Source organism: Manis pentadactyla, chromosome 5, assembly GCF_030020395.1.
Source record: "Manis pentadactyla isolate mManPen7 chromosome 5, mManPen7.hap1, whole genome shotgun sequence".
Lineage (NCBI taxonomy): Eukaryota > Metazoa > Chordata > Mammalia > Pholidota > Manidae > Manis > Manis pentadactyla.
Window position 1 is genome coordinate 20,110,569 of NC_080023.1, and position 60,763 is coordinate 20,171,331.

Here is a 60,763-nt window from a genome sequence, read left to right on the forward strand (position 1 = left end):
AGAAGTTGAAACAACAATAATAGCCGGGAAGGAAGTACAGGCTACAACTGAAAGGAGAGGTGCAAAAGGCCCCGTGAAGGTCTCGAGGACCCAGATGTGGATTCATTTGATAAAAGCAGGGGTAGTGAAAGAAAAACTTGATGGGCAGCCCAAAAGGATCTTATAAGAGCTGTGGCACCAATTAAAGCCAGAGCAGCAGTTCCAGCCACTGAAGTCCAGGACATGGAAGTTGGGAGCAAAGCCCCATGTGTAGTCTGAGTCCCTGCAAGACTTCCTGGGGGACAGTACTCAGGCTCCACCTGGGCCCGCACTCCCACGGGATGACAATTGGGTGTCGCTGTTTGACTGAGGGAAGGGTCAAGGCCCCCACCATGGGGGGTGTGGTGAGGATCAGAAGCCACATGTAGAATTAGCAATTCATTTGTCCCCTGTAAATGTACAACATGTCCTGGCACTGGTGGACACAGGACCTGAATGTTCTTTGATTTCAGGCAACCCTAAGCATTTTTCTAGGATCTCTGCTGTGATAGATGGCTATGGGGGTAGGGCAATTACAGTGAAAAAAGCCCAAATCCCACTGGGGATAGGATGTTTACCCCTAAAGGAGTATACTGTGTACATTTCTCCCATCCTTGAATATATTTTTGGGGTGGATATCCTGCAGGGCCTGTGGTTACAGACCACTGCAGGTGAGTTCAGACTGAGGGTTCATGTGGTAAAGGCATTTCTGAGGGGACATGCTCAGCACCCTCCTGTAGCTCTTCCTGTACCTCAGGAGATGACAAATACTAAGCAGCAAAAATTGCCTGAAGGGCACAAGGCAATTGGAGAAACTCTACAGGAGTTGGAGAAAGTGGGTATCATAATGCCCATTCATAGTCCTTTTAATTTCCTGGTGTTGCCAGTGAAAAAGCTGGATGGCTCTTGGTGTATGACTGTGTCTTAGAGGGAATTAAATAAAGTCACACTCCCTTTGCATGCTGCTGTCCCCTCAATAGCAGCAATTATGGACACAGTCATGAACTAGGGATGTATCATTAAGATGGGGACCTTGCTAATGAGTTCTTCTCTATTGACATAGCACAGGAAAGTCAGGAAGAGTTTGGGTAAACATGGGAAGGCTGACAGAGGACATTCACTGTCCTTCCACAGGGATACCTCCACAGTGCCACCGTGTGTCATGGACTTGTAGCCCAGGACTTGGCCACATGGGAGAAACCACAAATGGTGTGACTATATTACTACATTGATGACATCATGCTCATGTCTGATTCTCTTGCAGATTTAGAAGGGGCAGTTCCTAGACCGCTGCAACATCTAAAGGAGAAAGGATGGGCTGTGAACAGCACTAAAGTTCAGGGACCTGGTTTGTCTGTGAAAGTTTTGGGGGTTGTCTGGTTGGGTAAAACTAGTTATTGCTGTAGCCATCGTAGACAAGGTCCAGGCTTTCCCTATCCCTACCACTGTGGCAGTTTTACAAGTGTTGGGGGTATTTTTTGGCTATTGGAGAGTGTTTATCCTGCATTTGGCACAAATCGTGAAGCCCTTATCCCTGTTGGTACAAAAGGGCATCAGGTGGGACTGGGATGAGACATGTGCAGCTGCTTTTACTGCTGCTAAGCGAGCAGTCAAGGCCATACAGGCCTTGAGTGTAATGGACTCGTCAAGGCCCTGTGACCTGGATGTTCGTGTAACTGAAGATGGTTATGGATGGCGCCTTTGGCAGCAACTTGAACAGACATGCCAACCCATTGGATTCTGGTCACAACTATGGAAAGGAGCAGGGGTGTAGTACACCTTGACAGAGAAGCCACTGGCTGCTGTGCACCATGCCTTGCTGGCTATGGAGCCCATCACCAGAACAGCTCCAGTGAAGGTAATAACCACCATCCCTTCTCGGGGTGGGGAGAAGACTGGACCCAAAGGCACAGATGCCTATACTGGTCAAATGGGGCACATGTTTATAGTAGCGTAGCACCCTCTCTACTAGCCCCTTAAGTGGAGAACTCCAACACTTATTGGGGCTAGTGACATGTACCAGCAAAAGTGGGAAGAACTTTCTTTTTTGAGCCATTGGTAGCTGAGAATCCTTATCAGAAGAGAAAAGCCCTGTACCTAAAGATGCTTGGTATACAGATGACTCCACTCATGGGCAGACCCCAAAGTGGAGGGCTGTGGCTTTCCATCCTAAGACTGAGACAATATTGATGGAGGATGGAGAGGGGAAGAGCGGTCAATAGAATGAGATGCAGGCCGTATGACTCATGATCACACGGGAGCACTCCCCTACAGTTGTCTGTGCTGACAGCTGGGCTGTCTATTAGGGGCTTGAGCCTGTGCCTACTGACATGGTAACATGCCAACTGGATAGTTGGTCACCAGCTCCTTTGGGGGAGACATGTGGCAAGACCTTTGGGCCTCTGGTCAGACTAAAACTGTTGCTGTATATCATATGACAGGCCATTTGCCTTTCACATTCCCAGGGAATGATGAAGCCGACACATTGGCCCAAGTGCATTGGCTAGAAGAAAAGCCTGCCTCTGATGTAGCCCAATGGTTACATCAGCATTTGTTGCACATGGGGCAAAAGACAATGTGGGCTCTAGCCCATTTGTGGGGCTTGCCATTGACCTTTGAAGAAGTCAGCAGAGCCCAGGAGGGGTGCCTTGTGTGCTCTAAGAGGGACTTACACTGAGTCCTGCAGCAACATGGGACAATAGTAAAGGGGCTGATACCTCTTGTCAGGTGGCCAATAGACTATATTGGGCCTCTGCCCATATCAGGAGAGTATAGGTGTACTATGACTTGTGTGGACATAGCTAATTGACTGATGGTTGCTTTTCCTGCACATCATGCAGTTCAGCAAACTATCAAGGGGAGCCTAGAGCATCTTTTGTAGCCTATGGCTGGCCACAGCTGATTGAGAACAATCAAGGCACCCACTTTACTGGACATGTGTTACAACAATGGATTCAGCAATTAGGAATAAAGTGGAAGTTTCATGTGCCATATAGCCCTACTGGGACAGGAATGATAGAGAGGTACAATGGTTTGTTGAAATTTGGCCTGAAGTCAGACACCAACAGTATAATTGGTTAGGTCACTTATGGACAGTGCTACAGCATTTGAATGAGAAGCCCTGAAGAGGAGCTTTGAGACTTGTGGAGATGCTAACACACCTTGCTGCCTCTCCTCTAAAAGTGTATGTGCAAACCAAAGAGGAGTTATTGAAGCCAGGATATGGCCAGCAGAGCAAAATCCTGCTGCTATCCCTAACTGCATTAAACCCTGGAGACAACGTTGAATGGGCATGGCCCCGGACATTTCAACACATGGACCAGCGATGGCTGGCTCTTCTAGCACCTTGGGGAAAAGACCTGGAACCTGGCCTCCTGTGTATTCCTGGAGTAACAGCAGAGTGGCCCCCAAAGATCATGGTAATGTACCCAAAATGTCTGGAATATAAGAGCATCTTACAGGGAACTTTTGTTTTTTGTTTATGGCCAGTGCATGTACCTCCTGTAGACCCATGTGTAACTCCCACAAGCAGAGGCGTGAAAGTCTGGTATATTACAGCAGGATGTGATTCCATTCCTGCCACTGTCCTGTCACAGGACCACTCTCTTGCCTGCATCCTGCCTGATGGACAAGATTTGGAATGGCAGCGGTAGCTGCCACGTGATGATTACTCTGAACTCCATACCTGTTCAGCTACTGATGCCTGTAGAATGGGCAAGCTATGGATTTAATCTGCATAGGAGTTTGAACCTAGGTGACTCTTCCAGCTTGAGAATTTTCATGATTTATGTTATTAGTCTGGTTACAATGCTCCTATTTTCTCGCACAAGGGCCATTGCTGAAGATGGGGAATGTGTAGATTGTGAGGTGAAATTTCTGGAGGGGTGGGCTGTGGGTAAAATTGCAAATTTTCCAGAATCTCTTGCCTGGTTTTAGTGCATCTGCATATCAATAGGTGTTTCCAAGGGGAGGAGAGAATTTGTCCATCTGTGTATCAATAGGTAATTACAAGGGCTTGAAGGGTTTATCTAGACCAGAGAGGTGGGGTGGAGCTCTCTGCTCTCTTCTGCTGCAGCCTGGTCAAGAGAGAAACAGGGATGACTGCTTGTAAGAAACAACAGGGTTTCTTAATTTCTCCCTTTGACTCTGATTTCTGTTTTAGAGGTGTTTTGCCTCAGAATTTTCCCCCCCAGAGTTACACAGGATTCAAGATGGCTGTGCAGCAGTCATCTTGTGTGCATTCCGCCAGGAGGGAATAGGAGTGGGAAGAATAAGGAGAAAGACCCCCCAGTTGTGTCAAGTCCTTTAAGGAGGCTTCTCTGAAGTCCCATACAGGACTTCTGCTAAGTCTGGGATTGGGATAGACTGATAATGGGGTAGAGAAGACCCCACCTCCACCAACTCCAAAGAAGGCAATGCCATGGTGCTGGTCATACACTAGCCCTCCCTGTACATAAGGCTGAGGCTCGACTCCAGCTGATACCACATCTCTGCATCCCTTCTACCCCTGCCGTCTACTGCTTCTCTCCTTTGTTTTATAGTTTCTCCTTCAAAAAAATCACTTGCACAAGCATCTCCATCCCAGGCTCTGCTTCTAGCAACCTCACAGTGTGTTCTTTTTTAGCCAAAACCTGTTGCCTTATAATCTCACCTGAGTTCTGCTGTAGTGAGTTAAATAAATGGCATGAATGGGATTTTATTCATATGCCTTTCTATATTTGAACACAGCCATAAAAGAATAATGTAATAATGTATTAACATACTAGTTGGCTGTTGAGAAAGTGCTCTTGTGTTCATTTTCTCACGTACTCCAACACTACCATTCCTTCATTGTAGGTGTTGTAATTTTTACAGTGAGGAAACTGAAGCTCAGATAATGACTTCTCTAAGATTACTTGCAAAGAAAATGAGAGCTGGGCTCTAAGGGAGAAGGAATTTTAAAAAAATACCCCAGATAAGGTGTATTAATTTCTAGGGCTGCTGTAGCAAAGTGCAACAAACTGGGTTGCTGCAAACAACAGAAATTTATCTTCTCACGGCTCTTGAGGTGTTCACAAGGTTACGTTCCCTCCCAAAGCTCAAGGGGAGGTTCTTTTCTTGACTCTTCCTAGAACCAGTGACCTCATGACCCCTTGGCTTTTGGCAGCATAACTCCAGTCTCTTGCCTACCTCTGTCCTCACGTGGCCTTCTCTGTGTGTCTTTCAGTGTCCTGTCCTCTTCTTATAAGGATTCATTGGATTTAGGGCTCATCCTAATCCAGTGTGATCTCATCTCTATCCTTCACAAATTACATCTGAAAAGACCCTATTTCAAAGTTACATCCTGAGGTTCTGGGTGGACAGGAATCTTTGGGGAACACTATTTAAGACATTATTCAATACCATGGAATTTTGCTTTTTAGTGTATTTATTTATCTGCAGGTTTCATTTCTATGTGTTTACAAGGAATGATCACTTTCACACACCTAAACACACGTTTCCTTCTGCACCTCCCTCCCAGCTCCCATGCTATAGGGGCATGTACAGTGAGGCAGACATGTGGAGACACAGCCCCTTCAGGTCCCTGATGGAGTTCCATGTCCTCAGGTCTTCACTGGTTTCTGAAAAGCCCATCCATCAGGGCTCCTGTCTGGTGTGACCTGGGATGCATGCCAAGGCCAGCACATTAGAAATGGCCTGTGAATCTCAGTAGCTTATCAAAAGGTGTCATTTCCTTCAGGGTGTTTGGTTCAGCAGCGTTGTTGCTGTTTTTCAAAGATCTGAGGAAAAGTACACAAAGTCCCATTGTGTCCAAATTCTTCCCTAGCCAAGTTGTAACAGTTAAGGAATCTTAGGGGCAGGGGGAGGTTTGGTAAGCTTCACTTTCAGAAATTAAACAGAGAGAGGTAGTCAGTGGGCTTCATGACTATCTTAGCTTGGGCTGCTATAACAGAATATTATAGACTGGGTGGCCTAAACAACAAAGTTATGTCTCAAGTTCTAGATGCAGAGAAGTCCAGGGTCAAGGTGTCAGCAGAAACAGTTCCTGGTGCGAGCCCTCTTCCTGATGCCACAGGTGCAGGTAAGGGATTTTGAGTGAAACTATTGTATGAAATGTGCATGTAAAAATGTGTGTGTGTGTGTGTATGTATGTGTGTGTGTGAGACAGAGAGAGAAAGAGAGAGAGAGAGAGAGCATGTCTGGTGTCTTTACCTCTTACAAGGGGACTAATCCCATTATGGGGGCCCATGCTCATGACTTCATCTAGACCTAATTATCCTCCAAAGGCCCCACTTTTAATACCATAACATTAGGGGTTAATTTTCAACATACAAATTATTCAGGGGGAGTTATCCCCAATTATCCACAATTCAGTCCATAGCAGTGATCTGGTAAACTGGGGAGTCAGGATCCAGAATCAGCAGAGACTGCCATGGTAAAGTCTTTGTAGGATTTTTTTGTTATTGGTGGTCTTCCCTGAGAGTTTTCCCCTTAAAGAGAAGTAGCTCTATGTGCTTGCTTTGGAGTAGCCTAGCAAAAGACAGATGGTGAGACAGAGTTTCACTACAAGGGCCAGAAGGGACAGATAGGAAGGAAGAGAGGATAGCAGGCAGATTGACAGGGATTATGGCAGGAAGAATGCAGAGCAGGGTTAGCTGGTCTTGACTGGAAAAGGGCTTCAAGGCATGTAAATAGAAAGATACATCTATCCAATGCTATGGCTGCAGCCATAGAGTGTTAGCTGACATTCTTGGTTGTGATGATAAAATCACTCCATCGTAAACTGGCTTAAGGAGACAAAAGGAATTTATGACTTGTAATGGAAAGCTTCTGGTGTGGCTGGATGTAGATATTCACATGGTATCATCACGCATTCCTATTTCCTACTTCTGCTTTCCTCTGTTGGCTTTTCTTGCTAAGGTAGGTGCTCCTTAAGTGGTGGGAAAACCTACCTACCACCAGCTCCTTGGCTGCAAGGGAAGAGTACTTCTGTTATAGACTATGCAATTGGCTACAATTTTTACTCCTTTCTAACCCATGCTTTTTGCCATGTAACTTTGCAGTGCTTGTCCACATGACTTGCTTGAGCCAAAAGCATGAGGTGGAAGTGACACTGGCAGCTCTAAGTCTAGGCCTCCAGAAGTTTGTCTGTTTCTTCTAGCTTTCTGACATTCTCATGAGAAAGTTGTGCCCAGGCTGGCCCACTGGTCCCAGAAGGAAGATGAAAGACACATGCAGCAGAGTTGAATTACCCCAGCCAAAGTGAATTACCAAGCCAGTCACTAGATGCATGACCTAGCCCAGGCAAGATTGGAGAGCTGAACCCAGCAGAACATGGGAAAAATGGATGCCACTGAGATGACAAGATTGATTACAATTTCTTTCTCAACCAGAAGCTCCAAGTCATCTGCCCAAACCCCAGCCAGTCCCTGTGGTTCTTTGTACCTCTCAAACTAAACAGGCTAAAATTGGGCTAAAGCATGGCTTCCCAAAGGAAAACTGGGGTTCTGTTACAGAAAACAAAGAAGTCAGCCATCTACTACAAAGTGCTGTTCTGGTTTCAACCATTTTCTCTGCAGGAGATTCGGGGATTGGAGAACTTTTATCCCATTAACAAAATCAAGGGTAAGACTTCCTGGTCTCTATAGTTTGCCTACATCCTCTAGTGGGTGAGTCACAGAATTACTGTGTATCTTAGTGGCATCAGAGATCACACTCTGTGAGATGGGAGTCTAACCAGGCATCTTGTCTTTGTGCTCAGGACTCAGGGGATCTCTTATCAGCTCTGCAAAACTGGTTTCCTTTCAGAATCCTTCTATGCCTCTCAACTTTCTCTGCTCAAGGATTTTCCTGTACAAACTAAAAACATTATTAGACAATAAAATGAAACATTCATAGCTTATTGTTCATATTCATGATGGCCCTCTCAGGAAATATTTAACATACCCTACTTACCATATATGTATAAATATAAGGTGAGATTTTTTTTCTCCCAAAATTATCCCCAGAAAAGGGGAAACTGCTGTTTTTGGAAACTTCAAAGTCTCTCATACTGAGGGAGTGATCTCTCATTTACCTTATTTGGATCAACCTTTATTGTACTTTTACCATTTGGGGAAGCTTATCTGTAAAGGCTGCAAATCCATACTGGTTTGGGCTGCTTATAAAGGTCACCTGACAAATCAGACTAATTTAAGAGAGAATAAGAAAATAAAGATTCAATAACTATTTTTGGTGGTATGATTTCATGAATTTAATTGCCAATTTTGTAAATCTTTTAAAGATCACAAATCTCTATAAAACAAATCTTAAAAATAGATGTGTTAATGTTAGTGATGAGAATGGGTAGTTAGGTCCTGAGATAAAATTTCCAAAAGTATCATCATATATGTATCCAGAAGGTTTTCTATCCAAAAGATGTAGAATTGCAGATAATGTTCCAAACACTTGTGCTGGACAACTTGAAAAAGGGTATCATTAATCAAAGACCAGATGCCACAGGTGCAGGTAAGGGATTTTGAGTGAAACTATTGTATGAAATGTGCATGGAAAAGAGCAATATTTCTAAATTGATATACTACAGTAATAAATATGTAATGTTAAATAAGTATGTGTGCAACCAATTCTTTAAATGCTATATGGAGACATTTGACTATTTCATCTACAGCTGTATGTGCATGTGTGTCTACTGCAGCTATATCATGTCTTAGACTTGGATAGATTGATTCCTCCCATTTTATTATTTTTCAAAGTTATTTTAGCCTTTCTGGTTCCCATGCCTTTCCTATAAATTTCCAAACAATATTGTTTCTATCTATAAAACCCTGGCTGAGCTTTTTATAGAAATTGTGCTAAACCTGGGAAGAACTGACATCTTTATTATGCTGAATATGTCTCTGCATTTATCCTTTTCTTTATCAGCATTTTGTAGTTTTCAGTACGCAAGTCCTGTACATGTGTTGTTAAATTTACACCTAAGTGTTTCATTTATGTGAGCAGTTGTAAGTGGTGTTCTAATTTTCATTTGGGTGTTCTGGTCATCATTGCCAGTAAATAGTAGTATAATTGATTTTTGTATGTTTGTCCAGTATCTTGCAACCTTGCTCAGCTCAGTTTAACTGGGGTTATTTTTGTACATTCCTGGGGATTTTTCTATGTAGATAATCGTGTCATACAAATAGGGGCAGTTTTATTTCTCACTCTGACATATAAATGTTAATGGTATGCAAATATGATGTGCAACTATAAACGTTGTCCAATAGGTAGATAACTTTGTGACTGACTTTGAATAAAAAAGAGGGTGGTTCCACCAAGCTCAGTTGCTGCAGCCGTTTCCGTTGACAGCTGTTGGTGGTGTCTTGGCCTTTGGATTTCCATCCCGACCAAATTTTTGCTCCAGAGTCATTTCATCTCCTGGCTGTAACCTAAGTAGGGGGGGTGGGGTTGAGTGCTGAGGATGAGGCAGAAAATAGGTGAGCTTATTGCATAGGTCCAACAAATTGCCTGCGATTGTCCCCACCTCCGCCGTCCTCTACCTCGCACCTCTCCCAGCCACACGCCACCTGCCGGAACTCTTAGGGGCTGGTCCTGGGTAGCAGGGGGAGTACGTTTGGGGGCGTGGCCTCTTCCTGGGCGGCTATACCTCCTCCGAGGCTTTAGGGGGCGCTGTGAGCAACTGTGGGCTGTGGCGGCACTCTTTCTCAGCCTCCTTGGTTCGGACTGAGGCTTTCGGGACGGCGGCAGGAAGATGGCGGCCCCCAGGGACAGGCTTGCAGCCGTGGAGGCTGAGGTGCTCGCGGGTCGTCAGGGGAGCTCGGGAGTGGAAGTGGTACTTCCCTCTGAGCCTGCCACACCCGCCCCGCTGTGCCCTCACGGTGCGTCCGCGTCTGGGCTCAGCCGGCCCCAAGGGGCATGTGTTAGTTAGCTCTACGGTGCCCTGGCTTCCAGCGCTCGTGGATTAGTCCTCTCCCCACGACCGTGTGGGATGCCTAGGAAACGCCTCTGCCTCTGACGTGTTTTCCAATTTACGTAGCCGTCAGAGAAAGTCCCCACTGTTGTGGTTTTGGCTTCACGGCTGTTACGTTTCTCTTTTAAGAGGATTTTTTTTTTTTTTTTTTAAGAAGCAAAGTCTAGGCAAAGGGGATGCATGTTATTTGCTAATTCCATTGCCAAGTACTTGGGGATTTCATTGGTTAATTTGCTATCTTTCCAATTTAAAAAGTTAGGGAGAACAATGGAATGAATTGTTGCTTAGAAACCAGACCCACTTTTTCTCTAACTTGCAGAGAAAGGGTGTGTCGAACTCAAAATCAAAAGTTCAGATTTTTACTGAAAGGTAACTGAGCGGGAGGTGGCAAAACGCTGAGTTCTCTGGACGCCTTTCATTGCTTTAGTCTCAGGTTCCAGGTCATTCAACTTGTAGTAGCAGCTATACTGACAGTAGCATTTTCTTTCTGGGGACGAGTTTTCAGAAATTATTTCTTAGTCAGTGACTGAATGTTGTGACTGAGAAAAAAAAGCTATTAGTGGTGGATTTAATTGTGACAAATTGCGTAAGATCAAGTTTTATTTAAGAAAACTAAGAACTTCATGCATACAACTATTGTTTGACATGTTTTTTGTATTCTGTAACTAGGACCCACTCTTCTGTTTGTAAAGGTGAGCCAAGGGAAAGAAGAAACACGGAGGTTTTATGCCTGCTCAGCCTGTAGAGATAGAAAAGACTGTAATTTTTTTCAATGGGAAGATGAAAAGGTATATCAACTTTATGGACTTTTTTTTTGATTGATATGACAATTTCATTGAGAATGTCTAAACCAATAAAAATGTATGCAGTTTGAGCATTATATTAGATAAATCTCATAAGATAGATGAAGATACTATGGTTTTGATTGGAAAGACTGGAGTTTATACTTAATCTAAACTTACTTTGATTATTGATGTCTTAAACTACTGTCTCACACTTCCCTTTAAGATTCACTGAGGTGTTAGTATTGGGGGGGCTGATTCTTCATTTGCAAATAGATATTTCTCCCTAAAGAGTCTAGATCATGATGGTTCCAGGAAGTGTTTTAGAAAACACTTTTTAAAAGCATTTGCATTGAGCATCCTTTATGTAGCTGCCGTATGACCAAGAAAGCCACTTAGAGTATAGTTTTGGGCTCGATATCCCCTTAGACTCAGCTCCTGTTAAAGTTTCTGAATGTTTTGACTAGAACATTTTCAGCTTTGGTAGGTGGATTGGTAAACAGTCTTAGATTACAACTCTTTTGCCGACCTGTTAAAGTCACCATGTGTGAAGAAATCTTTGCTTTAAAATGTTGGGTGTTGCTCCAAAATGCTCAGGAATTTTCCCAGTTTAATTTGTTTTCTTTTCCCCTGAAATAACTGCTTGTTTTCAACATTGAGCTTCTTGAATTTCTGGCATTTTGATGTCAGAATGTGATACCAGTTTTTCTAGGATGATATCAAGGCTGATAGTTTATTAATGGGTTGTTTATTCTTTCAGTTATCAGAAGCTAGACTTGCTGCCCGAGAAGCTCATAACCAAAGATGTCAGCCTCCTCTATCCCGAATGCAGTGCGTGGAAAGGTGCTGTGTTTGATTTATTTATTAATTTATTTTTCCCTGTGCTTTTTTTTTTTTTTTTTTTTTTTTCCCTGTGCTTTTTAATCTACTTTCACTTACTTTTTAAAATTTTTATTGTGGTAAAATACATATATAACATAAAATTTCCATTTAAATAATTTTAAGTGCATTATTCAGTGGCATTAAATCCATACACGATGCTATGTAGTTATCACCACTAAATAGTTCCAAAACTTTTCATCACCCCAAACAGAAACTCTGTCACCATTCTACCTATTCTGCCTCCTCCCAAATCCTCATAGCTTCTATTATACTTTCTGTCTCTTTAGGTTTTACTATTCGAGTATCTTATATAAGTAGAGTCATACAGTATTTGTCCTTTTGTGTCTGGCTTACTCCACCTAGTGTAATGTCTTCAAGGCTCATCCATGTGGTAGCATGTGTCAGAACTTCATTCTTTTTATGGCCGAGTAATATTCATTATGTGTATACACCACATTTTGTTTATCCATTCATCCATCAATGGGCATTTGGGTTATTTCCATCTTTTGCCTATTGTGAATAATGCTGCAGTGAACATTGACATACAAATATCTGAGTCTCCCTGTTTTCAATTCTTTTGGGTATAAACTTAGGAGTGAAATTTCTGGATCATATGGTAATTCTATGTTTAGTGTTTTGAGGACCCAACAAATCATTTTCCACAGTGGCTGTACCATTTTACATTCCCACGAGCAGTGTACAAGTGTTCTAGTTTCTCTGTATCCTTGTTTCTCCATATCTATTTACTATTTTCTGGTTTTTTTGACTATGGCATTCTTAATAGTTGTAAAGTAGTATGCCATTGTTGATTTTTATTTCCCTAATTACTAATAATGTTAACTATTTTGCATGTGCTTATTGGCCATTGGTATATCTTCTTTGGAAAAATATCTAAATTCTTTGTCCGTTTTTGATAGAATTGTTTTGTCTTTTTGTTGCTGAGTTGCCAGAGTTCTTTGAATCTTCTAGATGTTATACTCTTATCAGACGTATAATTTGCAAATATTTTCTCCCATTTTGCAGATTATCTTTTCACTTCTTTGATGCACAAGAGTTTTTAAATTTGATGAAGTCCAACTTACAAATTTTTTTCTTTTGTTGCTTGTACTTTTGGTGATAATAGCCAAGAATCCATTGTTAAATCCAATGTTACAGAGATTTACTTTAGTGTTTGTTTTTTTTTTAAGTACTAAAAGAACCCAAATGCTTTTTAAAATCTGCCTTGTTAAGATGTTTTATTGGGTAAATGGGAATGGAGTCATAGTTGTTAGGCAAACCTGTGAAAAGACCCCCTTTCCTGGGTCATAGACCTAGTGTTGTATGTGCTAGGCTCCTTCAAGAGTCTTGTGGTCTGGGTTGCAGATGACAATTTTTCACTCTCAAGCCAATTGCTTCTTGCTACCTGGGCTGCTGTGTTCAGAAGGATTTTGAGGTCTTATCCATGCTACTGGAAAGGAGTACTGGGCTCTATTAAAAATCTATTTCTTGATTTCTCAGTAGATTTTAAAGTACTTTGATGGGGGGAGTTTCTTAAGATAGCTTGATTGCCCCTTAACCAAAGTCCTTAATCCATGATCTCTACCTTCTATACGGGAATCGAATCAACAACAAAAAGTGTTGAAAAGGGAATTAATGTAAATTGAGCACTACTGTGAGCCAGGCACTGTGCTAGGTGTGTTGCAACATTACAACAGGTACCTGAGATATGTAATCCTGCAGAAGTAGTTCACTTGTATGTGAAAATTGAGGCTTGAGGAAGTTGAATAACTTCATTAAGTTCTTACTACTAGAATGACTTAGCTGTGAGTCAGACTTATGTCTCTCTGATTCTAAAATATTATTTTTAAACATAAAAGCAGATGTAATTAATATATGATGTGTAATGATTTAATTTAAGGAGATATAGGGAGATAAAACATAAGGGTTACATACATAGTGAGATAAAATAGATTATCAAAGATGCAGAAAATAGAAAGTAGAAAAGCATCATCTGTGGTTTCTCCCTTTGAACCCAGTACTTTGGTCATTTTGTAGTAGCTTCGCGTGGGCTTTTTCCTTTGCCAAGATTTGTTTGTTTTTCGAGGTATTGTCATAATGTATATATCAAATATTTTTATCTGTTAAGCATGTTTTTTGTGTTATTGATGTAGGGTATTATGTCATAAGGATATTGGTGATTCACTCAAACCCTGTAAGAAAATCTAGGTAGTCTTGTTTCCTTGCATAATTAAATTTTAGTCTGGAGTTAAACCACCATTCTGGAGCTAAACCACCATTCACCATTTCAAGTTAATTAGAATATGAAAACATTGGCTAAAATATGAAGTATTAAAGAATTTTCAAAAGGTTATTTCCTGGGGGCCATACTTTCATCTCTTATCTAGTGCTGAGAATGCCTTAATAAAATAATTTTCAACACCCTAAATCGTCTGTGACCCATAACCTTGGATTTTGTTGCCCAAGCCTCCATCCAACATCCATCCATCCTGTTACTCATTCTTTGTTGAGGGCTCAAAAATAACTTAAGATGTTAGTAATAGAGTTGAGATACAGTCAAAGTTTATACAGTGCAAAGAAGAATGTGTTAGGTGTCAGCAGCATTCATAGAAAAGACTGAGTGCTCGGGAACTTCAGAAACATTGCAGCTAACTTGTGCTGTAGCTGATTGATACGGTTTAAGGACCTGGTACTTGAACACGTTTTGGAGGATAAGTAGAGGTTTAAGCCTTTTGAAATGTATTATTGATTTCACTGCATCATTTTGTAATTGATGCTCTTATGCTTTGTATGCTTTCTCTATGCTTTGTATGCTTTCTGTAGAGTAAAACATTTGAAATCAGTCATTCGTCTGAAAATTTAAAATTTTGGCTTTTTAAAATCAAAGGCTTACTAGATACCTATTCTGTATTATTACTTACTTCTTCTCTTAATGTGTCTTTATCTTGAGACTAGCAGTTCATTCTTGGATGTAAATGGGCCTAAAGATGATGTATTATTACTTGACATTGTAATTTTGTTTTGTAATTTATGCTACATTTGAAAGTATTAAAATGTATTTAAATGTTATTCCTACTCTGTAAGCAAATTTTCATCAGTTACTGTGGAGTAACAAAGCTTTTCTTTGGCTAATTTATTTCTGAAATTGTTAGGAATGATGGTAACTAGCAAGATTAATTGACCTTTGTTATTTGATCTTATGGAACAGGAAGTGCGTAGATATCTAGGTTTTGCAGAATAGGATTTGATACTCATTTTTCTAATCTCACTCTGAACCATGCTTTGTATTTCATATGTGTTCATTTGACAGATTTACATTTTGTGCCTGAGATTTGACTTTCCTTATAGTTTTTAGCTGCCTGTTATGCCCAGAAATGTAGTTGTATTATATAGTATGTGGGCACCTTTACTTAGGGACCATATATTTCTTGCTATGAAGTCTTAGGGAACATATATTTCAATGCTAACATCAGCATTAATTTATGTGCATCCAGATAGTTTTGTTTGGTTGATATTTCATTAAGTCATTGCTTTTTCAGAGCTCATTTAAATTCCGATTTTTCAAGGTCTGCTATTAGGGAAATGCCATAAATATAATTTGTCTACTCCAGAAAAGGCAAGTGGAACATCAAACAGAGATCAATAAAAATGACATTTCAAAATGCTAGTCTGCAATTTGTGAATCATGCTGAGCCATACAGCGGAATGAATATCTTCTCCCCCTGGGTATGTGTAGTAAGTCTGAATAAGGAGGAAATGCTGAGTAATCCTTAGTTCTTCGTATTTTTTGTGTTTCCTCCAAAAGTAATCGAAAACCTTGTGTCTGAGTGTTATATAATACAGCTGAACGCTTATGATGTGATTTTTGGATGGAAAGAAAGAACACACAAGATCTCAGTTATATCTTTTGTCAAGAAAAGGTTAATGAGCTAGCAATAAAGCTTTCTGTGGGACAGTTTTGACAAGGCACAAAGATACATGAGTGGAGGTTTATTTAACAGTTTTCATTTTCTTCTTTTAAAAATAAATTAATGTCTTTAAGTGACTTAAGATAGTCCTATGTATTGAATGGATTGTCATACCAACCCCTCAGTGCTTTGAACTTTGTTGCATCTCTTCTGATGATAAGCTTTTCCTGTCTTCAGCTGTCATTGCTTGGTGTGTGATGGGCTGTCTTTTTGACTGTACAGCTGACTCTTGAACAATGCAGGAGTTAGAGACACTGACCCCCAGGCAGTGAAAGTCTGCATGCAACTTTTGACTCCACAAACACTTACTAATAGCCTACTGTTGACTGGAAACCTTACTGATATATGAATAGTTGATTAACGTATTTTATATGTTACATGTATTACATACTGGATTCTCACAAGGTGAGCTAGAAAAAAGAAAATGTTAAGGAAATCATAAGAAGAGAAAGTACATTCACAATACTGTCCAGTATTTATTGAAAAAATCTTCATATAAGTGGACCCTTGCAGTTCAAATGTATTGTACAAACCTGTGTTGGTCTGCAATACTTGAGTAACAGGACCTGATTAAAGTAACAATTTTATCTACTTGATAATCTTCGTTCTTTTCCTGTAAAGCCCTTGATTGTTTTCATTCTCTCAAGGATGCGTATTTGCTTCTCTAATATCAAACATACACTCTGTTGCTCTGTTTGGGTGTCTGACTGCACATGCAATAACTTTGTGTTTTGGGACTGACTCACAGGGCGATGACAATGACACTGTCTGTAGTCCCAGCAGTGCACAGTACTGGGTTGAGGTGATGATGGCATGGAGGGCTGGGACTATGTTTGCAAATGAATGGGAAGTCCCAGCTACATCATGACCTCCGTCTGGCTGATGGCCATCATAAATCACTTCTCAATGTCTTAGATGCTAAAATGTAAAAAAATATGCTTGTTCTGTGGTTCAGTCCAGCAGGCTTTCTTTTAATGGGTGGATTTAGCATATTGTCATAGTGGGTATAGAAGGTATGCTTGGTCTTAGTTTTGCTGTATTATTTTATGTTTTCTATTTTTATTGCTTCTTTTTGTTCTCTTTTAACTATATGGTCTGTGTTTTCTTTGCTTTCCTTTTTAAATATGTGGTTCTTTTATATTTATGTTTTAATGGTTGCCTTTTCTAGCTTTTTATACTATATTGAATCTTTTTTTTTAAAGATGGTCTTCATCTATCTAAAAGCGAGAAAGGATGAAACCAGTACATCTCTTCTTCCTCTTTCTCTGTAATCACTGACCAGTTTTAGTTGATCATTTATTTTTTAAGGTTAACCTTTATGCCTTTAAATATTGCTTACAGCTCTTCTACTTGATTGAGAAATCAAGTGTTTTTTTTTTTTAGTTTTAAATTTTATCTTTTGATCTGTGGCTCTAAAACATGAGAAAGTAGTATAATTACATTACTCCAACTTTCTCTTCCCTTCCGCCTACGACTTTCACTTGGATTTATATTATTTACATTTTATACTATAACTATAATATCCATATTTATTTCTGTTTTTATTCTGTGGTTCAGTAGAGTCAGTTCTGATAGTCCATTTGTATAGTTTCTTCATTCATCTTTTATTTGGCTGAAATTCATCCTTAAGCAGTTTTTATTTTTTAAATGTAAGTCTTCTATTAATGAAAAAATTTCAGTCAAACTCCTATGTGGCTATTATCTGTTATGTGATTCCATTTATATGAAATGTCCAGAATAGGCAAATCTATTATGACAGAAAGCAGATCGTTGGAGGCTAGAGGCTGAGGGTAGGGGTGACTGAGGAGTGACTGCTGGTGAACACGAAGCTTCTTTCTGGGGTGATGAAAATGTACCTAGACTGTGGCAATGGTTGCACAACTTCATGAGTGTTCTAAAAGCTACTGAATTGTATACTTTAAATGGGTAATTGTATGGTACATGAATTAAATTTCAATAAAGTAATCTCTGTGTGCCAATAGAATCCAATAGTTCTGTGAGGTTTCACAAAGAACAACAGTCTTGTCTCCACACATGCATTTGTGCATTTTCGCCTTCCCAGAAGCAACAGTCAGTGCTTCTAATTCTTTTAGAATTTGCCTTCCTATCTGTGAAATACAAAACATGCTTCTATTGCTATTTCTTGATTTTTTAAGTTTCAGAATTTTCTATTTATTTTATATGGAAGGTAAGGATTTATCTTCCTTTTCCTCCTCGCTCTGCCCTCTCCCTCCTAGCCCCCACCCTGCCGCTATAACTCATACCTCATTCTTATATGGTTATATCATAATTTTGGTTAGATTTAAAATTTAGTGTTTGCATTGTTATAGTAGAACTACTGCTTATAGGTGAAGCATGTAATAAATCTCAAGTTCTTTCCTACACAGCTTTTTGTTTTCCTTGGAGTTAACAACAATCTTTGTTTTTATGTTGTTGTAGCTGTTATTTGCTTATTTATGTGCTTATCGTTGATTCAACTGCAAACTCTCTTATCAGTTGTCTGAATCCATTCAGAACATTCAGATGTAGCATAATCTATCAGTTTCATCTTCTTAGAGAATCTGCCCCAGGGTTTTCAGAAATGCTGCAGTCTGGAATGGTTGCCCTTTTTTCCTGTCACCCATCTGTCAGGTTCTACAATAAGGACCCAGATTATGTAACTATATAATCTGAGTTCTTTCAAGTCCAAAAATATTTGTTAACCTCCTTTCTTGAATGGTACTGTAGCCAACTCTAAACTGATTAAGGTAACACATTTTCTTTGGGGACTGCAGGATTACTTCGTGTTCTCTAGAGCAGTACTTCTTAAATGATCTGTGTTAAAGGATCTGTCTTTGTTTGCTTATTTTATGATTTTGCTTTTATTTCCAATCCACTATGATCAGATACTTTTGTTAGTATAATAAAAATAAATTACTAGAGGAGAAAAAAAGAGAAGACATGCACAGTACAAATCCACATTTTTTAATTACTAGATTGAACAGATATAAAAGTGCTCTCATTGGTATAAAAGTTTCTAAACATATACTCTTGATGTCTGTCTTTGTCTCATCAGGAACGGGTAGCAGTTGGCGGCCAGCTTCAGTGCACGGCCACCCTTTGAGGAGCACTGTTCTGGAGCTGAATATGGTATTGTTTAAGTCTGGGGCCAGCCTGATTTTTGCCGCCCAACAGCTGACTTGATCTTTTTCCTGAATGCTTAAAAGGAAGTCAATATTTTAAGATCCTGTATTTCTGAAAAATATCTTTATCTATGCTGATACTTGACTGATACCTATGCAGATGATAGAATTTCAGGTGGAAACAATTTTTGGCCTCATAATTTGGAAAGCAGTGTTCCATTTCCTTTTGTCTTCATTCTGATTGTTGAGAAGTTCAAGAAGTTCACTCCTGAACTTTTTATATGTGACTTGTGACCTGTTTGATCCATCATTTTTTAAGAATCTGTTTATTTCTAGGGATGTGATATTTCATGATGATTTATCTTGATGTGAGTCTGTTATATGTCATTTTGCTGGGTTTGCCAAAGAATGAAAAACGAAACCTCTCATGATTTAGGGCTGAGTACAGCCCAGTTCTTGCTTTGTTATTTTCTGGAGTCATCTTTGCCTATTTTCTTTTGGTTTGCCTACTGCCTTTTCTTTAAAGCACTTTTTAAAACGTTTTATGATGGAAAATTTCCAGCATACACAAAAAGCAAAGAGCAGTATAAAGAACCTCCTCCACCCCCACCTGACTTTATCAGTCAGCAGTATGTGGCTAATTTTATTTCATCTGTACCTTTACCCTGACCTCCAGTCTAGACACTATATAATTGTATCCATAAATACTTCTCTGTGTATCTCAAGAGATAAGGCCTTTTTTAAAAAAACATAATCACAATACTTAAGATACCTAAAAAATGAACAATTACTTAGTATTATGTAACATGCATTTAGTATTCATATTTAGTATTCTCTGATAGCTCATAATGCCATTTTCTAATTGGTTTGTTCAAATCAGGATCCAAAGTTGACACATTGCAGTTGTTTGATATCTTTAATCTTTTGTTTGTTAAAAAAATAGAGTCATTTGTCCTATGGAATTTTCCACATTCTGAATCTGGTTGATTGTGTCCTGAAATGTTGTTTAACACTTTTTATGTTCCCCATATTTCTTGTAAAGCATAAGCATCATTAAGACTCAAATTGAATTTTGGGGGACAAAACTTTTTGTAAGTGGTGGGAGTATTTCCTTTTATATCACTCCAAAAGATAGATAGTATCTGGTTGTTCACTTTGTGTGATACTAAGATTGATCATGTGCTCAGGTGTAAGCCAGAGCTATAATAATCTGTAACAATACAGTTGATTTTATATATTAATCTTTTATCCTGAAATCTTGATAAGCTTACTTAGTAGTTCCAGCAGCAATTTTGAAGATTCCTCAGGACTTTCTACTTACATGATCATATTGTCTGAGAATAAATAAGTTTTAATATTTCCTTTCCAATCTATCTATGCCTTTTATTTCTTTTTCTTGTCTCAGTTTAAAAAAACTTTCATAGGTTTGATTTGGGTCTTTTTAGTGTCTTTCATGTTTTCATTTAGCAAGCTCATTCTTTTCTCTACCATCTTGAACATGTGAAATATAGTTATAATAAATATCCTTAGTGTCTTTGTCTACTGATTGTATCACTGTCATTTCTGAGTGGGGTCAAAGTTTTTTTCCTCCCCTATCATGGGTCTTATTTTCCTGTTTGTTTGCATACCTGGTAATATTTGATTCAATGCTAGTAGGGTCAGTTTTACCTTGTATACTGGATATTTTTTATCCCTTTACATATATTCGAGCTGTGATCTGGGTCAGTTAAGTGACTTGATACTCTTGAGCAGGATTTGGCAAACTTCAGCCTCCAGGCTGAATCTGGCCATGCCTGTTTACATGTGGTTCTTGGTTGCTTTTGTGCTACTATGATGGAGTAGTTGTGACAAAGAGACCAGATGGCCTGCCAAGCTCCAAATATTTGCTGTCTGATTTTTTGCAGAAAAGATTTGTTGTTCTTTTGCTTTTGAAGGCATATCTTAAGCTTTTTGGTGAGACTAGAGCAGCCTCTGGAGTAGGGCTAATTTCTCCCAGCCCTAGGCAGGACCCTCTGAGCACTCCACCTAATGCTGAGACTTCTCACAGTTGGTACCCTGTTTGTGTATCCAGTGATTGTTGCACCTGCTCCCTCTCAGTGGCTCTCTCCTTTCCTCTGGTACTTTCTTCACACACCTGTGCTGATAGGCACTCAGCTAAAGACTTGAGGGGAATCAGCAAATTGTGGAGCACACTCTCTCAGTGTCCCCATTTTCTGTTCTCTGTACTCCATATACATTCTCCATTCCTCTGCCTTGTGAATTCTAGCCACCCTAGCCCCCACAAATTCTCCACTCTATCTCACCAACACAGTGAGCTCCATTTGGGCTCTCTGGCCCTGTGCTTCCAGCTCCCCACAGGCAGTAAGCTGGGCAGTTGTCCCACTCACTCATCTGGTTCCTTCTCTTATCATTCACTGTTTGGATTGTTCATTGTTCGATGTCTAAACTGTGGTTTCACATATTTTGTCTATTTAAAAAGTTTTTTGAGGGCCAGCATGGTAAATCTGCTTTCTCTATTATGGCTGGATGTGGAAGTCTCCAACACTTAGCATTTAATAATAAAAGGTAACTGTGGTAAATTTAGTGTCTATGTTGCTGAAAAGTGTACTGGTTCTTTCTGCTTGGATTTGATGTCTTAGGGGCCCTTCTCTCTGCTGACCTTTTTAGTTTGAATTACTGTGAAAGTTTCTTTAATATCACTCTTTTTCTTTCCAGTCACAGATAAGACCATCCAAAGAAATGGTTATCAAAAGAAACATTTAAATTACTGGCACGATAAGCTTATTTCTTGCTGTAGTCATTCAAAATATCTATTTGTCAGTGCCTTGGGTACTTTGAAATGAAACTGTGCTTAGATATAAAAAGTTTTAAAACCCACTTTGATTCTTTGCTAAGTTCACAATTTTTACAGTGCAGTTCCAGAGTTTAGTTCAGTTGAAACCACATGACTCTTCTCAAACTGTAAAAATAGTTTAGTGAAGTATTTGAAATGCCTGGATCTAGATATTTCCTACATTCTATGAGCCTCAATAATCTTACTGGTTTTTATTTTCTTACTCTGATTTCATAGCTGGTATCACATACACAAAATCAGCTTTTAAAACATACTTACTATAATTATTTCTTCTCTTTAATCCTCTCTGATAAAATGAAAAAAGAAACAAAACTTCAAAGCAATGATTTTGAAATCAGATACAAGGATGACTTGAAAGAGATAGGTGGGGTACCCAGTATAGATTTTTTTAAGGTTTTGAATATTGTCTTGCTGTTTTGGGGATGAGCTTTTCAGAACTGCCTCTATTGGCACTGTTAAGAATAGAGGAACTTCACAGGAACATTTTTTCTTTTAGGAGGTAGTTTTTCTTGCTAAGTGTGCCATAAGAAATTGAAGAATGATCTTAATTTCTCATTTTAAAATGACTGTCACACTGAGCCAGGCCGTTTAACACTTCAAAGTTAGAATACATGGATTTGTCAATAAATTTAAATGTGATAGTAGTCTCCATTACTACCAAGTTGCTTGAGTAATATATTATATTCACATTTTAAATGGATATTGATCTTCATTCAGTGACTAAATTGGAGCATCTCTATTCTTATGAAATTGCTGATTCTTTTCTGCTTTGTAGGTAGGCAGCCAGACATAAATTCTAGCTCACATTCCACAGATTTTTCTTCTTTGCTTCTTTACATAGTACTTTTTAGGAAGTAATAATACTTTTTGCATACTAAAAATAGCAAAAATAAGTTGTCTTTAAAACAAACTTAAAATGCATTCCTTTGTGCTTTATTGTGTCTTGAAGGTACTCGAAGTTGATCGAGCTGCCCTTGTCTCAGAGAAGGTTTTGTCAAAGATGTCAGCAGTTGCTATTGCCAGATGACTGGGAGAAGCATCATGAGCATCAGGTAGTGGGTGATATTTCTATCACCCAGTTAAAAAGGCCCAGTCAACTCCTTTATCCATTGGAAAACAAGAAGACAAATGCTCAGTACTTGTTTGCTGATAGGAGCTGTCAGTTCTTGGTAGACCTACTTTCTAACCTTGGATTCAGAAGAGTACTGTGTGTTGGAACACCAAGGTATGTTACATGATTTTTTTAAAACTTCTCTTACCACTGCTATTAAAACTGTAAGAAAATATTATCAAGTAGTTATTTACTATGTTCTAGGATATAGCATGAAGCTTTGAGTATACTAAGGAAGTATAAAGCATGGTCCCTCTTTTGAGGAGTTTGCAATCTCTATTCCGTTTGAGAGAAATTTTTATAGATTTGTGATATATGATAGGGGATTCTTTTGGATTTGAGTCTTAAATTATTTACTTAAATAAGTTTCAGATAAGTTCTGCCTTTTTAAAAATATTTGCAAAATTGAAACCTTGATTACATCTGCCAGATTTTCTTCAATGCTCCATTGAAATATTAGAAATAACAGAAGAACATAAATGGGTTTTTTGGTTTATTCATTATTATCTGTGGCATTTTTAATTTCTAATTAAATTTGCTTTCACTAATTGCTTTAGGTTGCATGAGCTGATCAGGCTGAAAGCATCAGATGACAAGATGTCTAACATTAAAAGCCTTTTATTGGATATTGATTTTCGGTAGGTTTATGAAATGCAGTATTTATTTTCCTTCATTATCTCCTGTTTGTTTTTAATATTTTCCTCTTATTACTTGTTTATTACCTACTATAATCCTTTAATTTACATTTTGAAATAGTAATTGGTTACAAGTCCCCCTTTTAGTTATATAAACTCTGCATGTAATCTTCCATATTTCAAACAAGGAGGCAGTAGATTTCTCTTTTTGCTAGTGTGCTTCCTAAATTTTGTATATGAATGTGTCTAGTTGTTTTGGCTTATAATTTATATTTGAAATCTATTGAGTGAAATTTCTTCTCATATACTTATTTTTCAAAGATAATTCGGAACTTCTCCAGGATTTTATTTCATCATTATTTTAAGTGATATAAGACATTTATTTTAAAATATTTTCTGAAATGATGTTCATAAAGTCTTTCACTGGACATAGCCTGAAGTGAAGGGAATGCTACCTGGGGACTGGACAGGTCCCAAACCAAGGATTAGAAAAATAAATAAGCCTTGTGGGAGAGGGTCAGAATTAAATGACATCTGATGAGTTGGGACAAACGGAGACAGACGGACAGAGGACCATATCTTGAATCTCCCTCCTGGTGGTAATTCAGAAGATAAGACTTTTGGTTTATAACACAGGGTGGCATATATGTCCATCCACATTCCCTGTGACTCTGTAAATTTGAATTACTCTTCCTAGTTTCTCTCATTGTTTGAATTCCAGGATTCCGTTATGAGCCTGTAAGATACTGTATTCTTAGTATCTTTTACTTGTTCCTGAATGTATTGGAGAAATCAGGTGTTGTGTTTCTTTTTATTTAATCTGGTAGATGCTCTTGGCCAATATCCCAATATTTGTTGGAGAGAATCTTTGAAATTTATGCTTTCTTTCCCTAAAAACAAGACAGACAGATGTTTAAAGTGTAAAAAGTTACAACAAAAAGTATAGCTTATATAATTTATTTTCCTTTAGATTTCCAAGTCAGCTTTAGCTTGTCTAATATAAACAGCTGTGTTTCTCAGAAATAACCCATACTTCCTGTAACCCCCTCATCCTTTATTGATAGTACTAGCACAGTTTACTAATATCTGCTTAACATGAGAGATCTTTGCTGAAATGGAATTACATAAGTGATAATACAGACTTCTTAAGATAAACTCAATTTCTCTTTTTGTAATTGAGATAAAATTCACTTGAAATTTACCATTTTAAAGTATATATGCCAGTGGCTATGGGGATATTCACTGTTCTGCAGCCATCACCACTGTCTAATTTTTATCAGCTGCAAAAAAACCCTATACCTCCTTGCCCTGATAACTACTGATCTGTTTTCTGTCTCTGGATTTGTCTAATCTGGATGTTTTCTGTAAATGGAATCATACAGTATGTGACGTATGTATGTGGCTGCTTTCACTTAGCATAATATTTTCAAGGTTCATCCATGTCATAGAATATAACAGTGCCTCATTCCTTTTATGGCTGTATAACATTGTATGGCGTGGATATGTCAGTTTCTTTTATTTTTTTAATTAAAAAAATTTTTTTTTATCAGTTTCTTTTTTTACATATCACATTCCTGTCCTAAAATATTACTGTTAAATTATTATGTATTATCTTAAAGGCAGAAGCTTAACTTTTAGGTTCTTATAGTAACAGTAATAATAATTGGCATTGAATGCTTGTCATATGTCAAAACCTGTTCTAACCCATGCAGTCCTCACAATAGCCTTATAAGGGAGATGCTGTTATCATTCTCATTTTCCAGATGAGTAAACTGAGGTTCAGGGAGGTTAAATAACTTGGCTAAAGTCATTTTGTAAGTGGCCAAGTCAGGATTCAAGCCCAGTCAGGCTGGCTCCAAAAATTAAGTTATTCTCTAGAAATAACTTTGCTTTTGAACTTGTAGATGTGCCTTTCTTTTTTAGCCCCTTTCTCTCTTGTCATCCTTCTATCTGTACCTTTCTGTGTCTATCCCCTTGCCTTGTTCCACAAAGGTTTTCAGATGAGTCAGTAACTGGTTTCCAGGTTATTCATATATTTAGAATAAGACACTAAGATTAGTCAGGATGGAGTCCTGGAAATTGGTTTATGTCAAAGAGAATGTTTTGGCTCACATTTTTGGAGTCTAAGATATAGCAGGTTTTCGTCCGGTCAGTTCCTGGGCCTCCCGTGATGTTGTTAGGGCTCTGTCTCTATCTCTCATTCTGTCTTTCTCGGTGTGCTGGCTTTTTCTACAGCTTCCTCATACTACCAGGGATTTTGGCAGCAGCAGCTTTAAGTTTATGTATTCTCAGCTTAACTGTCCAGTAGAAAGAGGCAGTCTTTGCCGAGAGCTGCACGGCACAACTTCAGGGGGTAGTCTGACTAGTTTGGCAGGCATCAGACATCCATTCCTGAGCCATCTCCATGGCCTGGCAGATAGGGTGCTTGGGCCAGCCCCTGACCAACCACGTGGAGGGGGTTCACCATAGCAAAAAGGTGTGTGACTGAAGGAGTTGTGGGGTAAGGGGCAGGTGCTGGAGAGACAAAAAAAAAATCAAATGTCCACAATTCAAGACAATAGCTATATCAGTTGTCAGCAGCACTCACATTCCTACTTTTGGCACTTCTACTTCAGGGAAAATGGTAGTGTTGTCTTTTTAATAGCATGATTCTTTGAAGTTACAGTAAAAAATATATACTGATTCTGATTTCATTAAAGACAGCTTTTTCTAAGCTTGTTGTGGTAGTCTGGTTTATACACAAAGAAACTAGAAAAAAATCAGTGTTTCATCGTAAAGAACTTGTTCAAATTCTAAAAATTCCTGGTTTACTTTTTTTTTCCCTTTCTAAGGAAATGTCCTTAGTTCTGTCATCCAAAGCATTCTGGATTTTGGCTTTTTAGACCTTTTTATACATATAAACATTTTAAAAGCTAGAATCATATTATATACTCTTTTTTACACTTGCTATATTTCAGGCGTTTTTTAATTGAGATACATTTCACATACATAAAACAGTGATTTTTTTCCACCACTACTATCTAATTATAAAATATTTCCATCACCTTTAAAAGAAGTACTCTCCCAATAAACAGTCTTTCCTCATTCCCCTACGCCTATTTGGCCTATTCTGGATATTTTGTATAAATGTAATCATACACTATGTGGCCTTCAGCATCTAACTGCTTTCACATAGCATAATATTTTCAAGTTTAAGTCATGTTGTAGCATATAACAGTAGTTCATCCCTTTTTAATGACTGAAAAATATTCCATTGTGTGGCTGTATATCAAATTTTGTTTTTCCATTCATCGGTTGATGGATATTTGGGTTGCTTCCACTTTTTGAATGTTATGAATAATGTTGTTAAGAAAATCTGTGTAGAAATTTTTATGTGAACATATGTTTTCCTGTCTCTTGAGTATTGTTTTGGTTTGCTAGGGCTGCCATAACATAATACCATAGATTGGGTGGCTTAAACAACAGTAATTTATTTTCTCACAATTTTGAAGGGTGTAAGTCCAAGATCAAGGTGGCAGTAATTTGGTTTCTTCCAAGTTCTCTCTCCTTAGCTTGTAGATGGCCACCTTCTCACTGTGTCCTCTCATGGTCTTTCCTGTGTGTGTGAACATCCCTGGTGTCCCTTTGTGTTTAAATTTCCTTTTTATAAGTACATCAGTCATACTGCATTAAGGTCTACCCTAATGGCCTCATTTTAGTTTAATCACCTTTTTAAGGCCCTGTCTCCAAATACTGCCACGTTCTGAGGTACTGGGGATTGAGCTTCAACAGAAGAATTTTGGGGGATACAGTTCAGCCCATGATATGCCGTAAGAGTGGAATTGCAGGGTCCTATGGTAACTCTGTGTTTAACTTTTGAGGAATTGCCAAACTGTTTTCCAGGGTATACCATTTTACATTCCCACCAGCAATGTCTGAGAGGTCCAATTTCTCCACAATCTTGACAGCACTTGCGATTGGCTGTCTTTTTGATGTAGTATCACACTGTGGTTTTATTTTGCATTTTACTGATGGCTGATGATGTTGAACATCTTTTCATGTACATATGGACATGAAATGACTATCCAGTCCTTTATCTTTTGAATAAATGCCTATTTAGTCCTTTGAACTCTTTAAAATTTGTTGTCTTTTTATTGTTGAATTGAAAGACTTCTTAATATATTCTGGATACTAAACCTTTATCAGATAGATGTTTACAGATATTTTCTCCAGTTCGGTGGGTTGTCTTGATTAAGCCCAAGTTTTCTCTTTTTCCTGTGGTTGCTTGTATTTTAGGTGTCATATCTAAGAAACCATTGTCTAATCCAAGGTCATGAATATTTATAACTACATTTTCTTCTAAGAATTATATAATTTTAGCTCTTGCATTTAGGCCTTTGATCTATTTTATTTTATATATGGGATAACATAGGAGTCCACCTTTATCCTTTTGCATGTAAAGATCCATTTACCTCAGCACCATTTGTTGAAATTATTATTCTTTTCCCATTAAATAGCCTTGGTGCCTTATTGAAAACCAAATGACCATAAATGTATGGGTTTATTTTTGGGCTCTCAGTTCTGTTCCTCCGATCTATGTCTATCATGATGCCCATTCCGTGTAGTCTCGATTACTATTGCTTTGTCGAGTTTTAAAATTGGGAAGTGTGAGTCTTCCACCCTTACTCTTTTCCAAGATTGTTTCGGCTATTGTGGGTTCTTTGCATTTCCATATGAATTTTAGTAGCTTGTCAATTTCTAAAAAAAGCCACAGGGATTTTTATAGGATCACACTGAATTTGTAGATCAACTGGGGAATAGTTCCATTTTAATACTAAGTCTTTAGTTCATGAACATGAGATGTCTTTCCATTTATTTAGGTCTTTTTAATTTCTTTATTCAATGTTTTGTAGTCTTCAGTGTACAAGTCTTATACCTCTTTTGTTAAATTTATTCCTAAATAGTTTCTTTTCGTTGCTATTGTAAATTAAATTATTTCCCTAACCTTGATTTTTGTATCACTTATTGCTAGTGCCCTGATACACATAAAAAAAATCGTGATAAAATACACATAGCATAAAATTACCATGTTAACAATTTTAAATGTACAGTACCATAGTGTTGAGTAAGCTTGGGTACCTTTACATTGTGTAATCATTCTCCAGAACTCTTTTCATCTTATCTGATTTACTTTCTAAATTTTAATTTTAATTTTATTTAAAAATTTTTTTATTAATGTATTATTGATATACACTCTTATGAAGGTTTCACATGAAAAAACAATGTGGTAACTACATTTACCCATATTATCAAGTCCCCACCCATACCTCAATGCAGTCACTGTCCATCAGTGTAGTAAGATGCCACAGATTCACTGTCGCCTTCTCTGTGCTACACTGTTTTCCCTGTGACCCGCAGCACCATGTGTACTAAACATAATACCCCTCAATCCCCTTCTCCCTCCCTCCTGACCCACCCTCCCACACCCCTCCCCTTTCGTAACCACTAGTCCCTTCTTGGAGTCTGTGAGTCTGCTGCTATTTTGTTCCTTCAGTTTTGATTTGTTGTTAAACTCCACAATGAGGGAAATCATTTGGCACTTGTCTTTCTCCGCTTGGCTTATTTCACTGAGCACAATATCCTCCAGTTCCATTCATGTTGTTGCTAAATAGTAGGATTTGTTTCTTTCTTATGGCTGAATAGTATTCCATTGTGTATATGTACCACATCTTCTTTATCCATTCATCTACTGATGGACACTTAGGTTGCTTCCATATCTTGGCTATTGTAAATAGTCCTACAATAAACATAGGGGTGCATATGTCTTTTTGAGTCTGAAAGTTGTATTATTTGGGTAAATTCCAAGGAGTGGGATTCCTGGGTCAAATGGTATTTCTATTTTTAATTTTTTGAGGAACCCTCCATATTGCTTTTCACAATGGTTGAACTAGCTTACATTCCCACCAGCAGTGTAGGAGAGTACCCCTTTCTCCACATCCTCACCAGCATTTGTTGTTCTTAGTCTTTTCGATGTTGGCCATCCTTACTGGTGTGAGGTGATACCTCATTATGGTTTTAATTTGCATTTCCCTGATGATTAGTGATGTGGAGCATCTTTGCATGTGACTGTTGGCCATCTGAATTTCTTCTCTGGAGAATTGTCTCTTCATATCCTCTGCCCATTTTTTAATGGGGTTATTTGCTTTTTGAGTGTTGAGGTGTGTGAGTTCTTTATATATTTTGGATGTTAACCCCTTGTTGGATATGTTATTTACAAATATATTCTCTCATACTGTAGGATGCCTTTTTGTTCTGTTGATGGTGTCCTTTGCCATACAGAAACTTTTTAGTTTGATGTAGTTCCATGTGTTCATTTTTTGCTTTTGTTTCCCTTGCTTGAAGAGATACATTCAGGAAAAAGTTGTTCATGCTTATATTCAGGATATTTTTGCCTATGTTGTCTTCTGAGAGTTTTATGGTTTCATGACTTACATAAAGGTCTTTGATGCATTTTGAGTTTACTTTTATATATGGAGTTAAACAATAATCCAGTTCATTCTCATGCATGTAGCTGTCCAGTTTTGCCAACATCAGCTGTTGAAGAGACTGTAATTTCCCATTGTATGTCCATGGCTCCTTTATCATATATTAATTGACCATATATGGTTGGGTTTATATCAGGGCTTTCTAGTCTGTTCCATTGGTTGATAGTTCTGTTCTTGTGCCAGTACCAAATTGTCTTGATTACTGTGGCTTTGTAGTAGAGCTTGAAGTTGGGGAGCATAATCTTCCCAGCTTTATTCTTCCTTCTCAGAGTTGCTTTGGCTATTCAGGGTCTTTTGTGGTTCCATATGAATTTTAGAATGATTTTCTCTCATTCATTGAAGAATGCTGTTGGTATTTTGATGGGAATTGCATTGAATCTGTAGATTGCTTTAGGCAGGATGGCCATTTTGACAATGTTAATTCTTCCTATCCATGAGCATGGGATGTGTTTCCATTCATTGGTATCTTCTTTAATTTTTCTCATGAGTGTCTTGTAGTTTTCAGGGTATAAGTCTTTCACTTCCTTGGTTAGGTTTATCCCTAGGTATTTTATTCTTTTTGATGCAATTGTGAATGGAATTGTTTTCCTGATTTCTCTTTCCACTAATTCATCATTAGTGTATAGGAATGCAACAGATTTCTGTGTATTAATTTTGTATTCCGTAACTTTGCTGAATTCAGATATTAGATCTGCTAGTTTTGGAGTGGATTCCTTAGGGTTTTTTCTGTACAATATGTCATCTGCAAACAGGGACAGTTTAACGTCTTCCTTGCCAATCTGGATGCCATTTATTTCTTTGTGTTGTCTGATTTCCATGGCTAGGACCTCCAGTACTATGTTGAATAGACGTGGAAAGAATGGGCATCCTTGTCTTGTTCCCAATCTTAAAGGAAAAGCTTTCAGCTTCTCGCTGTTAAGTATAATGTTGGCTGTGGGTTTGTCATAATGGCTTTTATTGCGTGAGGTACTTGCCCTCTATACCCATTTCGTTGAGTTTTTATCATGAATGGATGTTGAATTTTGTCAAATGCTTTTTCAGCATCTATGGAGATGATCATGTGGTTTTTGTCCTTCTTTTTGTTGATGTGGTGGATGATGTTGATGGATTTTCGAATGTTGTACCATTCTTGCATCCCTGGAATAAATCCTACTTGATCATGATGGATGATCTTTTTTATGTATGTTTGAGTTGGGTTTGCTAATATTTTGTTGAGTATTTTTGCATCTATGTTCATCAGGGATATTGGTCTGTAATTTTTTTTTGTGGTGTCTTTGCCTGGTTTTGGTATTAGAGTGATGCTGGCCTCAAAGAGTGAGTTTGGAAGTATTCCCTTTTCTTCTACTCTTTGGAAAACTTTAAGGAGGATGGGTATTAGGTCTTCACTAAATGTTTGATAAAATTCAGTGGTGAAGCCATCTGGTCCAGGAATTTTGTTCTTAGGTAGTGTTTTGATTACTGCTTCAATTTCGTTGCTGGTAATTGGTCTGTTTAGATTTTCTGTTTCTTCCTGGGTCAGTCTTGGAAGCTTGTATTTTTCTAAAAAGTTGTCCATTTTTTCCAGGTTATCCAGTTTGTTGGCATATAATTTTTCATAGTATTCTCTAATAATTCTTTGTGTTTCTGTGGTGTCTGTAGTGATTTTTCCTTTCTCCTTTATGATTCTGTTTAAGTATGTAGACTCTCTTTTTTACTTGATAAGTCTGGCTAGGGGTTTATCTATAATGTTTATTTTCTTGAAGAACCAGCTCTTGCTTTCTTTAATTCTTTCTTTTGTTTTATTCTTCTCAATTTTATTTATTTCTGCTCTAATCTGTATTATGTTTCTCCTTCTACTGACTTGGGGCCTCATTTGTTCTTCTTTTTCTAGTTTTGTTAATTGTGAGTTTAGAGTGTTCATACAGGATAGTTCTTCTTTCCTGAGGTAGGCCTGTATTTCAATATGCTTTCCTCTTATCACAGCCTTTGCTGCATCCCACAGATTTTGCAGTGTTGAATTATTGTTGTCATTTGTCTTCATATATTGCTTAATCTCTATTTTTATTTGGACATTGATCCATTGGTTATTTAGGAGCATGTTGTGAAGCCTCCATGTGTTTGTGGGATTTTTCATTTCATTTTCTTTGCGTAATTTGTTTCTAGTTTCATACCTTTGTGGTCTGAGAAGCTGTTTGGTATGATTTTAATCTTTTTGATTTTAGCAAGGCTCTTTTTGTGGCCTAGTATGTAATCTATTCTTGAAAATGTTCCATGTGCGCTTGAGAAGAATGTATATTCTGCTGCTTTTGGGTGTAGAGTTCTGTAGATGTCTGTTAAGTCCATCTGTTCTAATGTGTTGTTTAGTGCCTCTGTGTCCTTACTTATTTTCTGTCTGGTTGATCTGTCCTTTGGAGTGAGTGGAGTGTTGAAATCTCCTAGAATGAATGCACTGCATTCTATTTCCCCTTTTAATTCTGTTAGTATTTGTTTCATATATGTAGGTGCTCCTGTGTTGGGTGCATAGATATTTACAATAGTTATATCTTCTTGTTGGATTGACCTCTTAATCATTATGTAATGTCCTTCTTGGTCTCTTATGACTTTCTTTCTTTTGAAGTCTATTTTGTCTGATACAAGTACTGCAACTCCTGCTTTTTTCTCCTGTTAGTTGCATGAAATATCTTTTTCCATCCCTTGACTTTTACTTTGTGTATGTCTTTGGGTTTGAAGTGAGTCTCTTGTAGGCAGCATATAGATGGGTCTTGATTTTTTATCCATTCAGTGACTCTTTCTCTTTTGATTGGTGCATTCAGTCCATTTACATTTAGGGTGATTATCAATAGGTATGTACTTATTGCCATTATATGCTTTAGATTTGTGGTTACCAAAAGTTCAAGGTTAACTTCATTACCATCTAAGAATCTAAGTTAACTCAATATGCTATTACAAACACAATCTAAAGGTTTTCTTTTTCTCCTCCTTTTTCTTCCTCCTCCCTTCTTTATATATGAAGTATCATATTTTGTACTCTTTGTCTATCCCTTGATTGACTTTTACATTTGCTTAGTAATTAACTATTCTACTTTCTTTACTGTGGTTTTATTACCTCTGGTGACAGTTATTAAACCTTAGGAAAACTTCCATCTTTAGCAGTCCCTCCAAAATACACTGTAGAGATGGTTTGTGAGAGGTAAATTCTCTCAGCTTTTGCTTCTCTGGAAATTGTTTAATCCCTCCTTCAAATTTAAATGGTAATCTTGCCGGATAACATATTCTTGGTTCGAGGCCCTTGTGCTTCATTGCATTTAATACATCATGCCACTTCCTTCTGGCCTGTAAGGTTTCTGCTGCTAAGTCTGATGATAGCCTGATGGGCTTTCCTTTGTATGTGATCTTATTTCTCTGTCTGGCTGCTTTTAATAGTCTGTCCTTATCCTTGGTCTTTGCCATTTTAATTACTATATGTATTGGTGTTGTCTTCCTTGGGTCCCTTGTGTTGGGAGATCTGTGCACCTCCATGGCCTGAGAGACTATCTCCTTCCCCAGATTGGGAAGTTTTCTGCAGTTACCTCCTCAAAGACACTTTCTCTCCCTTTCTCTCTCTCTTCCTCTTCTGGTACTCCTATAATGCGAATATTGTTCCGTTTGGATTGGTCACACAGTTCTCTCAATATTCTTTCATTCTTAGAGATCCTTTTTTCTCTCTGTGCCTCAGCTTCTTTGTATTCCACTTCTCTAATTTCTATTTCATTTATTGTCTCCTCCACCTTATCTAATCTGCTTTTAATACCCTCCATTGTGCTCTTCAATGATTGGATCTCCAACCGGAATTCATTCTGGAGTTTTTGAATATTTTTCTGTACTGCCATGAGCATGTTAATGATTTTTATTTTGAAATCCCTTTCAGGAAGGTTCATGAGGTTGATTTCATTTGAATCTTTCTCAGGTGTTTCATTCACAATTTTACTTTGAACCAGGTTTCTTTGGCGTTTCATATTCGTAATGATGCCCTCTAGTGCCCAGAAGCCCTACTCTCTGGAGCTGCTCAGCCCCTGAAGATGTCGGGGTTTGTAGGGGCGTGGTATTGGTGCCTTGGGGGAGGAAAGAGCTGTTTCCTGCTTCCTGACTGCTGTGCCTGCCTCCACTGCCAGAATCAGTGGGCCATACACACAGGTATAAGCCTCTATGTTTTGCATTTGTAGTTGTTGTTGATGGGGCTTCCCTCTGGCTGGCCTAATGCCAGGGTAGGGTTTGCCAATGTGCGATCCAGGTGGGGCTGGCAGGGAGAAAGGCGTGGTGGGCTGTGTATCATGGAGGGGGTCCTTTGAGCTGTGTAGCCAGCCAGGGAGCTGGAGCGCCTGAAGATCGAGAAAGCTCCCAACTTGCTCGGCAGAGTGCACCCGGACTATTTTGTCTACTTGTCCTTTCTCCTGAGCAGTAAGCTTTGTGCAGTCCTTGCCCCTTTAGCAGCTGTCTTGCTGTTAGGAAGTCTCTCAGACTGCCTGCCTTTCTTTTGTCCCAGAGCAGCCTGATATGGATCCCTGCTTTCCACAAGTGGTTGGAATCTCAGGCTCTCCAGATATTCTGCCTGTCTTAGCTTTCTAACCCCCTAATCATGAGAGTACCATGAAAGCAGCATGAAATGTATAGGTTTGTGCTCCCAGGGGAGATCTCTGGAGTTAGGTATTCAGGAGTCCCAGGCCTCCACTCCCTCCCTGCTCCATTTCTCTTCCTCCTGCTGGTGAGCCAGGGTTGGGGAATGGCTTGGGTCCCGCCGGGCCATGGCTTTGGTATATTACCCTGGTCCATGAGGTTTATTCTTTTCTCCCAGTGTATGCAGTTTGGCGCAGCCCTCTTTCCTGTTGCTCTTTCAGGATTAGTTGTATTTATTATATTTTCATATTATATGTGATTTTAGGAGGAGGCTTCTGTCTTTCCTCTCATGCCACCATCTTTAATTTTACCTGATTTACTTTTAATTTGAAAGATTTCTATGGCTCCCCTTAACTCTTTTGCCTATTTAAATGCCATACCTTAAGGCTCCTTAACTCTTTTGAATTAAATGCCATGGAATTGCCTTTCTTGACACTGTATGCAGTTGAAATCTCCTAGTCAGAGTCGGGAGTATGGGAATGTAGATAGAGTTATTGTATAGTTTATGGATAACTATTTTCTTTTCATGTCTGTAAACCTCTATGTGTGTGTTGCAAACCAAAGGTGAAGGTGTTGTATTAGTTTCTTTGATACTGAGTTAGTTCTATAAAAGGTCCACATTGGGTGTTGAGAGCTGATTTATTGAAACATGTTAGTAGCCAGAATGAACTCAGTCTGTTGCTGTATTTACAATACGATGAAATGTGTTGGTTCAGATTTCTCAAGGATCACAGTTAAATCAGGAAAAAATTCCTGTGTGACAGAGTGGTAGTGACTAGTTACTTTTGGCAGGTTGACTTTGATTCGTTTTTGCCCGACAAAAGGTCTGTCTGTGGCTGCAGAAAACTGCCTCAATTCCAGTATTCTATATGCTATACATATCCTTTTCAGGGGGTCTAAGATACGAAGTTAACATTTGCTAAGATGGATTTCTGTATGCTCTAATTTTAGCATGAAAGATGTGAAACTCTATTTGGCAAACTATCATCCAAATAAAGTTATATCCAAAAAATGAATTTCTTAGGTTAATTTCATGAACTAATTTTATTCAGCTCTTGATTACATTTCTTGTGTGTAGAGCATGTTTCATATTTGGTAACTGACTCTCATTTAAAGAGAATGAACGGCCAAATTAAATGAATGTCCTTTGAGCAGTTATCAAGTGCATGCATTTCTGATTGGTTTTGTTTGCCTTATTCAATGGAGAGAATAATTCTTGGTGGCCAGTTTCACTTTAAGAGGGTAATGTTCTGTGATTTTTTATAATTTAAAATATGAATAATTCTGCTTCCTTGTTAGTATTTGTTGGAAACTTAGAGCAGAAATCTTGGCTTTTTTCTCCCTCTGGCTTGCCCACTGTAGCCCAGAATGTTTTGGACAAGCGTGCTGTGCTGAATTTTATGTAAATAAAGTTTTCTTTTTTAATTTTTAAAAATGACCTGTGTCTTTGTTAAGCAATTAATAAAAACAGAGCTGGGGTAGAAAGATATTTAAAAAGACGTTGTATTTTCCTTTACTCACAGTTACAAAGCAATGCAAGAGAGAAGAAAGTCTTCAAATGATAGCTGACCCATAACTACTAGTATTGAGATACATCTGTGTATGAAATAAATGATATATATATTTTTTTGAGTTTTTAATTAGGAAGATATTTGTTTAGTAATAGTCAGTGACACTATCCCACCATTTTTGGGTTGTTCATCAGGTTACAGTATATAATTTAAATATTTTTCAGTTACCTAATCTTTTGTTTATTTGTTTAGTGCAAATTGATGTTTTATGAAATCAGCAGATGTACTAACAATACATCTTAATATCTTAAATGACTTTGAGAGATATTATACTTAGAATGGCAAACAGCTGTTCTTCCATTTCCACGGAGGAAGAAGAAATGGGTTTAGATTATAGGAGGAGAAATTTTCGTTGAAGATAAACTTAATTCCCTAATATTAGGGACATTGAGATATAAATATAGCTGATATTCATTAAAATAATGATACCTAACATTTCAGTATAGTCTGTGTAGCTGGCAATGTATTAAGCACTACATATGTTATCTCATTTATTCTGACCAAGTCCTATGAGGTAGAAACTATCATTTTTCCCATTTTGTAGATGACACAACTGAGGTTCAAATAGGTTAAATAACTTAGTGAGGTTACACAGCTAATAAGCGAGAGACCCTCTCTGACTATGGAGCCTGTTAACCACAATGCAGTTGGGAGAGGGTAAGCCAGGACCACTCCCCATGGCTGGTACATCCTTTGTAGGCAGTAATGAGTAACTAACTTGAGAGTGCCAGTAGAAGCAAAGAAGTGCCACTCATGATTTGCTGAAATAAGTTGTGTAAGTAATGATGTGTTCTGATACTTTTAGTCTTCCCACTAGGTTATGAATTCTCTAAAAGGATGGTATAGTTCATGTGTGACTTGTTTATAACAAAATTGTGTAAATTCAGAACTGTGTTAAGATAACAAAAAAGTGTCTGTATTATAGAAAAAACTCAGAAGTCATCTGGAAAGACATTAAGACCCATATATATAAATGGCACAACATAGAGACAGACAGTACAAATATAATTATAGAATAAAGAAAACTCAGTGTTGTTAGTAATCAAGTAAATGCAAATTTAAGCCACGATATGGTTTTAATTTTGCCTAGCAAATTAGTAAAGATTTATAAAATGTTAATACCTAAAGCTGGTACTTTCATTCATTACTGATTGCATATTAAAGTAGTAGGTTAAAATAAAATGATTCAATCAGTAAATATCCCTCTTTCCTGGCACTAATTCAGTAAATGTGAAATGTACTTCTTTTTCCTTTATATTGAGAAGTATATTTTATTAAGCTAATCTGCAGTAGAAAAGAAAGGCTTCGTATTAAATACTAATTTCTTTTTTGGAACTGCAGAAGAAAATAATTAACAGCTATTGAACAGAAATGTTGGTTCAGTATTTTCCTTAACATTATTAATGACAAGAGATGTATTTTAATTGCCAACTCATTTCGAGCTTAAATTGTATAATAATCTATCAATAACCTGACTGTTTATGTATAATCTTCTGGTCCATAGGGATACATATTTTACATGAGTATTCTGTCATTTTACCAGTGGTTTGTTAAACTTGGGAACATCATATGAATTTGTTACTCTTCCACTGTTACTGACTCCCTGAGATGTGGGAGAGTATTTATTTCAAAAAATTAAAGAATGATGAACTTGATTTTATTAAAAGTGTGATTTCATAGTTTTAAAATGTGTATATTTATATACTTATAGCTGTGACTGGACAAATAACTGCAGGACTAAATTTTTTACAGGTATTCACAATTTTATATGGAAGATAGCTTTTGCCATTATAACATGTTTAACCATCACTTCTTTGATGGGAAGGTAAGAATTATGATCTCTTATTCTCTTATTGTGGGAGAGAAAATCGAGAGTGCCTCCTGCATTACTTTTCTAGTCCCTCAAGAGCAAATGGCTGTTCCACCACTTATTGATATTTATTTTTGTTCATTCACTGCATGTGGATTGAGCATCTAAAGGTGATCGTTATTATTCCTCCTTTATGACTTTCCACTGCTTTTTGCATAAAGATGCACTTTCTTACAAAGACCCACATGGCTCTGTGTGATCTGACCCCTACAACTCACCAGCCTCTTCTCTCCATGTTCCCCCTTTGCTGCTTGTGTTTAGGCTGTAGGATTTTCATATCTGACTGGCCTTTCCACTCCAGGGCCTTTTGCCCATGCCGTTCCCTCTGCCTTCTACTCTCTCTTTGCCCAGTTACCTTTACCTCATCCCCCAAAGCACTGCTCCAAGTCACTCTTGCTAGCCTCTCCTGACCCCCAGACAAAGCCAAGGTTTCCTCTGTAGATTTCCGATACTGTGATGAAGTCATTCTGTGGTTAGTTGTTTGTTGTCTGCTCCCTGGTGAATTTCATGTCTCAGTGAAGGGGATTTATAGTTTTATTACATTAATTAAAAAAAATAGACAGTGTCAAGAGTGAACCCTAATCTGGGTGATGATGGTGTGTTAGTGTGGGTCCATCAGTTGCAGCAAGTGTGCTCTGGTAGGGAGTGTTTATAATGGGGTGGGCTGTGCATGGGTGGGGGCAGGAGGATGTGGGATATCTCTGTACCTTCTTCTCAATTTTGCTGTAAACCTAAATGTGCTCTTAAAATACAGTCTTAAAAAAAAGGATAGTGACTTAAGAAATTGTGACTTTCAGTATGATGTTAATAATGTCACTGTAATAAACAGCATAGCAGAGCTGATACTCCTAGTTTGAGCACTTTGCCAGTCCTACTGCTCAGTAAATCTATAACCAACCAAGTAATCACACCTGACAGGAGGTTGGCCAAAAGTGTTTGAAATTATCAAGACTGCTTGAAGTCCATCCACACATATATGTGTATATACCAATCAAAAAAAACTATGAACCATGTTTAAATATATATTGTTCTTTAAGAGATTAGCTAATGGTAGAATGAAAACTAAGCAAAAGTAAAAAAAAAAATTTTTAAAACTAAGCATTCAGGATAGAAAACAAATTCTAAAATGTTGGTTGGGAGTGAAAGATGAGTCTCCTGCTTTTGTAAGTCTAGCCAGTGCCACACTCCTTCCATGAGATTTGGGTCAGCATTGGGGTGTATACTTTTCAGCTGTGATAGCCATATTTTCATTTGCAAGTATTGCGATAAATAGCAGTTAGAATAGATGTGTTTCACTGTTTCTTTTTGTTTTGTTTTGTTTCACTGTTTCTCAAAGGGCTTATGTGGTTGGTATCACTAGGATTCGAGAACTGATTTGAAGAGTGTGAATGAGAGTGAGGATTTGAAAAATCGCTTGACAGTAGATGATGGACTTCTCGACTAGGACAGTGGCAGTGGGGAAAAAAGGACAGAAATGGATTCTGTTGGCATTTCACAAAGGAAACTAGAAGACCTGTGATAAGTGTACTGGGGGAGAAGTAAAAGATGGCTTGGTGGTGTGGCCTGGATTCCTATTTCATTCTTTAAAACAGAGGGTAGGGAAGTTAGGAAGTGAAATTTGGAAATACTGCATTTGTGGCTGGTGGAATATTGATGTAGGTGTGTCCAGTATGGCCTCTTGAAACTGCTGGGCCTTGAGCTTGGGTGCAGTCAGGCCTGGCAGCATAGTAGATGAGGAAATAACTGAGTTTATATTAGTGTATGATGCTCCAGTAGTGGGTCAGGGGTTTGTTCATTTGTTTTTAATATCATGCTATCATCTTGCTTTTTATTTCAATGACAACATAATGACAACAATAATGACAAGATAAGAGTGAAGTTACATTTAAATACCTAACAGTTGGCTAGCAAGTTTGTAGATTTTAAGTAATATGTAATTAGTCTTTTTCTAGGATATTCTCTGTAACTTTTATTTAAAGCTTAAAGCATTACCTTATAAATCTCTAGAATAAAGGTTGGAATAAGCTACCGAGTCTGAGCTCTACTTTATCTTTCCCAGAAAAAAGCAGTTGTCCAGCTCAGACTTTCCTTGCTCTGTGTTTTAGGAGCCTGTAAATAGCACTGCAACTATAGAGGTTGATCTACAGAAAACCATTGTTTTAATGATTTTACCATCTGCTTTTTTCTACCTACTTTCGGAGTCAAACTTTCCAGTAGAGATTTACCATGTACTAATCCCTAAGTATTTAAGAGTCTACTAGGCACCTGTAAAGGGGCACAGGGTGCTTTGGGGATACAAGCTCTGCCATGGCCCATAAGCACTTCACAGTCTGCTGGTTTCAAAAGCAGGAGTTCCCTGCACAGGATTTTCTCATAGAAAATAATGTAATTTTTCAGGTCATAAAAAATGTCATATGCCTTAATGGTGAAGGGGGCAAAAGTCTGTATAGAGGACAGTTGTTTAAAATGCCAAGCTCTTTTTTTTAGCAATAACTGAGGTAAAAAATGTTGTTACTCTCAACATTGGTGGTGTAAGCAAGCTTTTGGTCAACATTAGGACTCACAGCAACTCATGACAGGACATTACACACCACTGATTCTTACCTAGGAAGATACTCTTTAATTAAAAAAAAAAATTTGTCTCTGAGTTTAGGCCTTATTTACTTGTTTATTTTCATTTCTTCTTTTAACTATAAGGAATTCGAAGGCTTTTCAGTAACATCATCTACACTTTAAGTTCTTGTTGGTGTAAGTGGGTTAAAGAAGTGCCAGGCAGCACTTGAAAATGATTAACCTTCCTGGCTCACCTTTGCTGCAGGACTTCCAGTAGGAAGTTAATAAAGACTCTCCTAGGGAAAAGGGATTAGGATATTGTGGCTTTTCCTGTCATCATTGGGTCTTCTAAATTGATTTAGTAGTAGAACAATATATATTTTATTATAAAGTACATACAGGTTTATTAGTCTATTTTGTATACTGTGTTTATTTGCTTTCATAGGTGAAAACTTGAAAACTACTACAAAGTGAGTAGACTAGAGGGTTAGTATTAAAGGTATATCTCTTAGTAATTTCTCCTAGAGCAAAAAATATCCTAGGCCTAGTTATTGTTAGCTTTGCAAATATTAAAAACATTTCGACCTGTTTGTTGGGAAAATGTGTTAATAGCAAGATTTGAAGGCCTGGATAAGCTTTGTTTACTTGTGAACTTTCATTTATTTACTTACTGTACATGTTCAAATATGTCTGTCATTTACCTGTTGCTCAAAGATGTGTGCATGTTTTAGCCAGTAATTTGTAGCTCTTATTAAACTGAACTGGTGGTGGACAAACCAGGCAGGAAAAAGTATGTCTTATATCTTTGTGTCTCCAGTGTTTAGCACAATTTCTGCTTCTGTTTGTTGAATTGAATTTAACATTTTAGATAGTCTTCATGGGTAATAAGTTTTTCTCTTTAGATTACTAAATTTAGTTTTTTAATTTAACCATTTGAAATGTATAGTCATCTGATAGTGATGGTGTTTGAATTTGCAATTTTAAAAACCTGCTTATCAAAGAACCCAAAGATAAAAGTCTCACAGGGATTGAATGAGAGACGCTTCAGGGTGTCACTGAGGGACTCTGGGGTGGCAAGGTGTGTGAAGTTTCAGTAGGAAGAGTGAGACTGAGCCTCATGCATTCTCCTCTCATAGGCTGAAGTGCCTCCCTCTAGTCCTAATTTAGAAATGAATTTTTATTTGTTCCAGGCTGCCCTTGAAGTATGCAGAACATTTTTGCAGGAAGATAAAGGTGACGGAGTCATTATGGTGACAGATCCTCCTTTTGGTGGCTTGGTCGAACCTTTGGCTGTTACATTCAAGAAGTTAATTGCTATGTGGAAAGAAGGTCAAAGCCAAGGTGTATAATTTATTACTTACTGCAAAACAAACACATATCTATGTATCTACTTTCTGTCAAATATTAGCAGAGCTCAGTGAATCAGAGCACTGATAAAATATACATGTCCTGGGTTCTTCTGTTTTTTTCAAACAGGCTTATTTGATAATGTAGCCAACTTCATTATCATGATACACTTTGTATTATTCTAATTAAGTGTTTTTTAATAGTTTGTATGTGAAATATCTGTTTTTGGTAGGCATAAGGGGACATTGTGAAGAATAGTAGTGAACTGTTGTCATTTGTTCAATAAATATTTTACTGAGTGGCCACTATGTACCAGGTTCTAAGTACTAGAATAGAGTAGTGAATAAGACAGACTCGTTTCTCTGCCCTCATGGACCTTTCATTCCATGTTCCTAAAGTCTTGCCCAAAACTCTGAGAGGGCATCTAGCCTCTGGCCCAGAGCTCTAAATTATGCCAAGATTTAGGTGAGAAGATAGGACATCCACCAGCCTAATGGTGCTTATTAGTGACACAAAGGTACCCACATAGGTAGAGGTAGGCTAATGGCAGGGGTTATTCCGTTTAAAGTGGCTTAGGACTTCACAGTATTTTTTTCTAATTATCTCATTAGTTGGTACAATCATTTTTTAGTTTCCAGCTTGCAAGTTGATGAATTGTAAGAGGAATTTGCGATCAAACTTCTCCATTAATTGTGCTACATAAATAATGTGCTTTGGGGACAGAATGCAAATGAAATCTAAAACATGACTCATAGTGTTAATTATTCCACTTATTTTAGTTCTTAAGTCAACTTACCAGAGTGGATAAAGTCACTGTTATTAGGAAACTAATAAAGAATTCTCTGAGCTTGAATTTCAGTTGTGTCTCTTAATAGCTACATGAACTTCAACAAATTACTTAAATCCTGTGGCTTCAGTTTCCCTGTCTATAGAATGAGATTATTAATGTCTAACTCTAGGGGTTATTATAAGGAGACAATATATAGAAATTATCTGGTTTTGTGCTCAGTTTATAGGTGCTTTGTAAATAATAGCTACATCCCCTGCTTATTATAAAAGTTAATTTTGGTAAGATTATTTTTAAGAATCTTCTGTGATTCAGAGAAGATTGATTAATTCTGGAAAACCATCATTGTAAGTTGTGGAAGAGCTAGGATTCAGACCTAAGGCCTTTGGCCTTCTAGTTTAGGATGGCTTCCACCATGTTACGATTACCTTTTGTGCTTCAAAGTGATGTTCCTTTTTAATTTCCCACTTTTGGTCATATTTTTGCCTTTTACCTATACTATAGTGATATGTATGTAAGGGCTACTTTTATATACTCTTTATAACTGTATTTAGATATGAAAGCATGTTTTCTTTGACTTTTGGGAAAGGATAAGTTATAAGGTACTCCGGTAAACATTTTCTCCTTTTTTATTTTTTAAATGTATTGAATTAATTGCAATTTCTGCCAATATCATAAGTTTTTCAGTTATAGCCATATGTTTTATTTTTAATTTAACATCAGTTTTTCTTCTTTTCCTTTTTTTTGTGATCCATTAGATAACAGTCACAAAGAACTACCCATATTTTGGATTTTCCCCTATTTTTTTGAATCCCGAATTTGTCAATTTTTTCCAAGCTTCTGCATGCTGGATTACCAGGTATAGTAAATATTCTGTTTCCTGGCATGGTTGGGGAATGGATATTTTGCTTTAATAAACATCCTGATAAGACTATCCAATGATTTAAGTAAATAAAAATACTATGAGCTGTATTAAACAGTAAGGTTATCCTTATGTAGCCTAGTCCAATGGTTCCTAAATGTGTGTAATTCCTAGGAAGCTATTTAAAATATAGATTCTTAGGTACTCAAAAAAACCCTACTAAATTGAAATCAGAGGGTAAAGCCCAAGGAAAAATATTTTACCAGGCTTCCCAGGTGATTCTGAAGTGCAACTAGGTTTTAGACCAGCTGATCTAATCTTTTATCATCAGCAGAAGATTTTGCCTCACCTTGGGGTCATCATTATGAACATGGATTTTCTCTGTTCAGAGGTTGTAGAGAAGTAAATTGCTTTTTGTGCTCAGTTGAATGCTATGTACACTTTAGTGTGCCACTCAGAGGATGCCAGGAGCTCTAGAGAGGTGTGCCCTAGGTGGTCGGGTGTCAGGGAAGCCGAGATGCTGAGCTGTTTGTGAGTGAGTGCTGGTTCAGGGCGGAGCTGACCAGATCTCCTTCATCACCACCTTTCAACTCATTCTCCTATTTTCTGTCCACTTACCTGTATTCATTTCTTTGGGTTCTGAAGTTAACCCATTGTCACCATTACTGTGTTGTGGCTACTGCTTCCTCTTTTGTAATGACATTTTTCTGTGTGAGTTTTCCGAGCAACCGACTAGCCTCTGATTAAGGCTTTTCAGCCCTAGGACTGTAAATGTCTTAAACTGGTTGTTTGAAGCGAACACTTGGTTCTAATCTTTCTGATTTGGAAGGCATATACCATTATGAAAATTTAGCAAATCTGAAAGAAACAGTGGAACCAGAAATGAGGAGAGAGACCCTACCTGTGATTCTACCCAAAGTAGCAAATACATAATTTTGAAGTATTCCTTTCCAGTCTTTTTAAAAAACACTTTTACATATTTGTAATCATAGCTGACGAAAGTGAATTCTGGCTTTCTTCTGTATCATTGTGTCTGATATAAGTGTATGTTTTTTAATGTAGCTCCATAATCTTTATGCTTTTAACAACTTTATTTCATTAATAGGCTTTGTTATCATTTATTGTTTTTCTTTTCTTTTTGGACTTGGAGGATGCTTCCACCTTTAAGGTACTTTACATATCACTGCCATAAACATCTTTTATTCATGTAATTTTTTCCCATATTTTACATAACTTTCTTAAATTTCCAGAACTAAAACAAAATTCCAAAAATTACATTATCAAATTTAATGGGCATTTTTATGGCTACTGAATTATGTTAACAAGTTCTTTTCCAAAAGTGTGTTGCACAAACCATTTTAACTTTGACTTCTTGAGCTCTGCTTTACGCAAATTCACATCATGATTCTTTTCAAAACTGATTTACTTTCCTTTTCGGGGCACTCAGTTTTCTGTTTCTTATCTGAGGGGTGCTCCTGTTACTGACATTTGTAATGCAGAGATAGATGACATACCTAAAGATGATAACTAGTAAGTAAACTATTTCTGGTTTCCAGGAGTGTCTTTAATAGTGAATAATCACTGCAGTGTTTGGCACATTGTAGGTACCCTGTACATGTTGAATGAATAATTGAATGAAAAGGAGCATGAACTCTGGAATTGAAAAGGGACTGGGTTTTAATCCTGGTTCTGCTGCTTATTGGTTAGGCTTGCACATTTTATCTAACTCTCTGAAATTTCTTACCTGTTAAATGAGCATAGTAATAATATATCTGCCTCACAGGGTTTCAAGAATTATATGAGATAATACATTAAAAGGCTTAGTCTAATCCCTGACACACAGCAAATGTAGAAAAAGGTTATTGCTATCAGCCTTGTCATAGCCATCACTATATTGTCATCATTCACATTGTCCCAGGGTGGTGGTGAAACTCTTTGGGTCTTTTTTTTTGACAGTATCAGAGAAATTAAAATTGCAAAACACAGGTCCCTCAGAAAACTGTACCATCTGCATTTAGAGATGAGTTTTCAGTGTGGGCAAGAGTTTGAAATGGTGAGCACTCTAAAGAAGGCAGCTCTGGAGTAAACTGGATGAGAGTGGTTAACGTGGAACAACCAGTTATCATTTGTCCGGACAGCCTGTGTCACTAAGAAAGAACTTTTAGGAGTATTAGAGTTTTGGTTTTGACAATTACTTTCAAGGTGCAAGCTTATTAAAATAATGATACAATTCAGTGTATCGATGAAAAAAATTCCTAATTAGGCCATGACTGTCAGACAGGGGAAAGCACTCTTTTCAGTAATAAGAAAGCCAACCTTTGAAAAGAAAATTAGAGTAAAATCCATAAAACAAAACAAATCTTTGTTTTTCATGATTCCTACTAAAGGTAACACCATTGCCCATTACATGCTCAGCTGGAGAAACTGATTTCACCATCTCTTCTAGTGTATTTATAAACCTTATTTGTTGTGCCTCCTCATTGATGATTTTCAACTTAAAAAAAAAATATTTCTGTACTTATCCTTTCTAAGCCTTTTGCTTGCCTTTTTTTGTTACTACAACCTCATTTTGTGCTTTTTTTCTCCTTGTATATTAGCTGCCTTCATCAAATGAAAAATTTGAAAGTCTCCTTTCTTCCTTCATAGATCTTTTCCCACAGACCCTGATTAGGCCTTTTTTCTCACATGCCTAAGATAAACTAAAGTCTCTAAATCTCTCTTTTTGAAATACTTTCTAGGTAAGAGGAAGGGCAGAAATGCTGCAAATCTTCATAAAATATGAATTATCTAGACTCTTCGGTGATAAAGCACTAGATGAGTAAGAATAAAATAGTCATCAAAGACCTAGAAAACCAAGAGTTTTATTAAGGGCAGATTAGAAAGGAAGGGTGTGATAATGAAAAGAAATTCTGATTCAGAGTCAAAAGAAGTTTGAGTCTTAGCCGTTTAAAGGCTATTTAATCTTGGGAGAAGTCACTTTATTTTTCCAGGTCTTTGTTTCCTTTACTATAAAATTAAATGATTGAACCAGAAAAGGGATGGCAGGTAAGTGTCACTTTGAGTGCTAAGCCTGATAAATTGGTAGTGACTTTCTGGAGAATTTGTTGAGAATGCCAGGCTTAGTGGCAGAGAGTAGTGTGTGGCTGATCAGTAATGCTGACCACAGGGGCAGTGGCAGGGGCAGGAGGAGGTGGCATTCAGGTCCTGTGCTCACCGTATCTGCCCTAGATTAGCTCTCTTCTTTCCACCTTGAACATGCTTGAATCTCATTTCTGTGTAACCTGGGGCACTTCTGTGAATTGTTAAAAGTAGTTTGCTCTTTTTAAAGATGTCTTTTAAAAAATCATCCTGAATAGAAACCTGTTTTTCAAGACTAGTTTCACATTCATAAATGAAGATATTTTGACAGGAATTTCTGAGAAATAATTGCAAATTACAAGATGGCAACTGAAATTCTTAAAACTCAACATATGATAAACATAAAATACTTAATGGGTTTGGAGTGACAAAGAAAATAACATATATGTGTGTATGTTTTATATATTTGTAGTAATTTTAAATAAGAGGTTACATGGGATATGGGGAATATGACTAAAAAACCTTATTGTTGTGGTAGATGTTGGTTGATGGAGCTGCAAAGTTCACTTTGGATCTTTTGAATATACTGAAATTAATAAAACACAATCCTTAGGGAGTTATGAAAATACACATACTCTGTCTTTCTAAATCTTTGTTTCCCAGCATCATGCCTGGAACACAGTAGGTACAAAATAAATGTTTGTTGACTTGAATGTCTTGGTTTCCGTGTGACTAGTTTTCTTTTCATATTATGGAAGAAATTTGTGTATAGATAAAATTAAAAGTTAGGAATTGCAGGGATTTTGTGCTTTCCTCATTTCTATACAGTACTTCATCACATTAATCAGTTCCATGGGAGAAATTTTCTATCTGAAAATGCCTCTCATCATCATTGTGAGTGAAATGTCAGAGATAATGATGGGAAAATGGTGTATCAGCTCTACCACTAGTGATATGCAATTTGCAAAATTGTGTTTGCTTTACAGCACTTCCATAGGACGTTTATTTGTGTGGATGAAGCTATGAAATATGGATGTATGTTAGAGGTACATTAATTTACCCTAGCAGCATTCATTTTACATACCATATGTTTATAGTTAATTAGCACAACAAACCCACATTTAAAAATAATAATAATCTCAATTAGGTTATGCAAAATCAAGCAATCAACCACCTTCCTGACACATACATTCTCTGACTCCTTGGGTAACCATAAAGAAATTGTTCTTTTTTTCCTCTCTTCCGTATGCTGTCTATTATGTTGCATGGAATATTCCATTTACTAGAAGTCTTTCTAAAGATACTCCTTTCCAACATTTGAAAATCTTTGTAAGATCCTTTTTGGAAGAATTTTCTTATGACACTCATAAATGTTCAGAACAGCTTTGCTGAATTTAATAAGGGGTCATATATTTATTGAGTATATAGAGGAGTACGTTACAGAAAAATTATAAATTTAAATCATTTTAAAAGAAAACTACTTAAGGTACTATTTTAAGGTGATTTTGAAGTAAAATCTACTTTTGTGTCTTAACCTCTAATAGGTAACAAATATTCATAGAATTTTAAAGTTGGGAAGAAACGCAGAGGTACCGTAGGCTAACTTCCCACTGTAATAATCCCCTCCACTAGATTCAGGACAAGCAGTCATCTAGCCTCACTTGAATGCTTTCAGTGAGCAAAGTCCTACAGCCTTACAAGGCAACTCAATTTATTTAATAGCTCTAATCGTTAGAAAATTTTCTCATATTGAGATAAAATATGCTCCCTATTAACTTCTAACTATTGGTCCTACTTCTATTCTCTGAAGCAATAAAGGATAAGTCTAATTTCTATTCCACATGACACCCTTCAGTTATAAAATAGCTGTCAGATCCTCCCAGTCTGGTCTTTTCTGAATAAACATCCCAATATGTTAAACTATAAATCCTATCCATTCCCATTAGTTTCAGTAGAAATGAACTGGTTTTATCAATGTCTCTCTCAAAATGTAGTGACTGAATGCAGGACTTCAAATGTGATCTAACTTTGTCCTTTCCTTGTTAGATATTACACTCCTGTATTGGCCGGCTGTGAGCCCAGGCCAACTGTGAGCCCAGGCCAGCTTTTACAGTCCTGCTAGACTGTGCTCATCATGCTGATTGTTAACCAGAACCCCCTAGGGTTTTTTCACAGTGTCCCTTGTTCACCTGGGTCTCTTCATCCTGTATTTATTTCTTCCCCACTGTTTGAAACTTCTTAATCAGTCTTCCTAAATTTGTTCACCTGTAAATCTGGTAGGCATTGGCAGGGCCATAGTGAGTTTAGGAATCTCGCATTAAAGGTCTCTCTTTCCATTGTCATCAATTCTTTGCATTTTTGTGGTTTGCTTATTAAATACCTAGCTTGCAAGCATATTCTGTTGTAAATTCTTAAGTGTATTCTTATATAGAATCTAAACAATTCATTATGACTTATTTGAATGTTGGGACCTACCTGAATTTGTAAAAAATCTCATGCTATTCTTAGGGATGATAAAGCAATAGTTCTGAAACTTTAGTGTCCAGGAAGACTTGTTAAAAATACAGACTGCTGGGTCCCACCCCCAGAGTTTGTTTTGTGAGGTCCCAGGTGGGGCTTTTCTAACAAGATCCCAGGTGATAATGCTGATCCAGACAGGACACTTTGAGAATTAGTGTAGGAACAAAGGTGGACTTGGTGGCCAGGTGAATTCATAACAGGTTTAAAACCAAAGTGAGAATGTGTATGGATAATGGTGAGGTTGGAGGAGGAGACAGGAGCAAGAAGCAAATAGAAATCATGCTTGTTAGTGTCAGTTTACTTTCAAGATAATCTGCTGAACCTGAAAGTTGAATTAGGGATCCGGAGGAGAGGGGTAAAGGTTTGAGGTAGTCATCATGGAGAGAACAACTGTAGTGGTGATCACTCTCTTCATCTCCATCTTTCTGTCTCTATCATATGCCTTAGGCCCTGAACTCAAGTGCTTTAAATAAATTATCTCATTCATAGCAACTCTAAGGTAAGTATCAGAACCTCCTTTTCCAGATGGAGTTATGTGAACTTGCCCAAGATCACATAACAAGTGGCTGGCAGAGCCACTTTCTGGCCCCCAAACCTGTGTTCTGCCAGAATGTGAGAGGCTAAATAGTGTGTGGCAGAGGGCCAAGCAGGGGCTGTACTGAGACTTGTGGCCTGAAAACTGAAGTGTATGAGTTTTTACTCACACAAATGAAAAACCCCAACCAAGCTGGCACACATCTACAAAGGTGACATTTTTCAATGCCAAAAGCTAAATTCTTAATTACATAATAGCCCTACTCATAAACTATTGTGTTGGATAAAAGATGAAAGTTCTCTTAATATTAGGTAACATGAATTTATCCTAATAAGTTTTACCTTTGTTTATAATGAAATTTCACTGCCATTTAGGCCTGTCTGAGGCTGTTGATTAGTAAGTAAACTGTTAAAATTTCTTATTAAGTTCTTTGGTTTAAATTGTATCTTAGCATCTGCTTGTTTGTTTATTGGTTAAAGAATCCTAATGAATGTTGACTCATTTGAGTAATTAAAAAAAATTTTTTTAACTTTCTAGGTAGATTATGATAATCATGCGCTTTATAAACATGGAAAGACAGGTCGAAAACAGTCTCCTGTCCGTATTTTTACCAATATTCCACCCAACAAAATAATCCTTCCTACTGAAGAAGGGTACAGGTAAGATGAGAGTAGGACTCTGAAATACACGAGTCACTGAAAATAAAGTTTCATATATCTAACAAAGTGTTTTTCATATTGATTCATATAGTTCTTCTGTTATTTTTAGATTTGGTCCATAATTTTATATTGAACTGATTTGGATTACACTCAATTTCTTTTATGAGTACCTTAGTGAACTTTTATCTACTCTGAATGTCAAGAAGTATATGCAGCTGATTTCTGTTTCTTTCCTACTTAGATTTTGCCCTCTGTGTCAGCGATATGTTTCTCTAGAGAATCAACACTGTGAGCACTGTAATTCTTGCACATCCAAGGTATAGGTTTTTGTAGAATGCATTTTTATTAAAATATGTTATTTTTAGTTTACTAGTTTCATTACATTTGCTTAATGTTATTTGTTAATATTATAATTTGTATTATTTGTTAAGTATACTTTAATACAGTATTTCACTTCTAATTATAAAGTACATCAGCTTTTAAAAATACTTAGTTGCCTTCATCATCATTAATAATTATTTGAATTCATTTTTTTATGGTACCATATGACAGTTAAAATGATGGGTGTTTCAAATAAGGCACTAAATGGATGCTAACTTGTGTTGAAGGCAAAATTAAGATGTTTCAAGTAAGACTTAGAATTCTTAGCTACCATCACTGTTCTGATGAAATGATAATAATGTGTACTGTGCAGTTTTTATGTGCCAGGCCCTTTCCTCAGAGTTGTACATGGATGAGCTAATTTACTCATCACAAAATCCCTAGTAGATAAGTACTTCCCAATATTTACAGATAAGGAAGGACTACAAGGGACATATCTTCTATTTGTTTTTTAAGAACATGGGATGACCCTTAAGTTGCTGTGCTTATTTTAACTAAATCTGGTCAGAAAGAACATGCAAAGTTGAATTTAAGTTTAGTTTAGAATAAGCAGAAATTATTTTCCAAAGGAAAGGCTGTATTCATAACAACTATTAGAAAGTACATTTCGTATAACCTCATAATTTTTATTATACTTATTTTTAATTATAGTAGTTTATTTTTCATATTATACTTATTTTTAATTATAGTAGCACATCTGATTACATACATTTTCAATTAGTCTAGAAATTATCTGGATTCTTCCTTTAAAAAAAAATTATGCCCAAATTATATGAAGTTCAAAATGAGGAAAATAAAACTTTATTATTTAGAGATATGCACATAAGTGGCAAAAATAAACGAAAACAAGGAAGTAACCATCAAAACAACCAGATTAGGTGTTATTCAGTGTGGGAGGAGGAAAGCTGGATTGGAAGGGGCACATGGGGAGTTTCTAGGGGGCTGATGGTATTCAATTTCTTGACTTGATGGGGTTCATCAGTGTTTACTTTTTAATACCCATTAAATTGGACTGGACATATTAGTATTTAATGTACTTTTCTAAATATATTTTATTTCACAGTTTTAAAACTACCCAAACAGTAACCTGTAATCTCTGTCTTTCTAAATTATATATAATATTCTCAAATTTGAATTTTATTAAGGATTTTGCCATATAGACAGTTAAAAGTTACGAATCATTAATTTTCTTGAAATTTTCATTGAGTCCTTCTTTGTGCAGATTAGGTTGCTTGAACTGGAGTGGACTTTCAAGATCATGTAGGTAAATCCCCCAGCTTTCTAGTGAAGGAGGCATTTGAGTTGAGTGGAAAAATGCATAAATTAAAATCAAAGTATTTAATTGTGAAGCCCAGAAAGTGAGAAATAAGGAATAAATAATTTACACAGATCTTAATAAGACATTTTAATTTTTAATTGTGGAACTTGATTTTCAATGACACATTAAACATAACTTAAAAATTGTTTTTGTAGGATGGCAGGAAATGGAACCATTGCTTTCTCTGCAAAAAGTGTGTAAAACCTTGTAAGTATTTAGACTTAGTGTTTGAGGTCCTGTGAAAGAAAAGGTTTGAGAGTTTTTCTTCATCTAAACAGGATTTTTTATTTCATTATGTTTCTAAAAGAAAAAAAATTAACATAGAGACCTGAATTTATTTACTTGTATTTTAATTTTTACAGTTACCAAAATGTACTCTCTCTCCTTCGTAGGGACACGACTAACCTGTTTCACTATGGCATTTGATTTGGCTTATTTTAATAAGGCTTTGTGTCACTCAGCAGCTCCCATTGTGTCAGTAGCTCTCAGCTTATGACTAATTGGAGAAGGACTGCATTTGTTGCCATGTTTCAGAAAGAAGTTAGTGGGTTTTTGTGGGATGCCAACCTTTTAACCTTTGTCTCTTTAGCTAAATTATAAACAGCTATGCAAACCAGTCACAGTATTTAAAGTAAACACTATTCATGCTTCCCTACTATAAAGGTTAATCAAATGAAAAATTTGATTATATTACATGAACTTCTAAAACTTAATCTTTATTTTATAGCCTGGATCCACTGTAGCATTTGCAACTGCTGTGCTCTTCCAGATCATTCTTGCAAGGGCCCCAAGGATGGCTGCTTTATTTGTGGTGAATTAGATCATAAGCGTAGTACTTGTTCTAACACCTCTGCATCTAAGAAAGTTAATAAGTAAGTTGAATTCTTTTGTTTACTATAAAAAATTTTTCCTTGTACAATTTGTACACAGCAATCTATGAGAGCATGCAATAGGGGATTCAGAAATGTTAAATTATTTGTTGATCTTACTATCATGTATTGTTTGCATAGATGGGAAGGGAGGATATAAAGATGAGTGGAAGAACTTAAAATTTTGCAGGTAAGACATGAAAATAAACAACATATAAGGTAGCAACTGATAACCTTTTTATCTCTGTGGTTTATATGAGATTATAACTTGTGGGATGAGAGTTCAGGCTTTACCTAAGGACATGATGTTTAAGTCAGGACAAATTGGATGTAGACAATAGCAGATAAGGCTGGACAAGGCATTTCTGATGGAATGCAATGTGTAATGAATTTATTTCTTTAAATTATATCAGATTTCAAGAAAAATATGTAGACATACTTAATATTAAAATTTTTAATTTTTACCAATTTTTTCTATGATTATTTCCATTTCTACCAATAGCATATTTAGAAAAACCGTTGCTATTTTAACTGTGCTAATTTGAGTGATACATTTTTTTTTAACTGAAAGGAATGATAGTTATTGAGTCCTCTTATTTTACTGATATGCCAGATAACCAAATTTAACATTATGTGGAAATTGAGATCAGGGTAAAATTTTTGAGCTATCATATGACTTGTGATAAAAAAAAAAATCTATTAGTATTAGAAATATCTGATCCTTTAGTACCTGTGATTATATTAAAATTCTTTTTTTTTAATAATGGAAATTTTTTTTTTCCATTAAGGCCTAGCCACTTGAATTCTGCAGTTTTACTTTTCCATTACTTTTTAATCAAATTTACTTTAAATAATTATTTCCACTAAGTAATCCACGGTAGAAGTGGAAGTTTTTAAATTAATTAAAGAAATGTATTGAAGACTCTTATAAAGTATTTTTCCTTAGAAACCTTCAAGAGTAGAATTTAACCCAATGAACTATTGGTCTTGTATTATTGCACCAATTACAGTGTAACTGATTGCAAACAAGAGTTAGTAACATAGCCTTTGATTCTGTGGTCTTATAAAATTTGGAGACTGAATTTGCATTTTAATAATATATTGTAGGCTCTTCTTTGATTCTTAAATAGTCCTGGCTAGTCTATTCAGTAGCAGTATATTGTTTTCATTGAGGGAAGTCATCTAGTATCTTTCAGTACTAGATTTCTTTCAAGTTTAATTCAAAGAGCAAATCTCTTTGGATGTGGTATTTCTGATAATTCTTAAATAGTGTGACTTTATTCTTTCAGAGAAGACTTCTACTAAACAGTTAACAGCTATCTTTAGGTATTGCTTTCAAAAATTTTTATAACAAAATTGACAAGGCAAATTAATTTCTTTCCAATAATAAAAAATAATTTAATAGCCTTTTTAGCATATATGGCATAAAAGATCTTTTAGTATGTATTTACAGCTCTTATATTAATTTGTTTTTCCTTTGTATTAATTTTCCTTTGGTTGTGAAATGGAATGATGCTGGCTCCCTCTTGTGGTTAAAGCTCATTTTATCAGTTACGTAAATACCTATAATTTAGAGGACAAATACTAGGTCAGTGTAATTTTAAAGAAAAACAAAACAATTAATTGATTTATACTCAGTTCAGCACCATTGAAAGACTATCTCTAGAAAGTTTTGTTTATTCATATTACAAATGAATATTTTCTTCCTGCTTTTATTTGCTGTATTTTTTAGTGAAAGCTGGTTCATGTTTACTTCTTATAAGTGGATAAGCCAGAGAAAATGTGTTTAAATTTCATATACAGGCACACATAGCTTTATTGACTTTGCCATCAAGTGATTATACTTATTTGCTAAATCATCACTTCTCAGGACATTATCCTATTTTTAAAAAATGGCTGGAGGGAAAGAAGATTTATATAATATGCACAAAACAATATAAAGATGACTGTTTTGTTTTATTTTGAACTGATAAGCTCCTAGTCCACAATTTCCGAGCAAAATTGAAGCACGGAAAAATGTAAAGCTGTCTAGCAAAACTCTGTGTAATAGTCATGTGGAATTACTAATAATAGCTACTGTTTATTTAGTGATTACTATATGCTTAGCATTTTACATATCTGAGTAATTCATAGAATATATGATATCAAAAGCACAGGTTCTAAAATCAAGCTGGTTCTGCCACTTCCTCACTGGATGATTTCATAACCTCAACTTCTTCCCCTAGAAAAAGTTGCGGGGAAAGAAGGGGAAGGGTGACGTCTGCATTGTCTGTCTCCCAGCTCAGTTTTGTATTCCCAACACTTAACACAGATACTGTATGAACAGAAAGTGAGGCCTGAGTTTGGTTGCTGAGGGATTATGTACTGTTTATGAATTTCCTTTCCCACGTTTTAGTTCTGGAAAGATGAAGAACGAGCCTCTCCCTGGGTCTTTTGGTGGTTTAGGAGAAGTGAAGCTGAGGATTGCTATTGATGGGAAGCCTTGGGAAGTTTCCATGTTTGCCTGTGTTTGCAGGCCCAGCCAACTCCTTAGTCCACGATATGACACATGGCGTGATGCTGCTAGCTTGGAGAAAGTGGATGAACAGACTAGCTGTATTTTGTATAATCTTTCCCAGCTCTAGATTGCCTGTAACTTAGTTCAGAGAGCACCAGAAGCAAAGGGTCTGTTTTTTTCTCTGGTGTGGTTTAGTGTGTAGAGGGTGAGTTCCAACTTGTTCATTTTGAAGCTACCTTCAAGAAGACAGAGACCACAAAATGTGTATATTTTGTGTGGGACTTGTCAGAACTTTTAGATCTTCTGAGTAAAGGAAAATTAGCCATGGGAGATGGGCCTCTTAAATTATTGCCAGTTTTTCTATTTGTCCTATTTCATTTTTCTACTTCTGCTAACTGCCAAATGTATTGGTCCTTTTTCTGAAAAATGCAGTGCAGGGATTTGGAGATTGAAGTGCTGAGTTGAGCAGCGCAAATACACCCCAAGTAAGGGAAGACCCTCGGAGGTCTTCGGCTTGACTGGGTGCCTCTGCCATGTTTTTGTCCTGAGTAGATGGTTCTAAATCTGTGGTGACCATCTTTTAAAGAAATTTCTTTTCTCAAGCATTTTGCTTGGTCAGACCTCTGACTATCTTGGTATTATTATGGTTAGGATTCTGAGGATTTATGCTTATAATACAGTAAATTCCTTCCCCTCTTTTTTTTATTTGGTTAGCTAGTTATTTAAACTTCAACACGATTACATAATTCACTGTGCTCATTCTACAAAATAATTTAGCACCTTGTTTTGCAGGGCTGTCAGAAAGCAGAAGCAAAGAAGAGGTAATAAGATGAAACGGAGGCCACTAAAAGACAATCCATGAATCTGTTACAAGGAAGAAGAAAAGGAGAGAAAGAGCCCATCAATATCTTTGCTCTTAAATGTCCAGTGATTTGAGAGTAAGAAAGATTTATAGTCCAACCTTTGATGCCATTTTCTGAAAGTGCCATACTGGACTTAAATTCTTTCACTTTCAAAGGTATGCACCTTGCCAAGCTAGATAATAGGCAGGTGGTATTTGCTGGTTTATGGACCCCTTGACAGCCTCTCTGGGGACCAGGGGAGTTTCCATCTTTGGCTGGTTTACTAGCTCTTGTGTGCCTTTTTTCTCTTCTTTAAATCTCTCAATCATTTGACCCGCTTTTATCTGATAAATGGGCATACAGCTTTGTTTTGCAGAAAGTGTCAGAAGAAACTCAAAGTGAAAACCTGAAGTTTTGTTTACATTGCACATGAGTGTGTTAAGTTAGAGAAATGTTTGAGTTAAACATCAAAATATTGTATGATATCTTAAACCCCACTTGTAAAATAAAGTTCAATGTACAATTATTTTTAGACAGACTCTGAACATGATGGGATTTTGACAAAGGCAGTCTAAATATATAAAGGTCATAATTATGGTTATGTGATTATTGAATATTTATTTTTTTCAAGTACTTTTTGTAGTTGTCTTTTGATGGTACAGAATCACCTAAATGTTTGTTGAATAAACGAGATATTTAGATTTATGACTTGCTTTGTCATCTCTGTCCTTTAACGTAGGCAGTACATTTATCTCTTCGTAAAAGTAGTAGCAGAAGGCAGGATAGTTTGATGATTAAAACCTCTCATTCCTATTCTAATATTTCCTGGCTGTATGTCCTTGGCCAGGCAGGTCATTCACTCTGCAGAAGCCCCTATTTCTTCATTATTACAATGGCAGTAATAATAGTTACACCTCAGGTTTGTTTTCTTGATTAAATTAAGCACACATACCTGGTTCTTAGTGCTCCTGTTGTTGGTGAAGATGGCTGCAGAGCCCACTGGCCACCATCTGGTGGTCCAGTGTCACAGCACCAAAGGGAGTAGTTTGAACTCCAAGAACAGACAGTTCATTTCCCCATTTCTATGCTAGGTACCTAACATTATCTCCTTCAGATCGAATCATTGAAAGGCTTTTGCATAAGGAGTTTTCTCTCATTCCCAAACAAGTGCTTTAGGACAGGTTTGGAGGCATCTTTGCTTGGGCTTAGCTAGAGCCCTGTAGAAGAACCACACCCCCACTGCTATTGAAATTCCATCAGTATTTCAGTTAGGACTGTGTGATGTCTGGTGCGGAATACTCAAGTGGCCCTGATGGACGTGGTAGTGGTGTACATCAGGCGACATCAAAAGACAAAGCTAAGCTCCTAGACTTAACAAGTGTCAGAATATTCTTCTATTGCCCCCTTTTTCACATGGGTTGCTATGGAGATAGGAGGGGTGGATTTGGAGGTGATTGGATGAGCTATGAACCTTGGGGAATCATTGTGAGAGTTCTACACTCTGATTCAGGCATGGATGTGGGCATTGCCAAACTTTCATGGTGTCCATACTGTAGTGAAATCTGTTGAACTCTGCCCTGAAACTCAGGCACCTGAGGGACCATGACTACTGGAGAATTGGGTCCTGACGGCCATTAGGGTGGACCCTAATCCAATCTGACTAGTATTCTTATAGGAAAAGGAAATCTGGACCCAGGAGGCACACACTTAGGAAAAAGACATGTTAGGACACAGAAAATGGTCATTAGGGTGGGACCTAATCTCCTTTTTATAGGCCCTTTCTCCAAATGTAGTACCATTCAGAGGTACTGGGGGTTAGGGCTTCAACATACGTATTTCTGGGGACACAGTTCAGTCCAGAACAGTAAGAATGTCTAAGATAAGGAGAGGACTTGTCTTTTGTCTTTCTCAGAAGGTCTGAAAAGAAGAAGACAGACCTAAACAATATTGGGAGGAATATAGAGTCATTAGCACTCTCCTAATGCAGTGGGTTTAAATGTGGGATGTGCTGTGTGAGAAGGATTGGCAGCCTTATCTGGAAGTCTTTAAACTTACAGTAACTCAGTTTTCAAGGTTATTTTAAGAAAAACACTTAAGTTGATAACTGGCCCCTTCAAAGAAATCTGTATAAATACCAGACATCTGGGAGAATTTGACTAATTTTTAAATATAAAATCAGCCTACAAATGGTCCTGGTCTGATGCTACCTCCTGCATGATGTTCTTTTTGGTGTCCCCATTGGAATAGTCCATCTCTTACTAGTGAAATAGAAGTATATGTTTTTGTGTCTTTTATACTTCTTTTAAGGTAGTTAAATCATGCCCTGTATTAGAATGACTTTTTGTACTATTTCCTCTTGTACAGATTAGAAGCTCGTTGATGGCAGGGGCCTGTGGACATCGTAGTGTGTGTTCACTGGCTCTGAGAGCTGTGCCTTGCATATGCTGATACCAGAGACAACCAACTGCAGTGTGTATGATGTTATTACTCACCCCCCAACCTTGGAAAGCAGGCCAGCCAGGCTAACACACTTATTCACCCTCCAAGTAGTAGTTACTAATAAATAGGGATTGAATGTATGGAAATGGCATTTAATACACTGCTTTATGCCTCAAAACCCTAAATGTAAGAAGCTAATACACTTAGAGCTGCCTAGGTAAGGAAAGCTTGCACAAAGTACAAAGGAAAATCCAGTTTCACCTATTTGATGCAATTCTAATGGGACATTAGGACATGGGTTATATTAGTTGAGGGTCAGCTAAGAAGGACACTGCAATAAATTGAAGGTCTCTACTATTTGATTTCAGGGAATTTAGTATTAATGTTAATTCAAAAGACTGAAGGAAAAACACCACAAGTGAGCAGGCAGATTCCAGAGCTCTAAGAGGTGAGTTTCACCCTATGAGCTGGCCAGTTACAAGATTCTTACATTGTGTAGTTACTACCCCTGCAGCCTAGAAGTATAACATCTGGTAGGCTCTAAGAAGTTAAGCCTGAAAAGACGGGGCAGTTTCTTCATCTGCATATGTGGAAGTGAGGAGTGGTAGAGAAGTCAGCTTAAACATTCTACATAGTTAAAGAGGACAAAAGGAAATAAAGGTTGCTATTAACGTTACAATTAATACATGATCCAGATAAATAAAGGAAAATGAAAAGCATCTCTAATCTTATTATCTAGAGATAACCAGTTGCAGTTTCTGTGTATGTTCTTCCAAATATAGATTCTTGTATAAATAGTTACACAAACTTTAAAATTTCCACCCCAAAACTGAACTGTAAATATATATTCTTGTAATCCTTTTTCATAAACATGTGAATATCAATTTATGTTTATAATAATAGTATTATTTTTCAGTATGGACACACTGTAGTTTTAAAAAATCAATCTCCTGTAGTTGGACATACAAGTTGTTTGCATTTTTTTCACTATTGTAAACAACCCTATGATAAACATACTTATAACCAAATCTTTTTATTTCCTTAGGATAAATTCCTATACATGCAAATACTGGTTCTGTAGCTCTAATTAGACCTCCTTTGTCCAAAGAGAGTCACTTGAGTTGGTCTCTGAATTTCTTTTCCAGAGACAAACAAAACAGCATGAATTGGAACAGTTTAGACTCACTGCCAGGACGGACTATCTCTCAAATGCACTTCATACTTAAAACTACCTTTTTAGTAGCTGTGATTGTCATGTTGAGCACCGTCGATTGGTTGCTTCAGCAGCATCATTCTCACCCCAGTATCCCTGTCCTGAAACTTGGGAGAAATGACTCGCCACCATCAAGATTATCCATTATTGCCACCCCAGAGCATTAAATAACACCTGAAAATGCACTTCTTGAATAACAAACGCAATTCCATTCTCACCTCAGAAATGTTGCCTCTTGAAGAGTATGGAGACATGCTTAATTGCAGCAAAGGCAAGGAAAAAGGCCCTTATCTCAGAGGGAGCAGGAGGAGCACCAAGTCGAGAGTTAAGAACAATGCCTGGCACAAAATAGAGCCTCAGATCATTTGTTGCTGCATAAATAGTGCCTCAAGCATTTGTAGTTTTTCATGCAGCAACCAATATTTGAAGCACTACCCCAGGGCTAGATACAAATAGAGGGAAAGTAGATGGGGCTTGTTGGAAGTTGAAGATCCTGCCGCCACTTTGTCCTCTGAACAAGTAAAATAAATGAGAGGTAGATGGCTTTCTATAGATTTTAAGTTCAAGAACCACAGGATGATACTGTCTCATTCTATTAACTACAACCATAACTTGCGGGAACTGTTGAACATGTTGATGTATTTAAATGTATGTTGTAAAAAGAAACATCAGTTGAGTTCTGATTCCCTTGTCGACAAGGCTGACCTGTGAGCCTTTTAGAGCAGAGCCCATGTCCCGTGGATTTGTGTAACCGATTGTTTCACATAGATGCTCAAATAGCTATGAGATAAATCTTGGATGAACTCAGTCCTCTTCTATTATGGTGGGGCCACTACTACCAGTAAGTTGTGAAGCTTACATGGGAGAGTCATATTTTCGTGTGTCATAAGTTTTAAAGCAGGACCCTCACATTTTGGCTGCAAATGGCAATCACCTTAAAGTGTTTTAATC

At 37.2% G+C, this 60,763-nt stretch overlaps 1 protein-coding gene across 3 annotated transcripts; it reads left to right on the plus strand.

The window, feature by feature from the left end:
* The first annotated feature begins 9,723 nt into the window (after nucleotides 1-9,723).
* Nucleotides 9,724-56,865, plus strand: ZCCHC4 (zinc finger CCHC-type containing 4). 3 transcript variants are annotated; one of them, XM_036900535.2, is made up of 13 exons: nucleotides 9,724-9,872; nucleotides 10,634-10,752; nucleotides 11,507-11,589; nucleotides 22,519-22,794; nucleotides 23,238-23,318; nucleotides 37,795-37,867; nucleotides 41,656-41,806; nucleotides 43,358-43,458; nucleotides 50,132-50,253; nucleotides 50,495-50,570; nucleotides 52,108-52,159; nucleotides 52,680-52,824; nucleotides 56,111-56,865. In XM_036900535.2, the coding sequence occupies exons 1-13, from the start codon at nucleotides 9,746-9,748 to the stop codon at nucleotides 56,178-56,180; spliced, it is 1,476 nt and encodes a 491-aa protein (XP_036756430.2). In that variant the 5' UTR covers nucleotides 9,724-9,745; the 3' UTR covers nucleotides 56,181-56,865. The 3 variants fall into 3 exon arrangements, with proteins under 3 accessions (XP_036756430.2, XP_036756431.2, XP_036756432.2); XM_036900537.2 differs by lacking the exon at nucleotides 10,634-10,752 and having other exon boundaries at nucleotides 9,740-9,872; XM_036900536.2 differs by lacking the exons at nucleotides 41,656-41,806; nucleotides 43,358-43,458.
* Nucleotides 56,866-60,763: the final 3,898 nt, after the last annotated feature.

Excerpts from the sequence above, each read along its gene's own strand:
- ZCCHC4 (XM_036900535.2), top strand. The coding sequence starts at position 9,746 with ATGGCGGCCCCCAGGGACAGGCTTGCAGCCGTGGAGGCTGAGGTGCTC. Across the intron at positions 41,807-43,357 it reads GAAAGAAGGTCAAAGCCAAG|ATAACAGTCACAAAGAACTA; the intron begins GTGTATAATTTA and ends GTGATCCATTAG. Across the intron at positions 52,160-52,679 it reads CAAAAAGTGTGTAAAACCTT|CCTGGATCCACTGTAGCATT; the intron begins GTAAGTATTTAG and ends TTTATTTTATAG.